The sequence below is a fragment of the Podarcis muralis genome, chromosome 13, assembly GCF_964188315.1.
Source record: "Podarcis muralis chromosome 13, rPodMur119.hap1.1, whole genome shotgun sequence".
Taxonomy (NCBI): Eukaryota; Metazoa; Chordata; class Lepidosauria; order Squamata; family Lacertidae; genus Podarcis; species Podarcis muralis.
This window is the reverse complement of record NC_135667.1, coordinates 33,991,232-34,060,158: the sequence shown is the minus strand read 5'-3', so window position 1 is coordinate 34,060,158 and position 68,927 is coordinate 33,991,232. Positions and strand designations below refer to the sequence as shown.

Sequence of the window (68,927 nt, the reverse complement as noted above, 5' to 3'; positions counted from 1 at the left end):
TGTATTGCAAATAGCTTTTAGTTCATATCAGCAAATCCAGTTTTGCTATGGTTATTTGAATTCGTTGCAAAGCCTTTTGGCATGGTGACAGTGTTTTTCTTTTCTTTAATAATGTGAAAATACCATTGGCAGTTTTTCATCATCTGAAAAGCAGAGCTTCTTAAGACCCACAAAGTTCTGGCTTGATTGGTTGGCATCCCCATATCTCTTGAAATGACAGGCAAAATCTGGCAGATAAGGAACATGCACCATGCATTTAGAATACAGTCTTTTCCCTTTATGTATAATTTCCCCCATCCTGATCTGGTGGAAAACATGATGTAGCAGGATGAATAAAAACTGATAATTAAAAATAAATTGAAATGGTACTGTCTTTTTAAAATTTTTGATCTTATTGACTATTCAGCTCCATGTGTTTCTGGTTGGGAGTTCAATAGGACTTATTCCTTTGGAAGTATGTTTAGGATTGCAGCCTAAGCTTCTTTCTCAAAGATACCTGTTTATGCAGAGAGAGTGGATATATTGTACAGGTTTAGAGGTCTATGTTTTTTCTTTAGAGTGAACACATTTTATAGTATTTTACAATTTTTTAAAAAAGAACATGTATATATTATTTTGTGTTTTATTATTGTAAATTGTATGGGATGCCTCTGGGTATGAGAAGTGACATGTACACATAATAAACTTAATTAATATTAAATGATTTAGCACAAGCCTTCGGTGTTCTATGACCCCCAAATGTGAGATGTGTGCCTATATAGCCAGCTTGAGACTTCACGGCCTCTGTAACAACCATGGGGCTCTCTTAGTACATCACTGTCCCAACACATATGGATATGCCCTTGAACTGGTCTTTCCCACAGGGTGGATTGCTAATATTCTGTTGATTGGGGGAGGGGGCTCATTTTTCACAGATGGAACATTCCCTGGTGAGGTTTGGACTGCTTCAAGCTGCAGGGACCAATTGTGTTCCTCTGCCCTTGGAGGCTTATGGAATCTAATGGATTCTTGAATGTTCTGGGGAGTTAACATTGCTGGTGCTCCTGTCAGGGTCTTGTTAATTTGGAATGGTAAAATGCATAGAACCATCTACACAATCGCTCCTGAGTGCACTCACTGTTGCTGTGGAGCACATCCTCTAGTCGGTGGGACGCGGGTGGCACTGTGGTCTAAACCACTGAGCCTTTTGGGTTTGCTGATCAGAAGGTCAGTGGTTCGAATCCCCGCGACGGGTTGAGCTCCCATTGCTCTGTCCCAGCTTCTGCCAACCTAGCAGTTCAAAAGCACACCGGTAGATAAATAGGTACCACTGCGGCGGGAAATAGGTACAGTGTTCCGTTAAAGTGAGATGAGCGCTGCAACCCCATAGCCACCTTAACAGGACTTAACAGCCATGGGGTTCCTTGCCTTTTACCTTACCTCTAGTCACTTGTGTGTGATGAAACAGGAGGCTTGGTGGCTAGAGTGCAGATGGCATAAATCTTGGTCTGTATGTGACCGAACACATGTGAAGTCACACTACCATGCCTACCATATCTCTGCCACCATTGCATCTCCAAGTAGCTGGCTGGCAGAGCTTTTCCAAGTGAATGGGCTTTTGTCATCTGGCCAAGACAATGTTGCTCTGACACGCTCAGGAGCCTGATGTAACAGCTTTGCAATGTAATTTAGGGCCAATATAACTCAGATTTGGACAGGGTTGGGTGCCACAGCCAGAGCCAGTGCAGTGAAGTCATCCAGGCACTTCATCCAGGCACTGTCTGTTCCATCTGAACTGAATCAGTTTCAATTATAGTGACCTGAGGATATAGACAAGCTGCTTGAAGAATTGTGGCTGACCACCTGTCTGTCACAGTCTGGTTCATGGGTGATCGAAGTCCCGACTGGGGACGTCGGGACCGGGGGCAAGATGGAGGGGTAGGACCAGGACCAGGAGTCCAGAAGCCAGGAGTCAGAAAGCCAAGAGCTGGGAGTCAAGAAGTCGAGGGTCTGAGGATCAAGAAGCAAGGAGTCACAAAGTCAGGGGTCTGAGGATCAAGAAGCAAGGAGTCACAAAGTCAAGGGTCTGAGGATCAAGAAGCAAGGAGTCAAGGAGTCAAACGCAGCAAGGCAAGGAATATGTTGCTGTGGCAAAGAGCCAAAGGGAAAGTGCTGACCTTATATCCCTTCTCGGCTTTTGCCATCAGGTGCTGTGAGTTACTAATCAACCTCACCTGTGTGGCTGCGCCTTGCCTCTTCAGAACAAACTTAGGAAGGCCCCAGTCCTGCAGAGTCCTATTGGTCACAGGGCCTGGCTCCTGCACGCACACCTGACACTGTCACCTTGACCCTTGGCCATCTTGGCTTCTTATAACTAGTCAGATAGGATTGATTTCGTACATCCAGGGAGTAAGCAATGATTCATTGAAGGAGATGGACGTACCACCCACCTTGAAGGATGTGGTGGTGCTTCCCCTCCTTAGGAGGCCCTTCCTGGACCTGGAAGTGTCACACGGTGACAATTATCCTCTTTTGGGTCAAGGTACTCGAGACGGGAGTGGCAGTCTAGCATGCTTGGAGGAAACTGAATATGTGGCTCCATTTCATAGCACTGAAGTGGCCTTCATTGCCTTTGCCAATGATATTTGTCAGGACAGGAAAGAGAGTGAGCAAGGAGTGTAGCCCTGCTCATACTTCTTGACCTCGCGGCAGCTTTTGATATCATTGACCGCAAATCCTTCTGTTGTTGTTGTTTAGTCGTTTAGTCGTGTCCAACTCTTCGTGACCCCATGGACCAGAGCACGCCAGGCACTTCTGTCTTCCACTGCCTCCCGCAGTTTGGTCAGACTCATGTTTGTAGCTTCGAGAACACCGTCCAACCATCTTGTCCTCTGTCGTCCCCTTCTCCTTGTGCCCTCAATCTTTCCCAACATCAGGGTCTTTTCCAGGGAGTCTTCTCTTCTCATGAGGTGGCCAAAGTATTGGAGCCTCAGCTTCACGATCTGTCCTTCCAGTGAGCATTCGGGGCTGATTTCCTTAAGAATGGATAGGTTTGATCTTCTTGCAGTCCATGGGACTCTCAAGAGTCTCTTCCAGCACCATAATTCAAAAGCATCAATTCTTTGGCGATCAGCCTTCTTTATGGTCCAGCTCTCACTTCCATACATCACTACTGGGAAAACCATGGCTTTAACTATACGGACATTTGATGGCAAGGTGATGTCTCTGCTTTTTAAGATACTGTCTAGGTTTGCCATCGCCTTTCTTCCAAGGAGCAGGCGTCTCTTAATTTCGTGTCTGCTGTCACCATCTGCAGTGATCATGGAGCCTAAGAAAGTAAAATCTCTCACTGCCTCCATTTCTTCCCCTTCTATTTGCCAGGAGGTGATGGGACCAGTGGCCATGATCTTCGTTTTTTTGATGTTGAGCTTCAGACCATATTTTGCGCTCTCCTCTTTCACCCTCATTAAAAGGTTCTTTAATTCCTCCTCTCTTTCTGCCATCAAGGTTGTGTCATCTGCATATCTGAGGTTGTTGATATTTCTTCTGGCAATCTTAATTCCAGCTTGGGATTCATCCAGCCCAGCCTTTCGCATGATGAATTCTGCATATAGGTTAAATAAGCAGGGAGACAATATGCAGCCTTGCCGTACTCCTTTCCCAATTTTGAACCAATCAGTTGTTCCATATCCAGTTCTAACTGTAGCTTCTTGTCCCACATAGAGATTTCTCAGGAGACAGATGAGGTGATCAGGCACTCCCATTTCTTTAAGAACTTGCCATAGTTTGCTGTGGTCGACACAGTCAAAGGCTTTTGCATAGTCAATGAAGCAGAAGTAGATGTCTTTCTGGAACTCTCTAGCTTTCTCCATAATCCAGCGCCTGTTTGCAATTTGGTCTCTGGTTCCTCTGCCCCTTCGAAATCCAGCTTGCACTTCTGGGAGTTCTCGGTCCACATACTGCTTAAGCCTGCCTTGTAGAATTTTAAGCATAACCTTGCTAGCATGTGAAATGAGTGCAATTGTGCGGTAGTTGGAGCATTCTTTGGCGCTGCGAATCCTTCTAGAGTGACTCAAAGAGTTGGGGGTTGGGGCACTGAGACAACAGGCTGGTACACCTACCCAGAGGCAAGTTTATTCACGGCTAAGTGCCCCATTTAGCCCTCCTTTTGTTCTTAGTTACTTGTCCATCAATTATTACCACATTTTTTACATGTCTATTGACATTGGCTTGGAATACACAGCCATTTGTAAATCAGTTGGTTCCTTGTTTTTAAGAATATATACAGCTAAATGCCAGAAAAGCAATGTTGTTGTTTTTTAAAGAATTCTGGCCATTTCCCAACTTGACTGTCCACTGGCAAATTCACCGATGACTGTATGTTAGCATTTGCCAGGATTGCCAAGCTAGGAAATGTTCAGAATTATAAGGAAAGGAACTGCTTTTCAAACATTTAGCTGCATATATACTTGAAGGGAAAGAGGGGGGAAATGGGGACATTTAACGAGGGTACTGTATTTGTTGGTTCTTCAGATATACTAGTAAATGACAGAAATGATAAGACATGAAGCTTGATTTTGACATTTATCCCCAGGCTATAGTACATGTCTGTTTTCAGTAAATGTTTCAGCCACCAGGCAATAAATTTTCAGCTGCTAACTTTCATTTGTCACAAATACTCTGTATTTAGTACGCAAGTTGTGTATGTTAGGCTGTAACTGGGTGTTAGGAAAAGTGTGAGAGAAAGGGAAAATAATAAGATTGCTAATTAGGTACACTATTTATTTTTGCCCTCTGAATAATTATGTTCTTTATCAGCACAATACTAATTTATTATTAGATAAAAATTCTAATAGAAAGTTACAAGGAACACCTCATAAACAAGAGCTTGTTCTTTTATAGGTCTCTAAGGACCCAATAGACTGTGTATCTGTACTCTGTGACTGTATGGCATTTGGATTGTCAGAGACCAATTACTTTAAACAGTTTTCAATTATTCCGCAGTGTTGCAGCACACTGGCAGAATTCTAGTTTTATACCACGGATATCAGAGCATGAATCAGAGAACTATGGGGAAAACTTAAAAAGCTGGGTTCACTAGACTAGGACAAATCTGTTGAGAGAGATCTGCTTTGCAAGAACTCTGTATCAACCTGCGCTTTATTTCATCAATGGACTTGTAGATTTCTTGTTCCAAAAGGAGGGGTCTGCATGATGAAATGCAAAGCCTCTTCTCAATCAAAGAATGTGGTTCGCAAACACTCAATTGGCTTGGAAAGCCAGGCCAGATTTCTAACACTTTGCTAGCAGAGCTAACTGCTATGGTCTAGCCCAGCCTTTTTCCTTCCAAAGACAGCATCATGGGAGTAGGATCTGGGCTATTAGCAAAGCAGGAGGGCTCTCTCATCAATTACAAGTTGTCAAGGTTTTAATGGAAACCCTGTGAGCACTGTAAATCTGTGCAGTTCTGCCTTGCATGCTCTCCCTCATTTCCATCACTCCATCACTCCTTGGGGACCGCAAGTCTGCAGCATGTATCAAGCAACATAGATTGGTAGCACACAGGGGAGGGAGACCCTGAGCAGAAGCTAGGAAGTCTGAACAGTTGGTAATGGGAAAGCAGCTGTTGTGTGGAGGGTTAGAGTCACCTGACCCCTTTCATACTTCAGAGGGGGTGGGGGATTTCATAGTAGGAAATGGCAGGATCACTGGGAAGGTTGAAGGGGGGATAGAGGCAGAATGTACCACAGTTTACACAATCACACTCTGCATGCTTGTAAATCTTGGGCAACCACAGAACTTTATGGATAAAAGCGATGCTTCCCCCTTTTTTCTTTTACTTCCTGCTGTATAAGGTTGCTTTTCAAGATGTCTTTTTGAAGGCCAAAGGATGGGGCAGAAATTTAATGATCAAGACCATCCAATGAGCTACTTTTATGTGTTCACAGTTTATATGGGCTTGGGCATCCTTTGCTGTTTAAGCTACAGCCGCCGCCCTGAACAAGAAACTCCCCGACAACACAAATTGCTTGTAAAATTCTCCTCAGTTTAGAAAGAGGTTTGCCATACCACAAAGAAGACCACTCTTTAAGATCCTCAGAGCCTCTTTGGGAAAGTGGAACCAGTTTCACTTCAGTTTTACCAGGCTGCTTTAATAATTTTTTTTTTTAAATAAAATGCTTAAGAGCCTGCAGAGCCTAGTAATAAAGCATATGAAATATAGCAACAAAAGCAAAAGACCAAAGACAAAACCTACATTTCTATAGTTTATTTCTTTTCTGCTGTCAATCATAGAAACTAGCATTCATACAAGAGTAGAATCAATCATTTATTTACTTTTTAATCCCATTGGTTTCAGCCTGGTGGTGGTGGTCTGATTATCACTCAACAGAAGCCTGGCATCAAATTCACAAAAACTATAAAAACTTTAACTAGTTCACAGGAGTGACTGATATAAAGTACTCTTGATTAAATGTGGTGGTATTCTTGTCTCAATTTGTAAAAAGTGCATCCCATGCAATTGCTGTTATGTATTTGTTCTGGTTCAAGTTTAACCCTGTAATATGAAATGAAAAATAAAATATTAGAGATAGCCTTTCCCTCTAAAAGTTATAGCTTTTATATATTGAGCTGTAAGCTGTTTTTATTCTCAAAAGGGCAGAGAAGGGGCTCACAATTTATTTATTTTTCAAATTTCTACACTGCTTTATATTTTTAAGAAAAATCTCAAAGCGGTTTACAGCATATTAAATAAATAAAACATAAATAAAACAATCTGAAGAAAGTCAAACAGAGAGTATACAGTCAAAGCAACATAACAGAAAACTAAAATACTATCTTAAAAATTTCAAAATAAAACATTACAATTACGGTCACCAGAAGAGGTTGGATCCAGACTAAGGTTGCAATCCTAACCTCACTTACCTGCACATAAGTCCAATTGAATTCATTGGAACTCATTTCTAAGTGGACATGGTTATAACTGTGCTGTCTGATAAAAAATAATTATTATTTTTAAACTAACTTAATGGATCTATACTCTAACCATGGCTAGGTCTGGGTCCAAACCAGCATCACCAGTACAGACCATAAATTTAATTGTGATGACCAGCTTGGAAAGTCTCTATTACACTCCAACGCAGGAGAATATGTGTGTGTGTGTGTGTGTGTGTGTGTGTGTGTGTGTGTATGTGTGTAGAGTCACACATAATCTCTGTTCTCACATTGGCTTTTGGTGAAGGATGTTCTTTACTCACTTTCTGTACTTTTTGCTTAAGAGCTTTTCCTGCACCTGGACATTCAGCCAACACTTGCTATACAAATAGGAAGTGAAGAGATGGAGTGTGTGCTTAACAAAGCTGTAAAATGACATTTTGTATCTAAACATTCAAGCAAGAATAGTTATGTGCTAGCTGGTTGCTGTTTGATTTTAAACTGTATTTTTTTACAGACACCCCACCCTGAATGAAACTCGCAGATTCCTTGGTGGCCCCTAAACCAGCCTGGGAACCCCTGGGCTGGCCAGATTTCATTAGTCCACAAGAAGCTTATGTCGTGATAAAATGGTCAGGTGTTTAATAAAAGCACCACTTTTCTTCAGTACAGTGGTAGCTTGGTTCTCAAACGCCTTGGTACTTAAATGCTTTCATTCTCAAACGCTGAAAATCCGGAAGTAAGTGTTCTGGTTTTCAAATGTTTTTCAGAAGCCGAAAGTCTGATGCAGTTGTCGGATATTATTTCCGGGGCTCTTGCACCAATCAGAAGCTGCACCTTGGTTTTCGAACATTTCGGAAGTCAAACGGACTTCCAGAACGCATTAAGTTTGGCCCTTTTATTTTTAATATTTATTTTGCATTTTTGTTTTTGAGGCTTTTTCGGTTAATTTGTTCTTGTGACTGTGTGGAACCCAGTTCAGCTACTGATTGTGACACTGTGGAAATGGATAAAAGCCCCCTAGCCAAAGAATGACTATCATAAATGCAGGTAATAAAAATTTTAATTTTTATCATCAACAATACTGTCTTATTTATTTTATACTGCAGCACGTTGATTATTGCTTTCAATATCACTATCAATGGTCTCGTTAGATAGTGAAGTTAATGGTAAATTGCTGTTTTTAGGGGTTGTTTTTAAAAGTCTGGAACCGATTAATCCGTTTTGCATTACTTTCTATGGGAAAGCGCACCTTGGTTTTGGAACGCTTTGGTTTTGGAACGGCCTTCCGGAACGGATTACATTTGAGAACCAAGGTACCACTGTACTGTACTGCTGCCAGGAAATTATCAGCAAGGGGGCTAAACCAGTGTTTCCCAACCGGTGTTCCGCGGCACACTAGTGTGCCGCGAAACGTTGCCTGGTGTTCCGCGGGAGGGAGGCGGGCGCTTTCTCGTTCGCGCCCTGCAGCGAGAAGGGCAGCGCAGCGCCGCAGAAGAGGCCCAGGAGGCAGCAGGCGCCCAGCGCGCGCCCGAGTCCCGCCCAGCTCGCCATGTCCGCCCACAGCATTGGCGACCTGAGCCAGGCTCCGCGCGCGACGCCCGTCTTATGGCGCGCGCCTCTGCCGAACGCTCAGCCCCCGCGCTAGCGGCTTAGCAACGCCGTCCAATCAGGGCGCATCTCGGCTGGGCGGCCGCGGCATTCTGGGAAATGTAGTCCTCGGGCAGCAGCGGCATTCTGAGAAGGCGCGCTTCTTCGCCGCTGCGCCTTTTCTTCCTCATTCCTTCTTTGCTGGCAACGCAAAAAGAGGCGGAGGAGGAAGAGCTGCTGGAAATGCCTGCGTGGGCATCGGTGCGCGCAGGAGATTTAGGCCGGGTGGGGTTGTTAGAGTCAAGATTTTATTTTGTTTATGTCCATCTTGCTGTTCGTGATACTAAACTACTCTTTATAGATCTCGTTATAACTTGTGTGGGGATTGCTTAATTTCGTTGTGGGCGCTTTGATACGGTTTCTTATGAGTGCATTTGGGTAATTATGTAAATATTGCCATGTCGTAAGCCGCCTCGAGCATGGTTTTTAACTATGGAAACAGCATGCAAATGACGATGATATCTAGGGAGGTTTCAAAGGCTTTGTAAGCAGAGTGAAGGAAAGAAATCCAGATGTGATTGTTACGCATTGTTTTTTGCACCGTGAGGCCCTCGTAGCCAAGACTTTACCAGCAGACCTAGTTCATGTGTTGGATGATGTTGTGCGCATGGTAAACAGGCCCAGGTTGTGCACTGAATAAAGTATTTTATAATTTTTCATATTTCTGTTTACTTACTATTTCATAATAAAGTAATTATAAAATACTATCTTTGTGTTTATTTGATTCCTATTAAAGAGAGTTACTTTATATATAGTCAATATAGGCACAGAGTTAATTTTTTAAACATTTTCTAATGGTGGTGTGCCTCGAGATTTTTTTCATGAAACAAGTGTGCCTTTGCCCAAAAAAGGTTGGGAAACACTGGGCTAAACCCTCGTTTCAAGCATTTGCAGGTGGGGTTTGGGAGTGGAAAAAGAGAGAGGCAATTCTCTAGCAAAACTACACATCTCTCCCCTATTCTCTCTTCCTTTCTATCTGCGATCCATTCAAGAAGGAGGAAATGCAAAGAATTCAACTTTATTCAAATTAGCCGGTCCTTCAGGATCTCTGATTGGCTACGCCTTCCAACTGTGACCAGCGAGGGAAGCGAAGGGGAGAGAGAGAGGCAGCGGCAGTTCGTCCTCGAGGCTAATGTTCATGCAGCGTGGATGAACCGTAGGAAAAGTTCTCGGAGCGTATTCCGTTGGAACCGAAAGTACGCATGTGCGAGATTGGGGAATCGCTGCATTAAAGAGGACGCCTGGCCGGGAGGGGAGGGGGAGGGGACGATGGAATCCCGCGCGCAAGCGCCCTTGCGCTAGGGAGGGCGCCTAGGCCGCAGCCGCCAAGCCGTCCCCATGACAACTACGTTTCCGCCCTGGTTTTTTTATCCCACATCGCCATTTCCGATTCGTTGTCACCCCCCCAGGATGTAGTTTAGGCCAATGGAAAAGCAGCACGCTTTGGGGGGTGGGCTTTTTCTTTTTTTGGCCAAATGGAATCCGGTTTCGGATCCAGTTCCAGCCAATTACGCACGATGAGGCGGAGCAAAGGAAGAGCGAGGTTTGTCTGTAGGCGGGGTCAGCGCAGGTTGGTTGAGAGCAAAGCAGGGGGAAAGGGAGGGCGGTTGGGCGGGGGCGGTAGAATGAAGAGCAAAGGCAGCAATAGGGGTGGAGGCCACGCCCCCACCGAAACCAAGCCCCGCCTTCTCCATGGCAAAAAAGCGAGAGGCGCTTGGCTTCTGTAAACGGAGACTGCAGTAGTTGCTTTGCGCATGTGGCTGTCCTGTGCTCTGTAGAAACCCTCCTCAGCTATGGCTGACTGAAAGACATTTCACTGCCTCTGGCGGAGCAGCAAATGGCGCCCTTTCTCTCACCAGTTGAGGCGCATTATCACGAAAGGCATATACTGTACAGTTAATTCTGGCTCCTGAGGGCAGAGAATCCCACAAGCACCTCTCCCGCCTTCCCCACTTCTTGGTAGCAAAATTACAACGACAAAAATAAAACCAAGCAACAGTTTGCTGCCTTGTCACGACTCTCCCAAGTCAGCTGCCTTTTAGCCTGCCTGATCGTGAGCAGATTGCAATAGTTGTTAAAACACAAAAATGCAGTGTTGGCTCCTAGGCTCTTCCTCCACCCACCCCTTTATATTTTGCTGCGTGCACACCGTCCGTTTAAAAGCACATATCCCCCGCCCCCAGCTCAAATAATCAGGGGAATTATAGTTTGTTTAGGGTGGTGGGAAATTCCCAGGATTCTGTGTCGCATATCTGTGTGACTGCTTTAAATCTGTGGTGTGTATGCAGCCTTTGTTCCCTAGACACTGGATTTACATACTAAACAAGCTATAGTTTAGGGCCCCACTCTCTTTCCCCTCAATTCACTATTAATATACTTCTTATTTGTATTTCAGGTCAAAAATTACTTTGTGTATATATATTGCTATGTGCAAGTGGCTTTAGATACCTATTAGGTCCATAAATTCTACACAAAAACCAGCAACAATTTGTTGTTGACAAAGGACAGCTAACATAAAGGGCCCCATTACCTTCAGTATCTTAGGGCCTCTCAAACCTAAATCTGGCCCTGCCTCCCACCCTTACACTTAGCAAGTTGACAGCCTTTCCCAAAGCAATTGCTTTCCTCTTAATATATACTCACTATGTTTTTATTGCTCCCCTTCATATATTTCCTTCTTTTAACCAGAGTGGAGCCATGACAGTTTCCCAGTTATTGCCTTACCCAGCCCTTAGTAACTCAGATCTGATAGCGCCTGCTAATTTATGTCCCCTAACTCTTGTCTCCAGCTCCACTTTCACCAGAGGAAGTCATAACAGCAAGCCCTTACAGATCCCATTATATATTTCCCAAGCCTCCCAACGTTTATAAAGCACTACAGAAATCACAGCTAATATTGGTACGATATTTCCCCTCCCATCTCTGCGTGACACAATATAACTTAGCAGAGGTGGATTTAGGGGAGCTCGACTGGTTTGGGCGCGAACTGGGCACTGCAACTATGATTTAGAATGAAAATGGTTTATTGAATATTTACAGATAAATTGTAAACAGATAAGAAACCCTGGCAGGATTGTTGTAATAACCTGCAGTTTCATAAGAGTTTATATTTTAAAGAAGATGAATAAATGAGTAAACTAAGTTAATTTGGATATGCAGAAGATACAGTATTAAAAATAAATTTAAGGAACCACAGAAAGAGGGGGAAGGAAGTCAAGCTTTGAAATGTCAAAACGATTGTAAATTGTTGTCAAATTAGTGAAATGTATAAACTTGAAAAGTATAAATAAATAAATAAAATAGAATGGAGCACAAGAAGCAAGGGGGTTGCCCCAGCCACTCTGGGCAGCTTCCAACATAAATAAAAACATTAAACATTTTTTTTAAAAAAAAACTCCTATACAGTGGAGGTTTTCAACCCTTTTTAGTCCATGGCTTCCTTGACCAACTACATTCTTTCTGCAGCACCCCTGTGGGGCTCAGGAGCCCAGTTATGTCACCCTTCGCCTGCAGAGGTGGCAGCCTCTCACCCTTTTTTGAACACTTTCCCTTCTGGAGGGTTCCCTCAGCCTCCTCTCCCCTCTCCTTGGGAGTCCTCTGGGCAGCTGCTGCTGCCACCCCTGGTCTCTGAGCTGCCCCCCACCGCCCCAAAGAGAGGTGCCTCCTCACACTGCCCCACAGGGGCCTGGGACTTGTCTGTCCATTCCCAAGAGCAAGGGCTGGTGGACTGGCTGGCTGGGCTCCCTCACCTGCTTGCTTGCTTGCTTGCTTGCTTGCTTGCTTACTGGCAAACCAGCACCCCTTGGCCAGCCCCAGAGGCACCATTCGCCTGCAGAGCTGGTAACCAGGGCTGCTGCAACAAACAGTCACACAAGCCTTTGGGAGGCAGGGGCACGAGAGGGCATCAGAGGAGGGAGGGAAGGAAAGAGGGTGCCATGGCACACTGGTTGAAAGCCACTTCTATACAGGATTGCCTTCAGACGGCCTCAGAATTGAATAACTTCATACCCTCCAAAATAAAGACGTGTGGGGCATAAACAGTAAAATTATCATTATGGAACGGGACGTCCCTATTTTCATAGGAGAAATGTTGGAGGGTATGCATCACATATGGTTCTGTGCTAAAGCGCGAAGCTAAGAACATGAGAAACCGAATATAAACAAATGATCTGCTTAGTCAAATTGTGTGTGTGTGTGTGCGCGCAGAGCTCAGGAAATTATGGGCTGCATAGTACACTCAATTTGTATTTAATTTTTACATTGTCATGCAGTAATACTATTGGATTTGTATGATGTGTGTAGTTTTTTACCCATTTGCTTGCTTAGCTATTAGTGGTGAAGTAATACTTTGTTATCAATTTAACCGTTCAGCTCGTTTATTCTAATATAAAGCTGCAGGATTTGCACATAGCCACACCAGGAAAACCTTTCTTCATCCAAGAAGTTAAAATGTTTTTTTAAAAGCATGTTTTACTGAGTTTCCAAAAGTAATATTGGTAAGATACACTTTCAGTCTTTTTTTAAAAAACAAACTTTTATCATTTGAAAATTGTGAACACGTGATACGCCGTTGGCAGTCTAGTATCAACAATGCTCAATAATGGAAAGACAAGTCCAGACAACCATTAATGAAACAAACAAACATTTCCCTGGTGACAGTGGGACAGATTCTGCTGGCTTTCCTTCATAGTGTGTCCACTGATTATTATTTTGTAATGACTCCTGATTTGTGCCAGAGTCTGTCACTACTCCAGTCTTGTATTCAAAGCTGTTTGTTATCTCATTGGCTGAGACTTGTACTTGTGTTGTTTTTTTTAATCTTGCTTAGAGACCTCAAGATGGCAACTGCAACAAGATATTCTTTGCCTTATGAACAGATCTGGGAAGATCCTAAAGTCCATGATGAGGAATGGAGTCAGAGGATCAGGTTTGTTTTAGCAAATGCGGAGTTATGCATATGAGAGAGAGCCTCACAGTTGTAAACAGCATTATGTTTAGATTAACCTCTATTTGCTCACTTATCTAACATGCTGTGTGTTTTTTTCCTGATGGTTTTTCAACATATTGGGAGTCCAAAGTTATATACAGTACCACTTCAGGTGACTACTTTAAAAATAGACTCCTTTGCCAGATGTTAGCATTCCCCCCAATGTCCTCCAATTCCAACAGCGTTTAATCAGATATAATTCCTGTTTATTTAAGTAGCAGTTACTTCCAAATATGCTTAGGATTGCAGCCTAACAGTGTGGTCTTATACATATATGTCAGAAGTCCTGTTGAAAGCAATGGTGCTTGCTTCTGTTTATTATTGTTTTTGCTCTGCAGTGCTATAGTTGCATGAAATAAAATGTCAATTGCATTTATCCAGAGTGTTTGTTTGGTATTCAAAGCTTTGTCAAGTTTGAGAGCAGTTGCGACAACTTTTAAGAATGAAGGAACTATGCCTTTTCAACTCTTTGCAACTTCATTACTATTTAATATACTTACTATAAGAAATTCCCTAGAGAAATTAACAATTACTAATTCTGGCATAGATTATTGCAACTCAGGCCAATATCTATACTTTTTAACCTTTGTATTGCATTGTATATTTCAAAATCTCCTTGTTCAGGATGAAATACTACTGTACTACTAAACCATCACACAAAGATAAGGAACAATCTGCTCAATAAATGTCAGTGAGCTTTTAACGTGTTCTAATTGCAATTTAGAGCTTTGCAGACAGTGCTTGTGAGCACAAACCTCTGACCATGAATGAACAAGACTTGGGGCAAACCAAATTGCTGGTTTTTGATACCAAGCTCGTAGTAATTGTTTGGCTTACTGCAGGTGTTGATGTACATTTTATTAAGAATGTCTTTACCTATATTGTTGTGGATTGCACTGAAATTTTTAATGAGGGGTGTTATAGTAATGTTGTAAATCAGTGGTTTTGAACCAGTATGCCGTGGCATCCTGGGGTGCCTTGAATGGTGGTCCGGGGTGCTGTGGGCAACACTGGCCTCTGTCCCTCTTTCCTTCCCTCCTCTGATGCCCTCTCGTGCCCCTGCCTCCCAAAGGCTTGTGTGACTGTTTGTTGCAGCAGCCCTGGCTACAAGCTCTGCAGGCGAATGGTGCCTCTGGGGCTGGCCAAGGGGTGCTGGTTTGCCAGTAAGCAAGCAAGCGGGCGAGGGAGCCCAGCCAGCCAGTCCACCAGCCCTTGCTCTTGGGAATGGACAGACAAGTCCCAGGCCCCTGTGGGGCAGTGTGAGGAGACACCTCTGGGGCGGTGGGGGGCAGCTCAGAGACCAGGGGTGGCAGCAGCGGTTGCCCAGAGGACTCCCAAGGAGAGGGGAGAGGAGGCTGAGGGAACCCTCCACAAGGGAAAGTGTTCAAAAAAGTGTGAGAGGCTGCCAGCTCTGCAGGCGAGGGGTGACATAACTGGGCTCCTGAGCCCCACAGGAGTGCCGCAGAAGGAATATAGTTGGTCAAGGGAGCCGTGGACTCAAAAAGGTTGAAAGCCTCTGTTCTAAATGAATGAATGAATCAGAACCAGGATGCACAGTCCTTTGGGGGACTTGGGCAGAAATCTAGCTTTCTCACTCCAGGCACTTCCAGGCTGTCACTGTTGTCGGGTTGGGTTCAGTCACCCCTCAGCAGATTCAGATTGCACAGTTATAGCTGCTTGTGAGATGTTGTGCAACAAACCTACTTTTCCCCAAAGATTGGACTTTTGTGATAAGGAAATTGGCAGGAAGGTGCACTGGAAACTCCCCACAAATAAATGAGAAGGAATGCTTATTAAATGGCCAGCAGCCTAATCTCGACGCAGGATGAATGCTAAATAAACAGGTTGTCCAGAAGTGACCTCCCTGTCCTATGCTTCTTTGGAAGAAACTGCAAGGAGGCAAGAGCTCCAACCTTGCTTTGTCCTGTGCAGGACTTGTCTTTTTCTGTGTGGGGCAGGAGAAGGAGGCCTGAGTTTTGTTCCCTTCTGCTGAAGGGTGGGGGGGGGGAGAGGGGGAGAGAAGCTAAAATATTTAGTGTTATGTACTGAAGTTCTCATCCTGGGCCAGCAGGGGGATACTGTAGATAGTTTTCACTCAGGTCCACATATGCAAATAAGGGATTGAAAGTGACGTTCAATGATTGGATAGCTACAGAAAGTTGTTACTGTTGCATTGTAGTGGAGCTCTGTATAAGCAGGCTGGCTGAACCCTTCAGTTCAGTTCTGTTTTGGCTGTGAATAAACAAGAGCTGTTTGAAGAATCGCTATGTCGTCTGACATGTTCACCCACAACTTAACATTTACACTTCACTTTGATTTGTTTCAGGGCTTTCTGCTTCTGCTTATTAAAATTAATATGCCCTTAATATGCTCTGTGAAATCCTTCACACCATCACATGTTAGCATAACCTCTGCTTCAGGCAAAACAATTGGGTTTTATTTGCCAGACCAAGCCTTACAACACAGAGGATCTCATTTACACAAGAACTCTGAAACGCCTTGTTTTACAAATTCAGTAATATGCCTCCAAATCAGCGTTCTGTTCTTCCCTATCTTTAAACTTCTGATCATCCAAATATTTTAGGAATGTTTTTGAAGAGTGGGGATTTTAAAAATTTGTTAAGAGTTAGAACTCCATTTTTTTTCTCCACAAGGTCTCTCTATCCAGGGAATAGCGGTGTGAATAGCTACATGTCAGTGTGTCACTCTTGTTTATCCAGGTATTTTGAGGGTCCTGCTACAAAGTTCATGTAGATGATCAAATTAGACTAACTTTTCTGTCATACAGGGTCTGGTTTCCTAGGAGAAAAGCATGTTTGATGGGGTACGATTAATATCAACCCCACCCATGAAATGCACAGATCCCAGATAAAACATTTACTGTATCTTAACTTCCCTTTGAACTGCTTGCTTGCAGGAGAACTTGAACTGTTAGATTCAAGTTTCATCCTGTAGATTCGATAGACCCAGGGTTCTCTCATTCAACTTATCAGATGTCAGTACTGAGGTGGCATTCAAGTGAAGTGCATGTTCTTTTGGCCTATAACATTGCACTCTAGACTCTAAGGAGGACTGAACCCATAGAGATGAGCAGGGGTAAGCTATTTAAAAAGCACTGGCTGTCATAAGGAGGATACTTATAGCTCTAATGCCTGTGTAGGGTGAATTCACTTTATGGTGAACATGACAGTAAAAGGAGTGAGAGTCATAGTACATTTCTTTGTCCATTCACATGGATATAGTTATTAATGGAAAGAGAGATGTTGCATGACTTGCCTTCTGATGGAGTCAATCTTATCAAAATACAGAGAAATTCATATAGGTCCAGGCAATTAAGGAGAGATAAACAAAGACATATTAATATGTCTTTTTATTTGCTTAACAAGGAACTCCTTGGACCTGCAGATAAAGTGGATAGGAATGTGGATCCAATTCACTTCTTTGCCTTTTTTTCTTTTTACTAACAGGATGAGGGTATCGGATTCAGCACGAAGGTATGGTTCATTTCACACAGAGAGGCAAGAGCTGGAAGAGCTGGGTGAGAAGGATGTGTCCGACTTAGAGTTCCTTTCAAGTGGCCTGGAAAGAGAGGAAAGCGCATTGGACGCCACGGATCAGGAAACAGCGGTGTGTGAAGAAGAGAGCAGAAAAATTTTGTGCTCCGGGTCCAACACCGCTGTGAAGAAGAGAAAGAAGAAAAGGAGGTTAGAAATAAGTATTGAAAGCACTTGGGGCATCTGGATGGGGACAAGGAAATGTAATTCTGAAAGTCATAAAAATATACGAGGCACCAACCAGGAGGCACTGCAAACTTTTGTGGTAATAATGAGAAAGGGGAGGGGTGCAATATAAATGCAGTGGGAGAAAACCAGGTGTGCTAAGAGGAAATTAGTGAATGAAAGAGCATATATTGATATACCTCCCACCAGGGGTGAATCTTCTATGAAACTATTGAAATTTAAGTTTCAGGGTCCCTAAACCTGGAGGGGCCCCAGAACTTACTTTAGTCCACATTGCTTCAAAGAATTGGGTCTAGTAGACCCAAATGAGTCGCATACTCAAATTGATTAATTGTGTGTATGTGTGTATATTTCAGAGTTTGAAAGTCAATAGCACAGGTGTGGTAAAGGTTGCTGTAAACAACCCCATTGAAGAAGATAACAGTGGTTACCCAGACCTTGTTGCTGGTTGCAAAGGGGGCCCCATAACAGTTCAAGCCCCCAAAATGTAGGTCCGCCACTGCCTCCTAATCAATCATGCCAGTCCATTCTGAATGCTCAGCATGCATATTGATATATCATTAACTTAGTTTTTCATTTACGTGTTTATCCTCTGAGGTAGAATAGGCTGAATAACAGGGACTTGTCTGGGGCCTCCCTGTGAGTTTCAGTTCTGAGTGATGAGCTGAATGCAGGTGTATCATTCAAATTCAACTGGCTTTCCTCACTGTTGTTTTTTCCCCCATACAAAACAAAAAACCTTCTGCTCTCTATAGCAATTTCCAATCTGTCTGAGGTTTGGCTGTTGGCAATCTAGCCGCATGCCCGATTGGCCTTAGAGCAAGGCAGCTTCTCTGCCAAACGAACCGTACTGTTTGTGGTTCATCTGATACCTCAACCCAAGGCCCCGGGAGTCATGTACTCACTTACTCTGAGACTGCAGAGATCGGCGAGCAAGCAACTTTGAAGTAAATCTTGATCACTGCATTGTTTTTAGTCTCCAGCTATGGTGCTATACCCTGGTGCAATCATGCAGGGCCAAGGGGGAACGCTCTGCACCCCATCTAAGAGCAGGAAGCTTGTACACTTTACTAAACTTCCACCAGCAACTGTCACTGTCTGAAAAGATTTAGCTCATTGCTGGTTTTAATTCTAAAACAGCCCTGTAATTAAGCGTTTTCCTGATAGCCGTAAGATATAAGGAATTGCATGCAGATGAGAAAGGGGGCTTGTGGGGGAATGATGGAGCACTCCATTGTTCCTCTGTGCCCAGTATTGAAATGTAGTGGGTTGCTACAGGAGAGATGGAGCTCAGCAGACTAATAATAATAATAATAATAATAATAATAATAATAATAATAATAAAGCTTTGCAGCTTATTTGCAAGACTTTTTGAAAAATTGTCAATATCATATTGTTATGGATATACTGACAGGCTTCTGAAGGAAAGGGTCACAGCTTTGTGCAGCCATTCCTGGGGTCATATGCAGGAGAAGGTGAAGATTTCTGTATAGCAGCAATTGTCCTGACCTGGCATTATATTTCTTGCTGACATGACATTTGGTGACTTACTCAGACTGCTTAGAAGCCAATTATTTTGTATATTTTTTATTTATTAAACTCATTAGACTCGCAGCAACACACCCACAACCCCAGTGGCAGACCTCGGGGTCTCAAATTTCAGCAGCACCCTGTGCAATGCCAAACTTCAATGCCCCCCCTCACCGCCTCTCACCTTCCAGTTCACATCATCGTTATGGCGCCCCCAATGGCATTCCGTGAGTTCATAGGCAATGTGGTACTTGAACCATCTACACCTGGAGACAAAGGCTTAAATCTTAAAAGAGGTCCCAGAAGGTACTCAGGTGCTTTGCAATAAGACCATGAATTGGTTTTGCCTGTCTGCCTCTGTCTTTCTTCTTCTTCTTCTGTTTTCCAGATGACCAGTGATAAATCTGACCAACTGCAAGTACGAGAGTGGTGAGTGCCCTTCTTTGTCCCCAGTTGTGAAATAATAGAATGGCTTTATTTCTCAGTCACCGTTCTAAATAGTGAGAAAAGCACCATTTGCACTAGGTCACTGCATCGTTTTTAGTCTCCAGCTATGGTGATATTCTTAAATTGGAATTTTGTTAAGACCAGATCTTTTTACCAATATATATATATATAGAGAGAGAGGGAGAGAGAGGGTCACAACTGTAGTTGAAAATATACTTTGGTAACAAACATATAAGTTAAAACACAGTCACATACATTGCATTTTTAAAATTATCATTACTTAAGGCAGCCTAATGTTTGTCAAAAGAGCTTTTCTTTGGCATATGAAGTGGAATAAGGTAAAGGGACCCCCTGACCATTAGGTCCAGTCGTGGCCGACTCTTGGGTTGTGGCTCTCATCTCGCTTTATTGGCCGAGGGAGCCAGCGTACAGCTTCCGGGTCATGTGGCCAGCATGACTAAGCCGCTTCTGGCGAACCAGAGCAGCTCATGGAAACACCGTTTACCTTCCCGCTGGAGCGGTACTTATTTATCTACTTACACTTTGACGTGCTTTTGAACTGCTAGGTTGGCAGGAGCAGGGACCGAGCAACAGGAGCTCACCCCGTCGCGGGGATTCGAACCGCCGACCTTCTGATCGGCAAGTCCTAGGCTCTGTGGTTTAACCACAGCGCCACCCGCGTCCCTTATGAAGTGTATTATCTAAATAAATAAAGGCTAGGGTAGGAATTTGCAGGGGGAAATGTTATGATACAGAATAAATATTACGTATCTACCAACTGTATCTTGGCATCTTCCAGGCTCAAGTAAATTATTGTCTCTTACATTCATTCCATGCAATTAAAATATGTACAACTTAGCGGCAGCATTTTAGATTTAGATGTGTATTTGATGTGACCCTCTGAGTTGAACAAGCCTCCCCACCCGATGTTTCCTCTTGCAGATGTATCTATTAAATGCTGATGACACCATTCTCTCTTCTATGATGCAGTGCGACGGGCTGCTATGATGTGTGGCCTCCGGGAGGCAACTGAAGTTGATGATTGGACTCTGTATTGGACAGATTTTTCTGTCTCACTGGAACGGGTGCTAGAAATGAAAACTTACCAGGTACTTGGTGTTCCTTCTGAAGTGGTGGAGCTAAAACGTCCACCTTCATTTTTTCATTCATGAGAAAGATCCGAAGGCCTAGACAACAATCAGGCTTTTGTCTTGGACTCCTTTTCTAGAAAATAAACCATTTCCCTGGGATGTTGGAAATCTGTAGGAAGGATCTTCTGGCCAGGAACATGGGCAGGATGCTAAAGCTTTTTCCGAAGGAATTTAACTTCTTTCCCAGGACCTGGTGTCTTCCTGCTGAGTGAGTCTTTCCTAAATCATTTCCCATCTTGGCTCGCTTCCCCTCATCATCACAGAGATTGAGGAATCCGGGTGGACAAAGAGTGGAGAAGCAAAGTCGGAAGGGGGGGGACTTTTGTACAAATGGTTTTTAAAAACCGTTTTATCAGGTCTTGTCTGGTAAAATGCCACCACCCCACTAAGGGCACATTTCTGCTTGTGCCATGCCTAGAAGGTGGTTTTCCCCTTGCCTCACTCCATTCCAAGGGAAAACCCGCTCTTTAGCTATTGATCGGAAGAAATGGAAATCTGAAGAAAACCTAAATTGCCATTTGCTCCGACTGAGCGCCAAAGAGCAGATTCCCCTGGGTGGCGGGGAAGCAGTGGAACAAGAGGAAGTGTGGATAAGCCCTATGTAGCTTATCATAAATGATTCTGTCCTGTGGAAAAGCTCTTCTGGACACTTTCCTGAGTGGGCTGTGTGTCTTGTCCATGGGCCACTATCTCCCTGCCCACCAGATCAACTGGTGAGGAAAATGGCACATCTTCTCTGTAACTTGTAGAGGTGGAATGAACCAAATGAATGCATCTGAGCGTTCCTCAAACCTCCATGCAGACACTCTCGTAGGGTTGTAACCTTTTCCTACAGGCAGGGCTTTTTTCAGCTGGAACTCGCCGGAACTCAGTTCTGGCACCTCTCAGGTGGGCACCATTGGCATTATAAGAAAGCAAGGGAGGCGTTCATAATGAACTCCAGCACCGCTTTTCCTAGAAAATAGCACTGCTTATAAGGAGAGATGCCGCAGCCCCCTAGCCATTTTGATTGGTCTTTTCTGCATCTTTTTTCATCTCTACATTATCCATTTTCAGATGCAGGCATCATTATCTATGTGGACTTAGGCCTGGGAACCAATACAATTAAAGGGTTGTAATGAAAGAATGAGGCAGCAGGAGAGGGCAAATGCCCTTCAAAAAGAGGGATACCAAAAGATGGGACTTAAACCCCTTATTTTAACTGCTGCCCAATGTTATCAACATTGTTTTCAGTCCTCGTCAACTCAGGATCTGGAGAGAAAGCCTAGTTGCCAGACTCAGTTCTGAAAAATGCAGCATCCTTTCAGTGCCATATTTAGCACGGTTATTATTATAACAACAACAACAATTACTACTACTATACTAAAGCATGGTGCTGATAATAACAAGGTTGCAGGTTCGATCCCCAAAAGGGACAGCTGCATATTCCCACATTGCAGAGAGTTGGACCAGATGATCCTCAGGGTCCTTCTCAACTCTGCAATTCTGTGATCCCTACCACTACTGCCTATATTCATAGAGGTACCTACTGAGAAGATCCATAAAAAAGCAATAGTACCAAAATGAATCATTGTGAAACTAATAAATATGGGTGGGGGAGTAAACTTCATCCTTGCTCAGGGGGCCATATTACCAAAGTTCACCCCGATCCTTTAATGCAGCCTTGCAAAAAAAATAAAAACAAGTGTCTAATCCACAGCAATTTGTTCATGACTCTGTTCTTCCTCGCCTCATCAATATCTATATTGCAAAAGTAAAAGAGGTCCAAATTTTGTCAAAGGTTTCTTTCTCGCTTGAAGAGTACAGTGGTGCCCCGCAAGACGAATGCCTCGCAAGACAAAAAACCCGCTAGACGAAAGGGTTTTCCGTTTTTGAGTTGCTTCGCAAGACGAATTTCCCTATGGGCTTGCTTCGCAAGACGAAAACGTCTTGCGAGTCTTTTCGCTCCCCCCCCTTTTTCTAAGCCGCGAAGCCGCTAATAGCCTTTTAGCCGCTAAGCCGCTAAGCCTTTAATAGCCGCTAAACCGCTAATAGCGCTAATCCGCTAAGCCGCTAATAGGGTTGCTTCGCAAGACAAAAAAACCGCTAGACGAAGAGACTCGCGGAATGGATTATTTTCGTCTTGCGAGGCACCACTGTATCTCTTGCCATAGATGAGCAGGTGAATGATTATTTGAGTCTCCTTTAATGGGTCAAGAACCTTGGTTTGACCTGCTGAAAGGGTGCCCTTTAGCTTTAGCCTGCATGAGTATCTCTGAACTGACAGTGTATGTGAGAAATGTGAACTTTCCCATAGCTCACTCATTAAATGTGATTGCTGCAAGATATTGCTGGAGCTATTGACTCCATCTTGTTTTCCCTTTAACTATCTGGTCATCACTGGGGTTGGTAAAGAACGGAAGGATGAGGGGCCTGAAGGGAAGTGGTAGTGTGAAAGGCAGCAAAAGTTTCTTCTGAATGTCTTGAGAGAGAAAACAAACAACCTTAGATCTGGGGTGGTTTGTGATGGTATCAGGCCTATTTCCCATTACTATCACTACTTTAGCTTGAACTATTATTATGCCACTGTCTGCTACTACATCAAATGAGAATGTATATTTTGCTTTCCTCCTCACTGCTCTCAGCTATGGAGAACTGCAAGCATTTGGCAGGTCAAAAAAACACAAAACCTACATCTGTAAGCCAGACTCTGGTTGTCAAGGCAGAGGCATTTTTATCACAAGATCTGTGAAAGATATCAAACCTGGAGAGGATATGATCTGCCAGCTCTATATCTCAAAGGTAACCCCTTTTATTAGTCTTTGAAATGGGCTGCCTGTGTTGCCTGTGAGTCCCTTTAGTTCAGGCTCAACTCCCATCATCCTTGACCATTCAGCATGCTGGCTGATGGGAGTGATGGGAGTCCAGCAACATCGGAAGGAAAGAGGCTCCTCATCCCTGCTCTAGTCATTGGTTGCTGCAATACTGAAGATGTTCATAGTGTACTATTTCAGGGAAGTGCCAATCCATCGCAAATAATGTTGATCAGTGAACCAACTCTGAGAGAAGGAGTTGTTTTGAAAGGGTCCTAACATCCAGCACCAAGAGAGAGCAGCTGCATGCTATCAGGGTGAAAGACGCTAAGAGGGGGACTGAGACTGGGGAGAGATTTGGGAATGGGAGTGCTCAAGAAGGAAGGGGGATGAAGGAAGGGGAATACATAGGCAGAACACTCTAAAGCAGGAGTCTTGGCGAAAGTGGGATAAGGCAAAGAGACTGTGATGGGATGACTTTTTATTCTAGAATCCATGGAGTACTTGATTTTTCTATATAGTCCCCACACTATCCAGATCTAGTGCATATTTTCGCCCCTGAAAAGTGCTTATTGTAGATTGGTTCTGCATTACCCAGAAGTGTGTCCAGTTGAAAATGGATGTAAGTGGTCCCAGCAATGGTAGGTGCATCCAAACCTGCCCAATGATGTTGTGGGTGCATATATAGCAAGATCGCAATCACTACCTCCTTTTTCATTCAGCCAGGGCATGATTCCTTTTCTCTATGGCTCCCGATAGCAGGATTAGGTCTAATGGGCTGAAGTCGCAGGGGGCATGATCATTGGTGTTAACCATTGGGGGGGGGACCCCTTAACAGTAAGTTTTGGTTTGGGGAGAAAACAGGTAAATAAAAAGAGAATTTTATGGATGGCAAGATCCAGATTTGGGACAAGTACTCTTTGGTGAGAGAACCCCAGCAGAGGTTTAAAATATACAGCAAAGTAAAGTGTGGAAATACAGGATGTTAGACCAGGCTTCCTCAACCTCGGCCCTCCAGATGTTCTGAGACTACAACTCCCAACATCCCTGACCACTGGTCCTGCTAGCTAGTGATCATGGGAGTTGTAGGCCCAAAACATCTGGAGGGCCAAGGTTGAGGAAGCCTGTGTTAGACCTTTAAAACAGTCAGAGCAGTTTAATAATGGAGCCAGATACCTGGGGGTAATTAGTCTCTTCAAGCAGAGGCTGGACAGCCATCAGCTGAGGTTATTGTAGGTTTTCTTCATCAAGATGTAGGGGGTTGGACTAGATTGCCTACAAGGCCCCCTCCAACTCTGCTTATTAGCACAAACATTTCCTAATGGTTCCCAGAAAAAGGTCAGATGTGAACCTCCACAGAAGGGAGTTCTAGAGTTCGACTAAAGCTGTGCCTCTATTTGTAACATTCTGGTGTGAACATGGAACAAGGGTGGGGTTGAATCAGTCAATGCACACAGTTGGAATCTCTGTGAAAGAGAGAAACTCAAGCCATTTTGGCCTCCACGGGTTAAATGCAACATGTGAATTAGTACTCAGAAGGCTTTAGGAAGCCAGTGAACCTACCCTCCCACAGCCCAATACACTAGTATAATAGTGGCTTTTATGTGGTTTTCTAGGCAATGTTGCATTCTCCAGATTTATCAAACTACTCCTGCCCCTTTAGATATCTGATTTAAGAATTTTATCTCTCTCCCTGCCCCCACCCTGCCACAGCCTTTCATCATTGATGGCTTCAAATTTGACCTTCGGATTTATGTGCTGGTAACATCATGTGAACCGCTACGGGTTTTTCTTTATAAAGAGGGCCTAGCACGCTTTGCGACGTCTGCCTACTTGGACCCACCACACAGCAACTTGGTAAGCAAGGGTGGCTCCTGTTGACGTGACCAAGCACGCTTGTAAGAAATATTGACGGCTTTTGGTTCAAACCACATAATTCATCAGGTGCTTCCTCTGTATTTTCCAAGAATTAATACCCAAGCCTTGTGGTATCGAAAGGAATGCAGCAATGTCGTAAACAACAGCCATAAATCATTGAGGGGTGTGCATTCATAAGGAAGCATCTCACGCAGCTGGTTTGATGAAATCAAAAGTGTGGGAAACCTGCAAGCAGAAGAGTTCTTTGCAGCATTCCTCCAGCTGGAATGATGGAGCTGCTTTGCAGATGGCACTCTTTCTTTCTTTGTCCTGTGAAATAAGCATCACTATGAGGAAATGCATGGGGCCAGGGAAGCTCAGAACTCGTTTTGTGAAGCTCAGAACTCCTGCACCGATTTAAGTTGGGTCTTTAACATATTTTGTCCCTTCTATCCCTTTGAAGCCTGCACAGCAACCTTTGTCTACAGAGCTAACCCTGAAGTTATTTGTTAATGTTAGTTTTGAAGGGGCCTTTAAAAAACACACCAAAAAACAGCAACTAAACAGCTTGGGGGGGGGGGGGCGAGGGGGAATTTGGAATAGAGAAGTAATAGAAGGAAGATGTTGCTTAAGCATTTAATGCCCACTACTTCTCCACTTTAAATCATCCCTCCAGCCTGCGGAGTTCCAAAAATGCATGTTTGCCTGTGTTCTGTTACATAGGTTTGCGTGGAAGATATAGTCATGCCCTAAAGGCAATAAGGAAGTCTGAGGCCACAGCCAATTCTCAGGCAGAGCCTGGTTGTCTGTGGTTTGATTAAAATAGTCTGCTCTCTTTATTGTCCGAATAGAACAACAGCCACCTTACTGAGACGCAGGAGGGGGTAATAATTTTGTCATTTGCCTTGGTTTCATTCTGAACTGTATTTTATGAAGAACGTCTGTGTACATATTGTTATGTATTTCATTTTTATGATTCTATGAACGTGACATCACTTTCCTTATGTGATCTATTCTGATGGAGGAGTTTGGAGTCCAGAAATATTGAAAATACCCCCCCTCCCAACCACCACCATCTAAGAGGTATGCGCTCAAAATTCCAATTGGAATTAAGGAAAGTGATGTCAGCTTTGTAGGTCCAAAAGGGATGTAAAGGCCATTCAATACACAGCCCGGTAAAGGTAAAGGTGCTTCCTCTCTGCCCCCCCCCCCCACATCCTGAAGAAACAGCATAAGGGAAGCAGAAATCTCTCTAGCCTCATAACCTGCTTGTTTGTTTAATTATTTACAGGACGACGTCTGTATGCACCTGACTAATTATTCAATTAACAAGCACAGCGCTAATTTTGTACGAGACGCAGACTCCGGTAGCAAGAGGTACAGAATGTTTTCTAAAATAATCACAGCTGGGGGGACGCTACGGGGCCTGCTCTCATGAATCTTTATGGCCATTTCATACGTGTTTAGGAAACATTTCTCCAAATTCAGCTGCAACGTGGCGCATTCTCCATCATTAGGTGAAATAAATCATTTAAAAAGCTCAGATGAGTAACAGCAGGGTGCCTGGAACAGGCGAGAGGAGCCTGGATTTATCCCCCCCTAAAGGAAATACAAATGAATTTGTTGCAAATGGAATTGCTGGATTGCCGCCCTCTGTTTTATTGTTTTCGGTGGGTGTAATTAGCCTCCTCTCTAAATCTTGCGCAGAACGGTCAGTTCGATCTAATTATTGTTGCCTCAATATTTCCCCCTCTAGAATTTCTTGGCTTTTCTGTTGATCACTAGCGCTGTGTTAGTCTGCTGGCTGAGGCTCTTCTGCAGTGCTCTGCCCACTGCGGCAAAGGCTTGATATGCTTTTGGTATTTTTCCTGAGTATTATTGTGCTTTCCCGGTAAGCGGCTGAAATATCAGCAGTGCAGCCTGACTTCTGCAGTGTTACGCTGTGCGGCTGTCCAAAAAACGGGGTCTGCAATGTGGCAGATCAAGAGACAAGTGGGAGGAGTTACTAGAACAGATGTCCCTATAACTCCAGTGCCAAGGGATCACTGTCAGTGCCCTGATTTGTTTTTCCATCATATCTGCTCACTCTCTGTCCTTCTAGTTTTCAAGTGTTTGGCTAGCGGCTCCTAACCTGGCAGAAAGATAGCTTTAAAACTCAACTTTTCAAAGCTTTTAGGAAACTCGTGTCCAAGTGGGGGAAAGCATTTACAGTAATCTATTTCTGAGGTAGGCATAAGAGTTCCATGGTGCTTTAAGATGTGGTCTTAGAAACAGGAGTTCATTCCCAATGGCTCTCGCCACTCCCCTGTGCCATGGTTAGTGAAAGATGGGAAGTGGTTCTATGGCCTAGATGACTCTATGTTGGTCCCAATTTCCCCTGTGGATTAAGCATCCTCCAGAGTGTCCCCTGTAGCTCTATCCAGCCTATCTTCAGGCTTTGGGCCTGGCTTTTATTTATCTCTCTGTTGGTCTGACTAACAACGTTAAATGTTTTCCTTAGGTATTCCAACATTGCAGGGGATTGGACTAAATGACCACTGCAGTCCCTTCCAGCTCTACAATTATGTTATTCTATGAGCAAAGGAACGCGGGTGGCGCTGTGGGTTAAACCACAGAGCCTAGGACTTGCCGATCAGAAGGTCGGAGGTTCGAATCCCCACGACAGCGTGAACTCCCATTGCTCGGTCCCTGCTCCTGCCAACCTAGCAGTTCGAAAGTATGTCAAAGTGCAAGTAGATAAATAGGTACTGCTCCGGCGGGAAGGTAAACAGCGTTTCCGTGTGCTGCTCTGGTTCGCCAGAAGCGGCTTAGTCATGCTGGCCACATGACCCGGAAGCTGTATGCCAGCTCCCTCGGCCAATAAAGCGAGATGAGCGCCGCAACCCCAGAGTCTGCCACGACTGGACCTAATGGTCAGGGGTCCCTTTACCTTTACTTGTGAGCAATGTATATGAGTTCTAGGTACCCTTTGGGAGAGCCCCTCTCCCCGTATAATCACCCAGTCTTCAGTCTGGATGGTTCAAAACTGTCAGAAGGATGGGCTTTCTTGCCTTTCCCTTTGTTTTAGAAGTATTAACTGGTAGCTATCCGGATTAATTAATGTGAAGGGGAAAGTTGTGCATATGGTCTTAGCTTACGGCTGCAGCAGCCCAACTTGCAGCGGATGAAAAACAGAATGCAAGTCCTTCAGGTATGTTCTCTCTCTCTCTCTGCCCCCCTCCCCAATTTTTTCAAGGAAGTTGTCCACCTTTAATGAGCACATGGAGCAGAATGGCTATGAAACGGAACAGCTATGGAAGGACATTGAAGATGTTGTCATTAAAACACTGATATCAGCCCATCCTATCATCAAGCATAACTATCTCACTTGCTTCCCCAACCACACCATGTGGAGTGCCTGCTTTGAGATCTTGGGATTTGACATTTTGCTGGATCGAAAACTCAAACCGTGGCTGCTCGAGGTAGGTCCCAACAAAGCAAATGGCCCTGAGCTTAGACTCAGAAACGTCTGAGCTCTCTTTCTGTCTCTCTCCTACTTTGGGGGGTTAAAGAAGCTGCTGTTATTCCCAAAATGCACTGGTAAAACCCACTTTGATCTTTCCCCCACCTTCTGTCAGTTTGCTGCTCGTGTGCCCTGTGGCAATTCTTCCAAGCATCGGGATGCCCAGCAGAGGGCGTTCGGCTACAGGAAATGTATTTGGAGTTGTTTAAAAATAAATAAATCACACTTGTCCTTGGATGTTGGCGTTCCCAACTGGGAAGACAGTCAGTTGGTTCCATAAACAAATCCTTTAAGAGGATCCAAAACAAATTGGATCTGCCAAATTGGGTCATAGCAAAAGGTTATCCAACTAATTTTTCTGTCTTCTGGCAGCAGCCAGCCAACTTCCACAGAGAAGTTCACCAAGGCAAGCAGGTTGCACTTTTTGCTGTCACGTATCTAATAGTCACTAATGGATTTAGGCTTTATACTAAACTCAAGCTGCTTAAGCTAGCTGTCCTCATGATGTCCCATGATGGTCAGTTTCATAATCTAGTAGTTACACATTGCACTCCATAGTATTTCCCTATCTTTATCTTAAGCCAGTTGTCTGTCTATTGTAGCAGAAGCCTCTGATTTACATTTTTTTTTGTCTTCTTGTTTATTTAGATTTCTAAACCTCCCATTTTAAGGACTCATGGTGTTGTTAATTTTAGAAAGAAAGCCAACAAAGCAAGGCATCCATTAAAATATATCATCGTAAACCGAATTTATTAATGACCTTAATATATTTAAATGTACATTGGACTACATAAAAGAAAAATGAAAAATACTTCCATTAGAAATGCAAATTCAAAAGTAACCATAAAATCATGTGTACAGTTACAGTATATGTTCCAATTATGTCTGTACGATTATACACGCTCCAATATTTAAACAAAAAGGAGTTGCAAAACACCTCCTGCTCTTCTAACCGTGATTACAAATTTCTTATTCCTGAGAGGAATCTTCTGATTTATTATCATTAAGCAGCAGTTGTTCAGTACAGTGTATCGTTCAATGTACAGTACTTTTTCTTTTTCTTTAGATGACTAAAAGTTTCTTTCGGTTACCTTTGGAAACGACCACATCTCCTTTCAGTAAATTAAGAAGAAATTCATAACTAGCATTTATGGTTTTCAGTGTGATTAAATTTACATGGCATGCTAAGCCATCAAGCATTCAGAAATGACAACTTGTTATACAATTTATTTTCTGTATAAGCCTAATGTTGTAATAGTCTGCCTCTGCATCCCGGTTTTTCACCTTGGCGTGTTGGAGGGTATGCCCCTGATGAGTACCGTATTTTATCCAAATACAGTTCTAGGCCCCAGTCTTCTGTATTGAACTGTCTCACTCCTCCCTAGCTTTGCCCTTCAAAATCTAATTATTCCCAACTTTAAAAAGCCAGAAACCAAATAAGAAGATTCTGTAGCCTTTCCTAAGCAACTAGGAGGGAAAATGGGGGTGAAAATGTGGTAAGCAAGCAAATTCAAAGTTGTAGAGAGATGCTTAAACTAGAATTCCGATAAATCTCTAGGAGTGCAATAATTAAGGGGCAGTCACCAAGGGTCTCTCTCAAGGTAGCTAATTGCATGTGATTAATAATTAGATAACTCAGATGTGCCCCTAAGGCTATTGCAGTACACAGTCTTCAACGCTGAAAGTTTTAAATGTTGGTTCAGCTTACTTCCCCAGTAAATAGGTCTTTGATCTTCCAACACTGTTTTTCTCCCAGTAATTTTTGTGTTATATATTTCAAATTGTAGCAAATTCAAATATAGGTTTAATTCCTGTCCAGGTGAATCACTCTCCAAGCTTCAGTACTGATTCGTGGCTGGACAAAGAAGTAAAAGATCAGCTCCTGTATGATACTCTGGTTCTTATCAATTTGGGTGCATGCGATAAACGGAAAGTACTGGAGGAAGAGAAGCGGCGAGGAAAGCAGAGGCGCCTTAAGCAGTGCCCCAATCGGGAATCCAGGTGGGACCTTTTCAGTTCTTCTTCTGCTTCTTGGGATTACGCAGATAGGAATTTGTAAATCATCTGCAAAAAGTGTTTAAATGCAATGGATTTTAATCTTTTGGCTCTTACATTAACCGTATGAAAAACAAACAAATAAGCATATATTTAATATAACTTTCAGTCCATTTAGTAGTCCTCTTTAAATCAGGATTACTCAGATGTATTAAAATAGAAATTTGCAGAGTGAAATAACAAAGTGTTGATGAAGTCAACACATTATCCGGCAACTTTGGCTGCAACTAAAATTGCTGCAGCTGAAAATGGAGCCGTGTGCCTAGTTTCACCCGCCGCTCCTAATGTCTGATACAACTTACCCATATCCTGGTGAAGTCACAACATTGTGCATTTCTCTGCTTGTTGGCTGTTGTTTTTAGATGCATCTGTATTTTAGCATCTAGTTTTTGGCTTCGCAGTCTGGTGACTGTATGACAATGTAGCTAACCTAGAAGCAAGCACACGGCACCTCACTCAAAACAACGGAGAACATTTTTCAAAGGGGAACACGTAAAAATGAGTCCATATATCTATTGGGGAGAGAATGCAGCTCACAGGTACTTTGGCTGTGATAGGGCCAGGTTTCGTGCATATATGCCATCTCATCACAGGAAAGCAAGACTCCAGTTTTGTAGTATTATTTTCACTCCTAAAATAAAGCTAAATTTGGGCAGTTGTGCCACATCATTCCTGCCATCCTGATAAATTGGATGGAATATGCTGGGAAGGTGTGTGTGTGTGTGTGTGTGTGTGTGTGTGTGTGTGTGTGTGTAGGCTTGAGATGAGGTTGTAAAATATTGAGGTTTTGCTTCTGATAAAAGAAATTGCACATTACCGTACAGCAGAAAGTGTTTAGTGCTGGAAAATCAAGCAACAGTCCAGAGTGTGTTAGTCAACAGTGTGAATATTTGTGCTGTAGGGCTCATTTACACTTGGGGCATAACTTCAGGGCTTGATCATCCTTATTGTCTCTGCTATGCAAATTTTCAAAGAAATATTAGAAGAGCTTCACAGCCTTCAGCAAAGATAGGGCGTAAAGGAAGAGGAAACTCGCTATTTCTGTAAGCATTGAGATATCAGCACAGAACAGAACTAGTTGGTGCAGAAAAGTGTAACTTGTGAATCCTCATACTGCAATGTAAATTTAAAAAGAACAGAACTTTATTTATTTTTTAAGTGTGCCTCTTCTTTCAGCCACCTTTCAAACTGAGTTTCCTCTGCAGTCTGTATATAAGTAGTTCAAGAAAGAGTAAGCATGGATTACATACACAGAAAGTGTAAGTGAGCCCAGCAGTGGCTCCCACTCTTACAGTTTTCTAAATGCCATTAGTGTGCTTAGGTCCCCTCTCATATATGGGTGGGGTTGGACTGAACAAAAATAGAGCTGGATTGCAAGATCCCGCCAGGGTTTTGGGCAGCGTCCTATTTCTTTTCTACCCTCCTTATCTTTTCCTGCGAGGAAAATAAGGAGCGATAAAACTGAGTTCTTATGTTATAGAAAGACTGCAAGGATGGGCCTTTCTTTCTTCCCAGTCTGGAGAATGCAACATTGCCTAAAAACCACACAAAAGCCATTATTATACTAGTGTATTGGGCTGGGAAGGGAGACAGAAGGGGGCCTGCCAAAACTGCACACCGGTTTCCTTCAGAGCTCTTTGCACCTAGTTAATTAGCATTTTTTTTTAATAAGGAAAAGGGATATGATACAATTGTGAATGGTGTATATCTCTGCACTTTGTTTAAAAGCTGTATAAACAAGCTTTGTCCTAGTGGGTTGAGTTAAACAGATATAATTTAAAAGCTGAAATGGCAACATGAACACTAAATGGAGAGGTCTCCCACTGTGGACATTTTCTCTGTTAACCGTTTTTCTTGGGTGATTTTATCAGGGCTGAGGAATACAAGAACTCCCAGGCCGCTTGGCTCCAGCAAGCAGAGACGTATGAGGAAAAAAATATAGGAGGCTATCGCCGAATTTACCCCAGTTCAGATTCAGACAAATATGACAAGTTTTTCCAACACAATAATTCAATCTACCAGGAAACAGTAGCTTCCAGAGCACGTGAAGAGTTTGCCAGGTAAGAAATGTCATTTTTCTCTGTTTTGTCTTAAATAAAAGGGAGGTGTAGGACTTGAGGTTGCTGGGGTTTTTTGGGGGGGGAGAGAGACTGCTAGGATCAGTTTTTTGTCTTATCCATGGGCCATTAGTATAGAGCTAGGTAACTATTAAATCTTTCCAATTCTTCATTTCAAGGTAGCCTTCTTTCTGTTTATTTTTTAAGCCAGGGCTTTGGTAAACTTTGCTGCTATCTTTTCTTCTTTTTTTACTAAATTTATAGGCTGATCAACTATTTGAAGAGTACAGCAGATGTTCTTGCCTCACAGCACAACCTGCTAAATTGTCATCCAGCCCTGAACTTAGTAGTTCTAGTCTCTCTCCCCCCGCCCCCCAATTTTCTTCATGGTAATCCCTAATGTGTTGTGTGTTTTTTCCTGACAAAGGCTTTTGTGTCTTGTGTTTTTATGTTTATGCAACTTCCAGGTGAAGTGCCACCCACACACATTCAGATGGTCTTGTTGCAAATTACGCAACAGACATCTGTACGCACATTGATCAAGTGTCATTGTCTCATCAGAAACTAGGAGGTTCTATAATGCCAATAATGTCCACCACTTATCTAATGGACTAAATATTAGATAATAGATAATACCCATAAGATACGCACCAAGACAATCTTCCTCAGCCAGGTAGGAGAAGGGAAGGCAAAGCCTTCAACAGGCCTTGGCTCTATCATATCCAAGGCTCCCTCTGAGGAGCTTTTTGTATTCCTATCATGTGCCTATCTAGCAAAACATGAATTATTGGTTTAACTGCACTTTAAATATCCCGTTCTTGCTGCCACACCAAGTGATCCCCAGGAGTACTGATATTGTGGTGGATCAGGCCTCCCCAAATTCACTTGGCAGGGTAAGTGCTCCCAGTTTTTTGCTCATTAAAACCCTAGAAACCCTCTTTTTCCTCCCCACAACTCTGGAGAGGGAAGGAAGAGCACTCATATCAAGCTGAGCTCGGGAGCAGGCAAAACCCATGCAAGCAACCAATAGTATCTTGGGGTAATATCTTGGGGTAATATCTTGGGGTAATGAATTCCAGGAGCGAACTGGGTGCTGTGTGAAAGTGAGCTTTCAGTGCTTTACTTAGAGCCAGTTAGCTTCATTGAGTCGCCCCGAATCCCTCTATTTTCAGTGCTTCTCTGAGAGCCATAAATTTGAAAAGGGGTGTGTTAGAGGATGCCAAACTACATATGCCCAAACACCGCTTGGTCCTGACCAATTAACTCCAGAACCCTCTTGCTAAATTGGTTGTGTGGTTTGCCCTATTTTAAAAAGTTGTTCTGTTAATGGTGTTTTATAGAAGGTGCTTGTTTTACTGATGATTATTTTATATTACTTATGTTGCAGTTGTGATGTTCGACTATGTTATTATTTATTGCATGTTAGCCGCTTTGTGACTCATGCGGGTGAAAACAAGCATGGAAATATAATAAAAGAGATGAAATAAACTATACCCTTCAGATGCTGACATTCCGTGTCCTAGAAGTCCCCACCACCAGATTGTGTGGCCCTGGTTGTGAAAAGAAGCATACTTTGCTTCAGAGTAGCCAACGTGGTACCCCCAACGTGTTGCTAGACTCCAGCTCCCAAAGGAAAGGAGTTTCACTGCCCTTAAAAAAAGGCAATTGAAAAAGGATAGAGTTAAGGTCAATTATTCAATTATAGACTGTATAGACATTAGGGCTGAGCGATACCTGGTTTTCAACATTGCAATATGTCACAAGCTAAACATTGTGATGTATCGCTATATCACGATGTCTGAAATAAGGATGGAAATATGCAGAGATCAACAGTAGAGCTGGTCAATATCTGGTTTTCAACATCACAATATATCACCATACAAACATCGTGATATAGCGATATATCACAATGCCTGAAATAGGGATGGAGCTATGTCGAGGAATTGACTAACTTCCCAGTTTTTCGCACACTGTGATTTTTGCATAGCACACACACTCATCATGATTTGCAATATATTGCCAGGTCAAAAATTATGAAACTGATATCTTGATATGGACTTCAAACTGGTTTTGGACAATATATTGATATACGGCCTAGCCATAGACATACATTTTTTGTATTCCTTACGATAAAATGCACAGTATAATGAATACAGATAGAAGGAAAGCCCTTCTTTATTTCACTCACAAAATGAGTGCTCCATAAGGCATAATGGCCAGATGTGTTTCAATGTTCTATTGTCTATATAAATACTGTACAAATCATGATGGTCAGAACCTTGGACGATCAAAACATTCCTTTGGAAACCAAAACACAGTGCAATCTTACCACTCACCCTTATGCTTCTTATAAAAAATAAAATTCCAACAGGTGTTTGGATGCGCAAACATTTTCAAAGATCAAAGAGTTCCAGTGTAGACATTTCACAAAGTTCAGTACACAGCCACGGGGTGACATGACTGCATGCACCTACTAGTTTTATCTTTTGCAATACTCCTGGAAGTGTTGTAGCATTATCAGTCCAACTCCCATCCGCCTCAGTCAGCATCGCAAATGGTTACAGATCATGGCAATTGCAGTCCAGCAACACTTGGTGGTCATCACTCCAGCTGGCCCTGCTCTGCTCTTCTTTATAATTGCATCACATTCTGGCCCTATAGTTAGGCCTTGGACATTTCCCTTTTTACCTACCTTCCCATGCTGGTGGCTGGGACTGCTAAATTGGCCCATATTGTCTGGCCACTTACACTCTCATTGCCTCCACTTGTCTCGATTAATTTGGGGACACACATGCCCCATGTCTTGCTATGCTGCCCTCATACAATCGGCAACCGTTTGGGCTTGGCTTAAGAGGCAAGGCCACTCTGCCTGGCGTTGATCCCATGCACTTTCGGGGGGGAATTTTTTTGGGAGGCTTTAAGGGTTTGCACACCCGGTGTAGCAATCTCGACGGTAAGCAGCACCTGGTAGGCAGCCTTCTCCCTGTCTTGAGTCTGTTATGAACGCTTCTCTGCAATGTCATCAACAGGCAGCAGCTCCAAGGGCTGCGTCTCAAGAAAGAACAGAAAGCAGCTCTGCTGAGAGAGAAAAAGGCCGAGCAGCAGGGAGAGTCGGGTGGAGAAAAGATAAAGTTTCCCAGGCAAAAGATGGTGAACAGATCAAGTGTGGTGCCAGTCTCTGCCCAGGTAGGACTAACACAGAAACGTATTGGCTAATGAATTATTACACACACACACACACACACACACACACACACACACACACACACACACACTACTATCTCTGGAAAAGTAAATTGAAATGCCCGCTCAATTCTCTGCTTCTGTAAACTAGTTTTAATGACTCCCCATCACCAAATGCCATATTCAGACTAACTTGGATTAATCAGCATCCTGCAGGAAATTCATCTTAAGCCAGATGGAATTCCATGGAACTTAAGCTTTGCCCTTATATAGTTCAAATGGCTCAGATGGTAACCAATTTGCTTGCCATGTTGTTGGTTTTGGGGCAGCTCTCTCATTGTCACTTTTTCAACATCTGCAGAATCTACCCTTTCCTCTCTCTACCTGCTGCTAAAGACCCTTCCCAGAGCTCTAGTCTCCTGTTGTAGCTTCTTCCTTGCAGGCCTCCCCTTCCATTGCATCTTTTCTGTCTGGCCAATTGGAAATTCCCTGCTAAATTTGACTTTCTATCCCTCTTCCGCTATTGTCATATTGTGTCCTGAGTGTAGCTTATTGCTGTGCTTCCAGTTTGTTTTATTTACTTACCGTATCGTCACTCCACTTTTCCTACAAGGAGTTCCAAATGATGTTTATAAAATTCACAGGATGGTGTGCATGGAGATATATCATTTTATTCTCTCAGCTTTGTGAGGTTGTTCAGGCTAGGGACAAATGGATCTCTCAGTTTTCATTTTCTCAATTTCTCAGTTTCTTAAATTATATTCAGTTTTCTACATTTCTGCATAAATTTGATTTAAAACAAAACCTCAAATGAAAATTCGTTCATTAGTGTGAACTCTGAATAAACACATGTCTATAGGCAGTTTTAATTAATGTGCACGTTTTGGTAAGCAATTTCCCCTAATAGGATGCATTTTTCTGTTATTTTCATGAATAAATTCATTTTTTTTGCACACTTCCCCCAAATATAATGATTTTTTGTAAATATCATTTGGTTGGCAAACTGCATTCCAAAATTCGGATAAGTTTGCATTTTGAAGAATGGCTGTGTTTCAGTTCACTTTTTTTTTTGGAAACTGAAAATTAGAAGGTTCACATTCAAATGCAAACTGTCTCCTCTAACCCTAGTTTAGAATAAGATGGGATGCTGGCTCAGTTGGTTAGAGCACAATGCTGATAATGCCAGGATTTCAGGTTTGATCCCTTTATGGGACAGCTACATATCCCTGCCTTACAGGGGGGTAGACTAGAGATCCTCTAGAATTCTATGATTCTATGACTTTCCCAGAGCCAATGGTTTGCTTTCACCTTCCAATCGCTCTGCTTCTATATTTCTTTCTCTGTATTCATTGCTTCCCAAACCATTATGTGATTTTTTAAAAAGAAAATAGGAATATGTACTTGCGTGTCTAAACAGATGACTAGCGACTAATAAATTCTGAACTACGGTAATTTAGAGTTTGTGGACTTGTAGGGCATACACACACATTTCATTTCATGCCTGAATTTGACCTTGCTTGGTCTTTATTTTCCCTCTTATTCAGCCTGAGGATTGTTCAGAGGCTGGGCCTGGGACTACCCTCCTGCTTGAACATTTTGCAGATGAGAAAGAACCCAAGAAAGAAGTGACTTGTGATTCTTCGAGCACCTCTCAGCTTCAGAACCATGAGACAGACAGCAGCCCAAAGACCTCTGAAAACCGACCCGTGAGACCTTACAGTTCTGTGCCTGACCTTACCAGACAGACTGCACCCCGCATCCAAGAGCAGTATAATTCCAATCCAGAATTGAGGAATACCATTAACAGCCACCATTCTGCAACAGATGTGAACTTTATATCTGGAGTAAGTAATAAAGTTGTGTTTCTGTTGTAAAATTATGGCTGAATTGGATCTCGTGCCTCACCACACAACAAACACAGAACAGGCCTTTTGCCCTGATTTGTTTAAAAGATTTTCCCTTCCGGCGGGCTGAATTATTTGGTGTATTTTTATATTATTAATAATATAAAGAGAAAGAAAAACACCCCTAAAGGAGGGGCAATCCATTTGGAAAAAACTCTTGATCAAATATGATAGGGGTCCATAGACTTCATGTTAAGAACATAAGGAGGAGTCCTGCTGGATCCAGCCCAAAAGCTAATCTAGTCCAATATCCTATTCTTACAGTGGCCAACCAGGTGCCTTTGTGAAGCCTGCAAGGAAGACCTGAGTGCAGCAGCCAGGGTGGATTTGATTGAATTCAAATTGATTTAAGTCACAGTTTAAATCACTAGTCAGTAAGACTTGATTTAAATCATTATTATTTTTACAAAAAGACTCATTCATCCTGGTATAAACTTAATACAGTATTTACAATCAGATGAAATTTTCATTTTTGGAATAATAAATTTTCATAGTTTTTACAGTTATATAAAAAATGACTGATTTGGTTATACTATTAGAAATGCATAGACTGATAATTATTGTGAGGTTTAATAAGCTAACTGTTTATATTTGGACAACTTTTCTGCTGTACTTTATTGGAAGAAGAAAAATAATAATTTCCTTAACAACAATTTAAACAATTTATTTAGCTCAAACAATAACATTATAGCATATGTATCCATGTTTTTTAACTGATGTGGTTAAACAATTTTAAAAAAAACAACTTAGCTTGAGTTTTAGCACACATGAAAAACTTAAACAAATCCTTATTTCCTGCTGAATACCTTTTGGACTATAATGTATCTTAAATAGAAAACTATCTTTAGAAAGATTTTTCCTCCAAAAGCATTATATTTTAAAAATCCAATTTAAATTTTAAAAATCCAATTTTTAATTTTTTTAATTCATTGAATTTTATCCACCCTGGCAGCAGCACTCTCCTCATTTCTGTCAGGGACTGAGGGCAGAGGAGGAATGGTGGACCCTTCCAGGGAGGGGGAGGAGGAAGACAGTATAGATTTACAAAGGGGGTTGAGGGAGGTGGCAGCTCAGAGGCAGATGAGGGGTGAAACAGGGAAATCATGGGAGAGCCGGAACAACACCCAGCTGACACGTTGTCATGAGAAAGCATTCCAGACCCTCCATCTCCCAGAACCTGGTGAGCCTTAAAAGTAGGAGAGCAAAGAGCTCAAAGACAGAGGGCATGTTGCAGCACCCGTAAAGGTGACGAATGAGGAAGTGGGAGAGACGGGGAGTGGAGATTCACTAGGGACAATGCCATTATACAAGAGGCTGGGTTCTATAGCTTCTCTCTGTAAAGATTGAAATAAAAAAGGACGGCAAGAAACTTTCCTTTGCCTTTATACTGTCCTGGGCAACCATCCGGGAGCCGCTGACATCATCCTGACAATTTATCGCAATTCCCAATGAGTGCTATAATGAGACACACTGTGTCCAACAGTGGCTGTAGAACAGGCATCCCCAAACTTGGCCCTCCAGATGTTTTGGGACTACAGTTCCCATCATCCCTGACCACTGGGATGATGGGAGTTGTAGCCCCAAAACATTTGGAGGGCCAAGTTTGGGGATGCCTGCTGTAGAACATCGGCATCATGCCTAGTATCTGCTGATAGCCTTGCCCTCCAAGAATATGTCAAATCATCCCATGCTATCTTATCGTAGAATCATAGAATTGTAGAGTTGGAAAGGACCCTGGGGATCATCTAGTCCAACCCCTTGCAAGGCAGGAATTTGCAGCTGTTCCATATGGGAACTGAACCTGCAACCTTGGCGTCATCAGCATCATGCTCTAACCAACTGAGCCATCTGGGCCGACTAGGAGTGAATTCCATAGTTTAACTTTGTGCTGTGTCAAGTACTCCTTTTTTTTTGTCTTTCCTGATCTAACTTTCAGCTTCTTTGGATGGTCCCAGGCTGCTCTTGTATTCAGAGGGAGGGAGGGTTGAGAAACTACATTGGTTCCAGGCATTGGTTCCATTTTTGTTTCTGCCAGGTATTTTTATCAGTCTGGTAGTCACCAACTTGAGGGATGCGGGTGGCACTGTGGGTTAAACCACAGAGCCTAGGACTTGCCAATCAGAAAGTCGGCGGTTCGAATCCCCGCGACGGGGTGAGCTCCCGTTGCTCGGTCCCTTCTCCTGCCAACCTAGCAGTTCGAAAGTACATCAAAGTGCAAGTAGATAAATAGGTACCGCTCCGGCCGGAAGGTAAATGGCGTTTCCGTGCACTGCTCTGGTTCGCCAGAAGCGGCTTAGTCATGCTGGCCACATGACCTGGAAGCTGTACACCGGCTCCCTCAGCCAATAAAGCAAGATGAGCACCGCAACCCCAGAGTCGGTCATGACTGGACCTAGTGGTCAGGGGTCCCTTTACCTTTACCTAGACACCAACATGAAACTTAGGTTACTCACTCTTAAGTGCAAAAAGTCTAAGCCAGTGTGTGGCAACTGTATTATTTCCTGGGTCTCTAACAGCTGCATTATCAGCGAGGTTGATCTGATGCTTTGGTTGTGTTTCTATGCCACTTTCCATTCAGATGAATCCCAAAGCACCTTAGGTCTGTCAGGCATTTGCAACAGGGACTCCGTGATAGCTCTTCCTTCTTTCCCTTGCCAGGTCCAGCCAACAGATGAGTTTGCAAAAGCGTTGTGCGGTAAGGAGAGCCCATGTGCTTCCAAATATTTTCCAGCAATGGCCCTTCCTCGTGCGAAGAGTTCGACAGTGACCAAAATGCCTTGCTGCAGAAGTCCGCCTATTAAGAACTTCCGTCCGTTTGAAGAACACTCCTTCCGGTTTCACGTCAGAGAAAACACAGCCTCCCCAAACTCAGTCACCCCGAGGATGAGAACGTTCTATGGGAACAACAATGAAAAAGGAACCCTCTTGACCTCCGAATTCTTCAGCAAGCTGACTTTTGCACCAAAGGAAAGAAAACTCAGACTTCCCTTGCAGCAGCACTCTCATCACTTGGTCAGCCGAGCACGTGAGAGCCGTTTTCTTGGCATCCTGTCACTTTGAGCGCATTGTATCTCTGTCATAAGGGGCAGCCCATCCATGGGGCTCCAGCCGAAACCATTTGCCCCCGGGCAGCAGATTTGCCCCCCCCCCGGCCCTACACCCTCTCCACCACCGTTGCACTGCTGCCAGTCCCCGCGCCATCATCATGGCACCATTACCTTCACTGCTGCCGCTGTGCCCTTACCACTGCCACTGTGTTCATAGCAGCAAGCACAGGTGCAGCCACAGGCAAGGGTGCAGTGGCGGGGGCAGGGCTGGCAGTAGAGTGGACACAATCGTGGGAGCGTCGCAATTGGGGAGCTGGTGGCATTGGGATGATTTGCCTACAGCAGCAGTATATCTCGGGCCAGCCCCGTCTGCAGAACATGCATAGATATATTGATCCAATAGAATGTGAGATATTGTACCGAAGTGCTTGGTTGTTTTAAAATGTACAGGATTTTGATTACTTGGGTTTTGGGTGCATCCAAGAAGTTTTGCATGGGGGGAGGGGATAGGTGCTGCTTATTCACTACTTCCAGTTCACATCTTCCAGGTGTGTAGAGTGGTTCAGTAATAATAATATTATAATAATTTATTATTTATACCCCACCCATCTGGCTGGGTTTCCCTAGCCACTCTGGGCAGCTCCCAACTGAATAATAAAAACACAATACAGCATCAAACATTATAAACTTCCCTAAACAGATGTCTTTTAAAAGTAAGATAGTTGCTTATTGCCTTGACATCTGATGGGAGGGCGTTCCACAGGGCAGCCACCACTACTGAGAAGGCCCTCTGCCTGGTTCCCTGCAACCTCACTTCTCGCAGTGAAGGAACCACCAGAAGGCCCTCAGAGCTAGACCTCAGTGACCGTAGTGTTATTCCCCTGGCCACATGTCAGAGAAGAGCTGGTACAAGATCTGCGTAGGTTGTGGCAGATGGGGAGGACAAACTCAAGTCTCACCGCAGCTCATTCTTTGTAATGCCAAGCTGTGGTTCATACGCAGCTAGTGCGTTGAGCAATCAGGTCTTGGCTGCAGGAGCTAGGGATGTGAGAGAATTCCAATGGAAACAGAAACGGAAACAGAAATTGATAGTGTTTGCTTATTCGTCCCATGTCCGGAACGGAAATCAGTCCAGCAAGTCCACAACTTTTTTCATCCAGAACTTACTGGAACTCAATTCCAGCACCTCTCAGGTGGGCGCCATCACCAGTATAAGAGAACAAGGGAGGCGTTTGTGGTGAATTCCAGCACCTCTTTTTCTAGGAAAATAGCAATGGGCAAACCTGTTGGGCAATTCACTGTTGTTGCTTTCGGTCCATGAATGATACATAATTGCTTATATTTTTCTTACATTTTGCATTGATCCCTTTGCATGAATGGGGTGGAATAACATAATGACAACACAAGTTACATAATTCATTATGTATCTTGTGTAAGTTCTATAATTTAGGGTTGACATATTTCTGACGTGGGTTGCCCAGACATTTTAAACGATTTTCAGAAATTCAGCCTAGACGCTGCTTGTGACAGATACAGGGCAGCACAGAAAATGGATGCCTTCTTACATCATTCTTCTCCCAGAAATAGAAGGAGTTCAGTAGCACTGCAATGACTCCATTACATTGGCACTGCAATATCTGTGTAACTTCTCTCTCCACCTGCAACTGGCGATGGATGCCATAAGATCAATTCTGACTCTGAATATTTGCTGTTGTGGAGACTCATACTGTATTAGGTCTGCTGTCTGTGCAGATAGATACCCTCTTTTTCTTTGTAGTGAGGATGAGATGGGCAGGGGTGAGTGCAGGTGATCTCTTACCTGGGACCCACAAAACAGGTGCCAGCTCTGAACAAACCTGGTAGATGATTGTGAGACAGAAGTAGATAGGCAGATGGCAGGTAGGTTATGTGGTTTTGCCTGTACTTGCAGGAGAATTTGCCTGATGTTGACTGAGGAAACACCCAGGTTAGGAGCCCCATTGTGCTTACACATTCCATCTTATTTTCTTACCTGCTGCAGTAAAAGAAAAAGAAAAAATATGGTCTGGTGATGCTACTGTGCATATTCAATCGCAGCACATAAATCTTGGTTTTTGTGCTACACAGAAAGCGCCTCGCTCCCAAGAGAAATCCTGAGCTGCAGGAGCGCTTCGTACAAGAAGCCAACAAAATACTACAACCCACACCTCGTCACGCAAAGGCCGATGGTTCAGCAGCACAGCTTGCAAGACCTGCTGGTGATCTCGCGGATGAACAACCAGTCCCAAAAAAACAGCGACCCAGTGTTGGAAGAGAGTTCTGTAAACAGGTAACCGGCGAGTGTGGCTGCCAGGTTTTCGTTAGCAGAAGTTTAACATTTCTGAAGGCGCTGGGAAGAACCATAACTTTTAAAGCAAGTGGATCATTTTTTGTGAACCGCCCTGAGACCTCCGGGTATAGGGCAGTATATAAATTCAATGAATGAATGAATGAATGAATGAATGAATGAATGAATCATCCATGCAGTCAATGCACTCCAATCATCTTCCAAGACTGCACATATACTGTACTTGGAGTGGGTGGCGGAGGGTAGAATTCAAGCTTCTACACTAATACAAGAAAAACTGCTTTCTGATATGTAAACTATTTGCAAACCATGCACGTTAGGCAAATGTATGTACACTTTTTCATTTGTTACTGCTTTCTTTGGAGAGAGGCAAGGATTGGGTTTTGGCCTTTAAACCTCTTCCTGAAAATTCTGCTCAGCTCTGAATTTTCATTTCAGGGGTTTCAACAGGCCTTTGCACTTCTAAGCTTTTGCATTTTTAGGGCTCAAAACATACTGTTTTTGAAAATGACATTGAGGTTCTCATAATGTTTAAATTTCTGCACCCAGGATCAAATCTTGCACTTCAGGGGAAGTGTAAAGTTCATCAAAACCTTGTATAAAGCCAGGGGTGTAAATGTTGAAAATTGCTACTATAGGAGCTATTTCATACAGAATGAATGTAATTCATACATGCAATTTTACAGGTAATCCAGACATTTTTGCCAGCCTGTTGCATTGCAGTAGTTTCCATATTGTCCTCCCATTTTTTTCTGAGACCTGATCTATGGTGATATTTTTGAGTTAAAATGCAATAATAGTGCCATTCAATGACTGTGGGCAAAGGGCTATTGAGAGTACCCAGAACAATTCTCCCCTTAATTTTCCTCCTTGCCCCTTTCTTTTTTAAAAAAGGCCTCTCAAACTCTGCCTCTTTAATATTCAATCCTGAAATGAGCCTTTTTCAGTCCATTTTTGTTCTGTTGCTCATATATTGGTTTCTTTTATTTTTCTCCAGAACGAAAATAATAACAATGAGCATTTGTTTTTTCCAACAACAGCAACAACAAAAAGATGGCAGCAATCTAAAGCTCCCCAAATAGACTCTTTCAGGACCATTTCAGGAAGTAACTAATTAAAATGGCTGATAAGTGGGCATTTGCAACTGTGGTAGTTGTTATAATAGGCTGCTGGTGGTCTTTGGGGCAAAATATTTGGTGCTGTTGTCTTTATCTTCCAGTTCTGTTTCCTCAGCATAGCATTGTATTCTTCATTCCAGGGTCTGAGTGGATCTTTCACAGAGAACATGGGATAGTTCCTGGAGCCCGAAAGATGCTATTTTCTATTGAGGGGCATACGGAACCGTTTAAACTGTTCAGCTATATCCTTTCCAAGTGAATTCCTATGCAGCCAGCCTTTCCAAGAGCTTCCATGCAGCCTGTGAAGTTTGACTTGTAAAGATAATTGGGTCTTTTTTTAAAAAAAAAAAGTGGCTCTGAGATAGTGGAAGCTCCCTGTGGAAGTATGTGGATGGTTGTTTGCCAACTGGAAAATTCTCTTCCAAAAATTTCTTTTAAAACGAGAGCTATGTTAAGTGTCTACAGGGTTAGCATGGCTCCCAATCATACCCTCATCTTGATCTACAGAGGTGTGTGGAGTCCTGCAGAGAAGGATGGTATCTCCTGCAGTGCATTTTGCAGATTGAATCTTAAGGACTGAGCTTGAGGTGGCACATGGCGTTGTGTCTGTTTCCCTTGATGTTTTGTGTTTTTTTTTGTAATGAGCATGTGCTTCAGAGGCTACAACTGGAAGCAGAAACACGGGAGGAAAGTAGATACCTAATTCTTCTCACTCCAATCGTTTTCCCCACTATAAAAAAATATTCTTTCAGCTGATTTTGCATCTGCAAAATCCTATGTTTTCTCCTTATGGGGAAAAGGCTGCTTGGAAAGGACAGTTTTGAGTAGAAAAACAGCAGAAGGGGAAAAGTCTAAGCAGTCCTTCCCCCTGCTTTCTTCTGTTCCCTATTGCAGTTCCCAAGGAGGTATTTTTTTTAATAAAAAAATTAATTCAGGGAGATGTACATGTCCTGTCTGGTTTAACTCTAAATTCCTCGCATTTTCCAAAGCAGTGTTACATTAGTAAACCTAGAGACAAGTTGCAAAGAACAGACTGTTCACCAATCTCAATAAAGGTTTAAAAATGGCAAAGATTTGCATTCAAAGGGGTTTGGCTTCCCCCACTGGAATAAAACTGAGTCCTGTACACCTCTGGATGGTGTCTGCAACGTCTGTAGTTGTAAATTATTTGCTAGGGCTCCTGTGCTTTTCTCACAGTTTTCCTTGCTGTGGGTCGTATATCTTTGCTCCCAATTTAATTTACTTTCCTCGCTTCCCTGCTGCATAGCCATGCTCTCAGCGCTGTTTGGCGGGAGGAAGGGACAGTGAAGTTGCACTTAAACTCTCCACAGGCCCCAAATGACTTGCAAGGCACAAATTGGGCTGCCATATTCTTGGCATGAGATATGGGCCTGCTCGGAAAAGAAGTGCGGTGACTGCACAGCACAGACTTCGTTCTTTGGGACAAAGTCCCTGCAGTTGCATGTTTATCTTACTTTAAATGAAAGTTTATAGTCATGATTACTGGGAGGCGAGGGGCTGGGGCTTCCTGGCAGGACTGAGACTTCCTGGTAGTGGCAGAAAGTGCGATAAAACCTATTACCACCCAGAGCAGAAGAAAACATGGCAATAATGAATGTGTGCTTTTCCATGAAGTAATCAGGACATTCTACCTCTTTATCTTGTGGGCACTGCTGCCAACCATATCAAAGTCGACGGGGCATTTCAAATATACTAATGTATTTATAATAAAATAATGACGGCCTGTATCTACTACACGTCAAGTGTAGCAACCCCTTCACTTACAGTGAAGCTTACAAAAATGTAGGCCAAATATCACCTGTTGGATGTGTGTATTCTCAGGAGAAAGTGACAACTATATTTCTGTATGCAGAATGTGAGATTTCTGCATTCTGTTCAGTTCCACAGTATTTGACCTCTAACCACCATCTGTATGATGATTATTATTAGCACTTGTCCTGTGCCCCATAATGCTCACTCTGTCTATCAGACCAGGCCCTACCTAATAAAAAATAATAATTAATCCAGTACCAGAACGGGAACAAAATTTGCACTTTCTGCTTGATAGACATTGTTTATTCTGGTTGCAGAATTTGCCTTCTGGGCTTCTGTAAATTGGCATTTGCTTTGGCAGAATATGGTAAAATAAAGTATATCATAAATCGTACGGGTGCTCTACCAACAGCAGACAGAATTGGGGGCACTGGAATTACCAGCCTGGCAATCATAATGAGGCAGACCATATTTCCCATTAGGCCATATCTGTGCTGCTGCAAGTTCACCAAGCATCTGTGAGGTAGCTACCCAAATGCAGAACATCCTTGTTGGATGTAGCACCCTGAAAACCTCATCTTAAAAGCTAGTTTGTACCCCCATGTTTGCAAATAAAAAGACTTTGTCCCCTTTCTCCTCCGTTATTATTAACTAGCAAAATACCCATCATCGTGACCTTGATGGGGTGATGTGTGACTTAAAAGGTGTTCCTACAGGCAGAGCAAATCTTCCTTAGTCGAGGTCACCCACCCAATGTCAAGGGCAGAATTTGCCTCCATTGCTCTACAGATTGTTGAAAGGACTACATTCATACCTTGGCTGTTGAATGCTCTGGAACTCGGACGTTTTGGCTCCTGAACGATCAAAACCCGGAAGTGACTGTTCCAGTTTCCAAATGTTCTTTGGGAAGCCGAACGTCCAACAAGTTCTTTTGGAAGCTCCTGCAGCCAGTTGGAAGCCGTGATTTGGAAGTCAAATGCTTTGGAAGTTGAACGGACTTCCGGAACGGATTCAGTTTGACTTTCAAGATTCGACTGTACTGCAACGGTTGTGACATTTTAGTTGATCCTGATAAAAGATCAGGATCTCAGGTAGGTGCCATTGCCGTTCTAAGAGAACAAGGAAGGGGAAGTTCACAGTGAGTTCTGGCACCTCTTTTTCTAGAAAAATAGCACTGCTGTTCCTGCTACCTGTCTGGGATTGCAAAATGGAAGGAGGGGATTTTCAAGCAGCTGGCAAGCCACAATACGTGGGCTGCACTTGGCTCTGTGGAATCACAAGTCGTGCAACATGCTAGGGAATGTTACTTTGCATAGCAGAGATGTCCACCACTGTCATTTACTTAATCCCCAATCCCAGAGTGAAGACAGGGTGAGGTGGCCATATCCAGAGGTGTAAGAAATTGTGGCTCTGTCTTTTAATGCCCTCTAGTTAAGAGACTGGAATGAGTTCGACAAGAGCAGTTAGGGTAACATGTTGTAAAAATGGCATACCCTCCAAGTGTCCAGGGACAGTCCTGGAATTAAAGAAGCTGTCACAGTTTCTGATTTGATCCTGGAATGTCCCGGGTTTTCCTTTTTCCTCCCCTCAACGTCTCGGAGAACAATTAGGTGTGTGTAGGAATGTGCAGGTGCAAAAACAGAGTCCTGTTTCTACTGAAAGGAAAATACCTGCACCAAATGAAGGAAATGGCGAATCTGACATACAAAGCCCTTCCTATAATATTGAAGGAAAATGTCACCAATCCACTTTAAATTATTTAATTGCAATGCATCAGCAGCCAGCAATTTTTAAGGAAATGCATGGAGCGTCGATTCCTTTATTGTAAATGGAGCCTTACACTGTCTTTTCAAAAGAAAGTCACACTGTATTCAATGGCGCTTACTCCCGGGTAAAGACATTGCAGTCCTAAACAGTTTTATTCAGAATTAAGCCCCACTGAGTTCAATAGGATTTACTCTCCAGTATGTTCCTGATCTTTCTCACACCTTCTGTTATTATTATTTTTTGACCTTTTCCCCTGACAGGGACTCAAAGCAGCTTACAGCTAAAATTCTATTTCATTCCATTTGTCTGTGGAAGCTGTTGTACACAATCCCTTCCCTTGCACATTTTTTTCTTTACAACGATCCTGTGAGGTAGGTTAGGTGGAGAGGCTGCAATTGGTTCAGTGTGACCATGTAGATGTTAATATGACATCCGTGCGTGCAGGAGACACAATGCGGGAGAAGTTTCCTAATGTGGAATAGGATGTCCCTATTTTCATTGGAGAAATGCTGGAAGGTATGAAATGAGCCCCTGGCTCCATAGCATTCTAATTTTTCCGGGCCGTCTCACGACTGCAGCACAACCCATGCTGTCACGCCATGACCTATCTAGATAGTTTTATCGGCTGCCGCAACAACAACCCTGTTTGAGGGCCAGACTGTCGGGCCGCTTGCTTCCTACGCATCCCGAAGGGCGAACAAAAGAGTTAATTCCCCTTTCCAGTGATTAACGTTTAATGACGGAGCCGAGAGAAAAATGATGCGACTTCCAGTCTGAATAATCTCCAGCAAGCTCTGAGTCAGCAAAGATGGGGGGGGGGGGCTGGGAGACCAATAACAAGCGACGCGCCGAGGAAGTGTGTGTTCCAGGAAAAAGAAGGCTGCTCTTGCATCTTTTAAAGGCCAGCGACTTCTGTGTTCTTCCTCTGGCGCCGCTGAGCCACAAGATGGAGGCAGCGCTGAATGGCCAGGGTGGGCCTACCTTCCCATGTTGTGAAGGCATTATTATTGTCTTGGGCTTTTCTCCTCCTCCTCCTTGTATAAAAGACTCCCTGCTGAGATAAACCGAACAACCATTGTCCGTCCGTCTTTGATGTGTGTATTTTAGAAACCTTTCCTATAAAGTTCTCTGCCCTGAAGGCTTACCTCATATGACCACAGCCTCATCCTGCCTATAGATAAAGGTTTTATTGGGCTTTATTCCCATTATTTTTGTCGTTTGGGCTCGGCGGCGTTGTTTCAAACACATTGGTAGGATTTATTTTTTTACCTGGGGCAAATCAGCTGTATGCCGAAGGAGGGAATAGAGCCATCTGAATGTTTCTCCCTGTAATCCGTCACAGAACTGTAAGCCTTGGATGCTTCTTCTCCAGCCACAGAACCTTCCAAACCAACACTCCTACCTGGTTTTGTTGCTACAGTGACAACTGGCTGGATATTATCTCTCTACACACCTGTTTCCTTTGAATTCAGTGCCCTTCCACTGCTGATTTAGGAAGCAAGTGTACACATTCTGTGTTAGCCACAATCCGTATCTATACAGTGGTACCTCAGGTTAAGTACTTAATTCGTTCCAGAGGTCCATTCTTAACCTGAAACTGTTCTTAATCTGAAGCACCACTTTAGCTAATGGGGCCTGCTGCTGCTGCTGCACCGCCAGAGCACAATTTCTGTTCTCATCCTGAAGCAAAGTTCTTAACCTGAGGTACTATTTCTGGGTTAGTGGAGTCTGTTACCCTGAAGCGTATGTAACCCGAGGTACCACTGTACTGTATCCTGTCATTTCTTAGGAAATGCTGTATTTTGCTGTTCTCCCACACACCCACACACCCACAACCAGCTTCAATCTGAATGGAAGAAAATAATGACCTAGGCTGTGTACACACTATACATTTAAGGCACATTCTTTCCCTGCAATTGCAAGAATTCTGGGTGCCGTAGTTTATCCCTCACAGAGTTACAATTGCTGGCAACCCTTAACTACCAGTGCCCAGAATGCTTTGAGGGGGAAATGTGCTTGGAGTGTACTTTAAAGGTATAGTGTTAACACAACCTCACCTGTTTTCTAAGCTGACAGTGTGTACACAACCAAAGACTGTGATGCAAGACAATCCAAACTGTCTCTTTTTGTCCCTCTGCCTTGCTGCAACCAAGGTGGTGGATGTTCTGAGAGAAGGAACAGCAATTCCAGAGGGTGTGGTGCTATGAAGAGCAAATGGATTGATCAGTGTGCTTTTTATAGAAACCTCTGCAGGTCTTTCCTTGTTCACCCTTACACACACTTTCCCTGAAGAGCCTCACAAACCATGAGGCGCTTGAATCCTTTCCTCTTTCCACACAAATTATAAATTGCATAATGGTGGTCAAATCACAAAAGTTAGACTTCATGAGTATCTTATTTTGTTGTCTGTTTTATGAGCCTACCTCAGAGCAAGGTTGGGAAACTTGTGGCATTTCAGATGTTGGGAGTACAGCTTCCATCGTCTCTGCTCATTGGCCGTGCCAGCTGGGGCGGATGGAAGCTGAAGTCCAACAACTCCTAAGGGCCTGAAGTTCCCCATCTTGGCTAAGGATGAAGCCACTCCCTGAAAAGGATCAATGGGATGAGATCCAGCTCTGAGAGCCTTCTGGTGGTTCCCTCACTGTGAGAAGTGAAACTACAGGGAACCAGGCACAGGGCCTTCTCAGTAGTGGCACCCGTCCTATGGAACGCCCTCCCACCAGCTGCGAAGGAGATGAGTAACTATATAATCTTTAGAAGATATCTGAACGCACTGGTGAAGGAAGAGGAGTGCGGGAGGAGCGCACCACCCCTGGCAGCACAATCCCAGTAGGGTGCCATTGCGGCTGCTCCCTGCCCACGCTGGGTGCCACGTCCCTGAAGGCGGCATGCCCCGCCCCCAGGATGCACACCAGCCCCGCCCCCACCTGCCTTCCGCCCCACCCCCACCCCCAGTGCCGGAGCAATGAAGCTCCGCCACTGTCTGAAGGCAGCCCTGTGTAGGGATGCCTTTTAATTTGTAAAGTTCTATTGCACTTTTATATATGTTGGCAGCTGCCCAGAGTGGCTGAGGCACCCCAGTAAATGGGCAGGGTACAAATAAAATATAACAACAACAACAACACAATGAGCTCTCCAGCAGGTTTTCCCCCCTAGCCAATTGAAAAGAATTGTCCAGTGGCCATGAGGGCAAGGGGATGTAACATGGCATTTTTCAGACAAAAGCAGATCCAAAAAAACTTGGAACATAATATATTCCAAGAAATATATTGGTGGGGTTTTTTTGCCTTTGGTGTGTTGTTGTTGTTGTTGTTGTTGTTTCTTTCTTTATACCCTGCCTTTTCCCCCTGACAGGACCCAAGGTGGCTTATGGATAAAAAGAATTGCTAAAAACATAGGGAAATCCTTAATTAAAAATAAACAGTGATAGCATTAAAACGGTATACAGTACATATATAAAAACTGTTTAAAACATACAAATAATTACAATATAAACAGCACAGCACTAGCTCATTGATAAAAAGCAGTTAGTTCCCTAAGCCTTTTGGAACAAGAAGGTCATCACCTGCCAGAGGGAGCCAGTCTACAGTAGCTTCTTCAGGGAGGAAGTTCCAGAGTCTGGGAGAAGGCACCAGGAACGCTCTCTCCTGTGTACCTGTGAGGGTGGCAGGCATGAAAGAAGGGAGACTCCTCACAAGATGCCAGAACCCAGACAGGTTCATATAAGGGAATACAGTACAATCGGATAGCTTGAACCTAAGCTGTGTAGCACTTTGTAGGTCATAATCAACACTTTGAATTGTGCCCAGAAACAGCCAGTGGAGTTTTTCTAGCAAGGGAGTTTTATGCTCCCTGGAAGCAATCCTGGTCAGCAATTTGGCTGCAGCTCTTGTGGCGCTGTGGGTTAAACCACAGAGCCTAGGACTTGCCGATCAGGAGGACGGCGGTTCGAATCCCCACAACGGGGTGAGCTCCCATTGCTCGGTCCCTGCTCCTGCCAACCTAGCAGTTAAGAAGCACGTCAAAGTGCAAGTAGAGAAATACCGGTAGGTACTGCTCCAGCAGGAAGGTAAACGGCGTTTCTGTGTGCTGCTCTGGTTCGCCAGAAGCGGCTTAGTCATGCTGGCCACATGACCCGGAAGCTGTACGCCAGCTCCCTCGGCCAATAAAGCGAGATGAGCGCCGCAACCCCAGAGTCGGTCACAACTGGACCTAATGGTCAGGGGTCCCTTTACCTTTACCTTTACCTTTTGAGCCAGTCAAAGTTTCTGAGCACTTTCCAAAGCCAGCCCCACATAGTGCGTGCTACAGTAATCCAAACGGGATGCAACTGAGGCATGTGTCACTGAGGCCAAATCGAACATGACATTTTTTATATTTCAGCCAATGGAAGGAATAGGGTAAAAATAAAAAAGTCTTACGGGATTTTTCAAACAAAGATTGATCATGCCGAGGAGACTTGAATGCCCTTCTTTTGACAGGATACACATGGATTTGTTTTGGGATAGTTTACTACCCTGGGATGTTTCCAGGCAGGAGTTTATTGTGGAATCAGAGCTCATGCACACAAATTTTCGCAGCATCCGCATGACGTTTTCATCAAAATGCCAGCCAGCTCTTCTTTTTCTTTTTAATTTTATGTTTGATCTGAATTTCCCCTTTCCTAGAAAATTTCAGTAAGTAAAAACAACCCATTACGCATCCACATACATTCACTGTTTGAGTGGAAGCTCATTAGTGCATTTTTTAAATGGGTGGTTTATCGTGTGTAGTGATTTTTGGGTGGGTGGTCTCTATCGCCACACCCTTCCTTCAATTTGCTCCTCATCTGAGCACAGCCTATTCATTCTGCTTCCAGTGGATCCCAATACGAGAAGAACACCACCAATTTCTCCCATTTGCTACGTGCTGAAGGCATGCCTGAACTTCAGCATCCCGGTTCAGAGGAGCTAATCCATCAATGTCTCCACACAGTCAGGCTCTGTAGGCATTATCATTTGCACAGCTGGAGTCTGAAGATGTGTCTACATGGCATGAACCACAATCCACACCTCTCCTGTAGTTTCTTGAGGTAGACTCCTACTTGATGCACTTTCCTGCAAACCAGTTACCAACTGATTAGAAAATGGGAGCTGCAGCTAAGCTGAGGTGTGTACAGTTCAGCCAGCCATTGCACATGTGCAGACAAACAGCTTTAGTGAATTTGGAGTTTGGTGTGGGAAAACAAATCAGTTAATGGGCATCAGGTGAAGATATACCCACCCACCCTTCTCTAGGGTGTACAGCAACATAAGGATGTGACTGGAAACACAGCAGGTGAGGAACAGTCTTGCTCTATTTTAAGCTGCTAATGTCAGGGCTGGATTTAGGTTTGATGAGGCCCTAAGCTACTGAAGGTAATGGGGCCCTTTATATGTCCAGCTGTCCTTTGTCCACAACATATTGTCACTGTTTTTGGTGTTGAATATATGCTATATGGTAATTTACGGACCTAATAGGTATCTAAAGCCATTTGCAAATGTTGCCAGGCAACCAGTCCATGCAGAATGTTGTTGTTGTTGTTTAGTCGTTTAGTCATGTCTGACTCTTCGTGACTCCATGGACCAGAGCACGCCAGGCACTCCTGTCTTCCACCGCCTCCCTCAGTTTGGTCAGGCTCATGTTGGTAGCTTCAAGAACACTATCCAACCATCTCATCCTCTGTCGTCCCCTTCTCCTTGTGCCCTCCATCTTTCCCAACATCAGGGTCTTTTCCAGGGAGTCTCTTCTCATGAGGTGGCCAAAGTATTGGAGCCTCAGCTTCAGGATCTGTCCTTCCAGTGAGCACTCAGGTCTGATTTCCTTAAGAATGGATGCGTTTGATCTTCTTGCAGTCCATGGGACTCTCAAGAGTCTCCTCCAGCACCATAATTCAAAAGCATCAATTCTTCGGCGATCAGCCTTCTTTATGGTCCAGCTCTCACTTCCATACATCACTACTGGGAAAATGCAGAATGTAGGCACCCTATATATAGAAATGAGCAAACCAGTGATATTTTAGGGAGCAGGCTAGCAGGCCATTACTTACATCACAGGAGCCTACACAACACAAAACACTGTTGCTGTATGTAGGTTTTATTTTATTTGTTTTTTATCTTATATTTTGGAAATGTACATCCAGGTGTTTCTTTCCTTTAATTTTTTTGGGGCCCCCAAGAGAGTGGGGCCCTAAGCTATAGCTTGTTTAGCTTATACGTAAATCCAGCACTGGCTAATGTGTACATAGCCCAAGTTGCTTTGAGGTGTTGCATGAGACCGTTGACTGGATACCTCAGAAACTCATGTGTGGATGGCAACACAGACCTCAGGGTTTGAGGCACAAAGCAGCACAAAACTTCGACCGAGGTTTTGTTCTTTATTTTTATTTCCCTACATTTGTATTCCAACTTTCTTCCATCATAGACGCCAAGGCAGGATCCATGTGGTTCCCAGGTAGTTGCCCATCCAGGCACTGACCTGACCCAGACTTGTTTCAGCAAGGTGGGGGCTTGGGACTGGTCATGGGGGGCATACTTTTTTCGATGGCAGCACAAGACTCAAAATTTGTTGCACAAAGCAATTCAAAACTAGCCCCAAACTTTGGCCTATCGGAGAAGATTCCTTCTCTGTCTGAGTTGCTTTATGGAATATAGGATGTATCCGCAATAGAGACACTTACATATTATGTCCAGCTAAGAGAAAATGTGCTTTTCAAAAACAAATGTATAGAAAAATGGGTGGTTTTTTTCTCTACTCTTTAAGTTTGTGAGTTAGGTTCCCCCCCCCCTTTTGTGATATATGATCAATAAGTTTGCATTATCCTTTCTTTGATTGCAACTTATTGATTTTTTTTAAAAATAAAATGATTAACAATTTATTGGAGGAAAAAATACCTTTGGGTGGGGTTTTGAGGGTCTATCAGACTTTGGGGTTTGCATTTAACACTCCTTTAGTGCAGTCCTGTGCCAATCTGCAGTAACAACAACAATAACAACAATTTATTACTTATACCCCGCCCATCTGGCTGGGTTTCCCTAGCCACTCTGGGCGGCTTCCAACAAGAGATTAAAAATACATTAAAACAGCACACATTAAAAGCTTCCCTAAACAGGGCTGCCTTCAGATGTCATCTAAACATCAGATAGTTGTTTATTTCTTTGACATCTGATGGGAGGGCGGGCGCCAGTACCGAGAAGGCCCTCAAGTTGGCCCAATCTGCCTCGGAGTTGAGATCTGGGACAATTAATCAGCAGGTGTCCTGGTCCCTGGAGCTGTGCCCCACAGTAAACCACCCTAAACCACAGTTCCAGGAGAAGCTTGAATGGCTGCAACCCAGCCCTGAAAAGACACAGGAGTTTCCCCAGCAATTTTCAGCTTCCTCTTCTGCACAATCTTCTCGTGTCTATTTCCAAAGTGATAAAAATGATGGTTTGGTCAGAAATGTGCTGTTATTGGTCTCATTGTTGGGCACACTGCATAGCATCTGAACTTTCAATGCGTTAGATGTTGCCCTTGGAAGTGTATTATCTGATGGAGCCATCAAAGAAGGTGGCCTCGAATGGAGCCACTTATAAGAAGCAACTCTTGGTTGGTGGTGGTTCCTTGACATCGAGTAGGTAGGCCAAAGTGGAAACTGACCAACCCCACCACTGGAATATTGTCTTTTGGTTGCAATTGTCCTCTTACAATTTTCCATTCATTTCCATGGGCCATAGGCAAGACAACATCTCACCTAATGATGTCATGCAGCAGTCGGTAGGCTTGTAGGATTTACATTACAGTGGTACCTCAGTTTTTGAAGAGCTTAGTTCCTGAACAACTCAGAACTTGAACTCTGCAAACCCAGAAGTACATGTTCCGATTTTCGAACTTTGCCTTGGAAGCCGAACCTCCTGAGCTTCCGTTTTCACTGTTGCACAGTTAATTTGAGTCCCCCACATAGTAATTAAGACTTCCTTCCTTCCTTCCATTTTTACCCTTGCACAACCCCCCCCCATCATAATTAAGGCCTCCCGTTTCTGATTGCAGTGTTCTGAGGTGATATTTGGAGCTTTTGTTTTTGCTATTTTTTTGCGTTTTTGTTTGTGTGGCTTTTTAATTTTTGTGACTGTCTGGCTTGTTTTTCGTTGTATGATTGATTGATTGATTGATTGTGTGACCGCAGAAATTGATAAAAGCGCCCCATCCAAACAATTACAGTGGTACTTCGGGTTACAGACGCTTCAGGTTACAGACTCTGCTAACCCAGAAATAGTACCTCAGGTTAAGAACTTTGCTTCAGGGTGAGAACAGAAATCGCGTGGCGGCAGCGGGAGGCCCCATTAGCTAAAGTGGTACCTCAGGTTAAGAACAGTTTCAGTTAAAAATGGACTTCCAGAACAAATTAAGTTCTCAATCAGAGGTACCACTGTACTAGCATCAGTGCAGGTAAGAAAAAAAAATTAAATTACATTTTTATCATCTACAATACTGTCTTATTTATTTTATAGTACAGTACATTGGTTATTGCTTTCATTTTATGGATCAATGGTCTTGTTAGTAAAATTCATGATAAATTCCTGTTTTAGGAGTTGTTTTTAAGAGTCTGGAATGGATTAATCTGTTTTGCATTACTTTCTATGGGAAAGTACGCCTTGGTTATGGAACGCTTTGGTTTTGGAACGGACTTCCAGAACAGATTAAGTTTATGAACCAAGGTACCACTGTATTTGCTTTTTGCTTGAAGCCAACCAGAGCCAGGTGCAAAAGAATGACACTACTGTTGCCATATATACATAGAATTGCCTTATTCACTACAGAGCATCCAAGCATCTTTAAGACAGCACCTCTCTCGCAGCCTGTAATATTTTTCTCTGTTTTCACAATAAGAGTGTCACTGGAAAAGGTGGCAGATAGAACAGTCTCTTGCAGTTTGGAGTGGGGTGTGGAATGTGAGGGGCTGATTGGGTAGTTCCCATGCCATCACTGATAGGATGCAGCGACGTCCTCCTTCATGCTAACTGACCTGTAGAAAGGACTCTGAGAACTGAAAACGGAGATGGTTATACATTAAAATCTTTCAATAAAAATAGTTTTTAAAAATGTTCATACAGCCTAATGCACACTTACCTGGGAGTAAGTCCCATTCAACTACATGGACCTTAGTTCTGAGTAGACACAAATAGGATTGCTCACTTCCTCTCACAGCCTTTGTGGCAGATGGGTAGCCGTGTTGGTCTGCCATAGTCAAAACAAAAAAAATTCCTTCCAGTAGCACCTTAAAGACCAACTAAGTTAGTTCTTGGTATGAGCTTTCGTGTGCATGCACACTTATCTGAAGAAGTGTGCATGCACACGAAAGCTCATACCAAGAACTAACTTAGTTGGTCTTTAAGGTGCTACTGGAAGGAATTTTTTTTGTTTTTAGCCTTTGTGGGTGAGTTCAAAGGAAAAATATATGGGGGGGGGGGGGAGAGAGAGAGACCATCCGGTTTATATAGTACCTCTGGCTGCATTATCCAAAGTAATTACCGTACTTCGGAACCATCCCATTCAATTTAGTGAAACTTGCTTTCAGTTGCAAGAAGCCAACGTAGTTTGCTTACACACTAAACCTTTAACAACAACAAAAACCCAGGGGACACCCCTCCCCAATCTAGTCCAACCCCCTGCGATGCTGGAATCCCAACTAATAGAATTATAGAGCACATTCGAAGCGCATTCTCACGCTCAAAGAATTCTGGGCATTGTAGTTTACTCCTCGTTACGGTTCACAGCAACCCTTCATAAACCACCGTGCCCAGAATTATTTGGAGAGGAAAGAGAGGGGAGAATATGCTTTCAAATGCGGGCTGCTTAAGTCTCGACTCGGATGCCTGTTTACCTGGAGGAAAGCTCCACTGCAAGAAAATGGGAGAGGTTCCCCAGCAGCCAGGCGAGGACACAGTCTGGCATAAATATCGATAGTCGACTTAGCCGAGCTTCTGGCTCAACGATGCAGAACACAGCCCACCCTCGGTGACCTATGAGTAACGTGGTCTTTCACAGGCTTCAGTCCTATACCCACTTGTCCCTATTGAGAAAGGGCTGATTTTTTAAATTATCCAGATAAACGCATGCATACATGGCTGGGGAAACCCAGCCAGATGGGCGGGGTATAAATAAATAAATAAATTGTTGTTGTTGTTGTTGTTGTTGTTGTTGTTGTTGTTGTTGTTGTTGTTGTTGTATTATTATTATTACATGCATACGTGGGAGCAAGCACCTTAAAAGCAACGGGATTTCCTTCTGAGTAAACATGCACAGTGGTGCGCTATTAGTTCCTATAGAAAGCAGGCCATTGGTAGGAATTTGTAACAAGGATTCCTCATTATGAGATTCCGTAGAGCAAAGAAAGAGGAATAGAGAGGTGCAAATGTTTATTGCTCGCCTTAGCAGGTTCTTGTTTTATTCCTCGCACCCTAAGACCCTCTGCAATGCATCACTTGGGAGTTGGGTCTGTTTAGCCTAAAACCTACCATGTGAGTCTAAAAACCTACCTGGTCTCCAATGTACACTGGCTTCTCTCCCATCTCCGGAACGTTCTCACGTAGCCCTTTGAGCGACACGTGTCAATCACCGTGTCAATGCGGGAGAGAGAAAATGAAATAGGAATATGAAGATAGATAGGCCACTATGGGCCCAGGCGTGTCTGGATCTCTCCACAACAGCAACAGCAAATTCAGCATCGGGAGAGAGCAACACGCTTTGTACACGTTTGAAAAACGTGTGCAAGTGTTTACACGTCGAAAGGCAGGTTTGCTTACAGCAAGCAGCCAAGACAAAACAAAATATCGGCCAAATTCCCCCCCCCCAAAAAAAAACCTCCAACCGGATGCTTTATTTTCCAAGTCTTGAAATTACGGTATTTCGAATTACTGTATTGGTGGCACCAGTTTACATGGAAACGGGTGGATTCTGTTGTTAGATGTGGAGGCGGCACAGGAGGTAAAAAAGGAATACTGTATCTCCTTTTAATATTTAAAATATTAAAACTAGGATCTCCTTTTAATATTTATTTCGGGACCTTGGAGGGACCTGTAGCAGATCAGCTGTTAACCCCGAACCGGCTTTCAGAGCTGAAGTTTGGCCCCCGAATAAACAGCGGCGTAGTTAGGTAAGGGATCTCTCCCACATACTCCGTTTAGATGGGAATGTGCTCACTTCCTTCAAAATGAATTAAGCTAGCCTTGCAGGGTGTTTTTTTTGGGGGGGGGCTCCTATTCATTCTACTGAGTTGGGGACCCTGGATCTCTGTCCCCTAAGTCCTGCCCTGAGGGCACCACTGAGAATGTAAGAAACTCTTATCAAAAGGAAGAAATGACTCTAAGCATGTGCAGAGTGCTTTCCTCTCCCCGCGGAGTTAGCTACATACACTTAGTTCCTTTTCACACATCTGGGATCAGGGGTGTGTGTGTGTGGACAGTTTCCAGGCGTGGAATGGCAACTCTGAGCCCCAGTACCTATCTCTCTTTTTAGATAGGACTCCTGTTGATCGTTCTTGGTTTTTACACAGTCCAAGGTCGGAAAATGTCTCAGATCAAATAAAGGAACGAGGATGAGACCTTGCAACAGCAGGCCACTTTGATCCCATATTTCCTTGGAAGGAAGCCCATTGAATAATAATAATAATTATTACTTCTTATTTATACCCTGCCCATCTGGCTGGGTCCCCCCAACCACTCTGGGCGGCTTCCAACAAAACACTAAAATACAATAACCTATTAAACATTAAAAGCTTCCCTAAACAGGGCTGCCTTTAGATGTCTTCTAAAAGTTTGGTAGTTATTTTTCTCTTTGACATCTGGTGGGAGGGCGTTCCACAGGGCGGGCGCCACTACTAAGAAGGCCCTCTGCCTGCTTTCCTGTAACTTGGCTTCTCGCAGCGACGGAACCGCCGGAAGGCCCTCGGAGCTGGACCTCAGTGTCCAGGCAAAACGATAGGGGTGGAGACGCTCCATTGAATTCAATTGGGCTTCCTCAGTCCCAAGTAAGTGCGCACAGAACAGCAGCCTGCATTCCTATATTTTGAATTCCTGAATTTACTTCTATATTTTTTGTTAAATAAACGCGTGCAAGAGTTGGCGTCTTTCTGATGCCTGCCCTGTTATAAAATATCTGGGGGATATTTTAAGAGAGAAGGACCCAGACTGCAAGGTACACAACTCGCACGTCGCCTTTGATGATCGAAGGTTTTGAAAGAGCTGCGGAACGACTGCCATTTACAACGCCGATTTTATTTATGTCTTTATTTCAGAGGATTACTGTATTCCGCCCTAGAAGCAGCGGTCGAGGCGGCTTACGGCAGTTTCAAAAACGAATGAATAAATAAAGCCTAGTGCACACAATGGACAGAATCAGTCCGTAGTTGTTTCTGAATGAAACACGACTCATCGCTTCCCATTGCGAGTTTTGCATGCCTGTGTTTCAAAATCAACAATTTAATTAACACACGACTTTCCATTCAAAAAATTATGCACCTCTACTGAAGCCAAGCTGGGCTGGGTCAATAATTATAAGTGTTAAGCCCTGATCCTGAACACCCCACGGAGATACAGTGGAAATGGGGCTTGGCCCCACAGCAGGTCCGGGTGACACAGTATACAAGGAATAAACGCCGGTAAACAAAAAGATACAGTAGCTGTGGATATAGATACAAATTAGTTATAGTTAGATGCGGTTGCATAACGCGGCATTAGAAAGAAAATAGCTCCCTTATTCATTTCTAAGAATCGCTTGCAGTTAAGTAAGTTTACTGAAGTAAGTTCCAGGTCGGGTTGTTTCTGTACTGGCCTGAAAAAATTGCAGACAATACAGAAAACAGGCAAGTGTAAAAGAAAATGCTTGGTTTTGGTGGGAGAGAGAGATGGAAGCGGAATTTTAAAAAGTGGATTAAACATAAAAGTGAGGCAATCACGTGTTTAATATAAAGCTTTTGCAAGAGGTTCCTGTTCTTCCGCATCTCTGGTTCATTTCAAGGTGGCTTACCTAATAGATCTTCGTTATTATCATTATCATTAACATCATCATCATCATCATTACAATCTTTTGCGATGTAGAAAAATAACTTGCCCCAAGAACTGAAAACAGAGAGTGCTAAAAGTTTTAATAAGTAATAGTCGCTAGTGCGTAGCAAGGGACATTTAAACCGACAACACAGTAACTTCAAAGCTTAAGAATTAAGGTGTGTTGTGGGGGAATACCATGTTAGAGGATATTATTATGGGAGATATGCAGCCCATAATTTAGGACAGTTAGAATTAAATGATTGCGACTCAATAGCAATCATTTCAGTTGCGATGAAATGGTTGTAACCAGGGGTGTTTTGGGGTTGTTGTTTTTTAAATAAATAACACACCTTATGTCAGGGGAGGAAAAGGTACTGGCTGTGTTCTGTAAGGAAACGTGGACCTCCAGGACAAACCTGTGCTACATTAAACAAAAATAAATCAGGAAAATCTTATGCAAACTTTTTTTACAGGTCAGCAACGCTGTCGCAGGGAAAGATTCCGCTCGACTTGTCTTCATTTCTCTCTCCCTCTGGCTGAAATCTGTGCACTGTAAAAACGCAGAGAGACGGGCAGGCGTTTAAAAGAGAACCTCGCGTTCATTTAATAAAAGGAAACAAAAATGGAGATCAAGAAGTTTGCTTTCTTGGTTAACAATTCGTTTAAAGGGAGAAAGAAAGAAAGAAAGAGCCTTTGCGTGGGGTTGGAAGCGTCCGTGGCATGTATTGATTGCAAGATTAGCAGCACTTTAAAATGTGGATTTTTATTTGTTTATTGACCGCTCCTGTTATTTGAAGTCGCGATTAGTGCAAAATGAAGTTAATTGTTGCTAAGCTGTTTAATACTCTCGTCTAGAGAAGCAAGGGGAATGCGTTGTAGTAGAGAGCAACGATCGTTGCTGTTGTTGTTTTAAAAATAAGGGCCAAGCTTTATTTATTTGCTATATAATATGCAGCTTGCAATAAGAGACTGGCACGATTTCTAAGAACGTCAGCATCTTTAAATATAACAGGGTTGTCTCCCTCGCCTACATTAATCCTCTTTACAACCAACGGTTTAATTTACAGATTCATTTTTCAGAGGTGAGTATTTTGGGACATTATTTTTGTCATCTGGCTGGGTTAAGTGGAACACCACGCCAACACCCTAAAATGGTTTTTTTTCCGCACCAAGAAAAGCCGGCCTCTGCTTCCTGAAGAGGAAGAGCCATGTTGCAACATCAGAAAACAATAGACGTTAAATTAAATGCATCTATGAGAAAGCTCCTAGGTGTGGTTTTGGTTTTTCTCTTTATTTAATGTTTTCAACAGCTATTTTTGGGATTTTCTGCTCTAGTAAGTGGGAAGGTTCTTTTCTCTATTCGGGAAAAATAAAATCAATTACTCTCCCCCCCCCCCCCCAGCATTTTACCTAAATAATAATTGTTTCCACCATTCTCATTTATGGATATAATTAGCAAGCTGTCTTCGGAATCCAGAGTGGAATTCTCCTGCGCAACCCCCATTGCAGAATTGATGGGAACTGCGCAAGAGCTCTTTAAACAGTAACCTCAGGGCTCGTGTACTGCTTGCGCAGGAGAACGTCCCCCTCTCTTTCCCTGTGCCTTTTGCACAGATTCCTGGGAACTGTTCTCAAAAATATGCCCCCCGCCACCTATTTCTCAGCCTAGAAAATTCCACGGGTTGGGAAATTTGCTACCGGGGGGAAAGGAGGAGGAAGAGAGAGAGAGAATGAGAATGATCTCTCCGGAAAAAGCAACCCGTTTCAAAATCTTAGAAAAACTCTATAAATTCGTGAAAAGAATGCTGTCCTGGGGGGATTACGGCTGTCCAAAAAGCTAAGCTTGTTTCAGGGTCAGTCTTCGACAGGAAACGCTCTGAAGCCCATCGGTGCTCCTTGCCAGCCCCAAACTTTGTGCGGGCCAAAGGCATCGCCTATCCGCCCACACCTCGCCCGGGAAAACACGGGCGGGGGCGGCGTTTGTGGCACCCATAAGACTTCGCTGACCAGCATCGCTGCAGCTGAGACGCGCCCCACACTCCTCCTATGAATACAGCTTGCTGAAGGCCCAGCTGGGCCAGGGCTGAGTGACTCTGCAGTGGCCCTTCCCACTGGTTTAAAAGGCAAGATGGAGTTTGCTCTCTGGGTTAAAGAGATCCCGGGGGCGGGGGACGCGCCACCGTGCTCCCAGAGTGTTCTGCAGAGTGCAGTATACCTCTGAAACATAGCTCCCCAGGCTGTGGGGTGGCAGGCTGTCACTACCATGTTTTTATATGTGTTGGAAGTCTCCCAGAGTGGCAAGGGCAGCCCAGTCAGATGGGCAGAGTAACAACAACAACAATTTATTATTTATACCCTGCCCATCTGACTCGGTTTCCCCAGCCACTCTGGGTGGCTCCCAGCATAATTATTGATGATGATAATAATAACAACACTGGGCAACAATTTTTTACTTTTTGAATGTTGTCTAGATTTCTACAACTGGTTTAGGGTATTTTTGCACTGCTGAATCAGGAAATGGCATCTGTTTCTCTCCATCAGGTCAGGTTTACTGTAAACTGAATGGTGGGCATTGATAAAGGTAAGCACACATAAATTGCATGTCGTTTCACCATTTTTCAAACTTCAGGGTTTGAACTTCCATTTCTTGGAACTCCTGGGATGATCAGCGGCAGGGAGGTCTCTCTTCAGAGTCCAACAGTAGTCAGCCATCATGACTGTGTCCCAGCGACCTTGATACCTGGTCTCCATCTCTTTCATGTCCTGATGGAATCTCTCCCCCTGCTCGTCACTCATTGAACCCAGGTTCTCAGGAAACCGGTCCATATGTGAAAATAGGTAGTGCATCTTGACGCTCATGTTGCAGCCCAGGTTTCTGAAAGCAGTTAGCATGTTGTTGACAAGTGTTCTGCGTAGTTTCTGGCCTTATTGTTGCCAAGAAAGTTCTTCACTACCAGAACAAATGCCTTCCATGCTTCCAGTTCCACTTCGTTCATTGAGTTTCCGAACTCTGGATCTCTGATGAGCTGACGGATCTGAGGACCGTCAAAGATGCCAGCTTTCAACTTCTCCATGGTCAATCCTGGAAAAGCCTGGCACAAGTAAGTGAAGCAGTCACCATCCTTGTCCAGAGCCTTGGTGAACTGCTTGATTAAGCCGAGCTTGATGTGCAGCGGTGGGAAGAGTATTCTGTCTCTGTCCACCAGAGGGTCGTTGATGACATTCCTTTTTTTTGCAAGGCACCATTTCCTCCCGCACAGGCCAGTCCTTCGTGTAATGCTGAGCACGGTCCCTACTATCCCACATGCACAGAAAACATGGGTACTTGGTGAAGCCAGACTGTTGTCCCAACAAAAAGTTCACCATCTTCAGGTCAACACAAATAAACCACTTATGCTGATCATAACCAATTTTCTCCAGCACATACTTCACCGCTTCATAGTTCTCCTTCAGTGTACTCGAGTGAGCCAGGGGTATAAAGGCAAACTGGTTGCCGTTGTGTAGTAGAACACATTTCAATGATAGCTTGCTGCTGTCAATGAACAGTCTCCAATCTTTGGGTTCGTACTGTGGCACTCCAAGCTTGAGCAGAAGCTGCACAATATCTGCACAGTACACCAAGTCCTTCTCTTCCAAGAAAAAACGGAGGTACTCTTGATGCCTGTTGCGGAAGAAGCTGATGTGAGCACTGTCAGAGAGGAGGTTTTTTCCCTTCAATCTGGATGCCAACAGTTTGGCAGAGTCCTTTGACAAGCTGAGGTCGCAAACTAGATTATTCAACTCCTTTTGGGAAAATGGATGTGGAGCATCATCTTCAAGAACCACTTCTTCTTCTTCATGTCCTTCAACACTGGAGGCATCTTCGTCACTAATGTCAGGAAGTTCTCAGAAGATAGGCACTGGAATTTCATCACAATGAGCTACAGGACGACGTGCTGCTTGACGATCAGGATACTTCGTGGGGCGGCTGCCCCAATAACTTATGCTTTGCCACACCAATTTATGGAAGATTTTGAGGTTTTATGACTTCAAACTGATCACTTTTCAACATAATCACCCAGAACTATGGGACCTGAATACTTCTTGTCATTAAAATAATCATTTCCAATCCAAACAATTATTCGACATGGCATTTTACCCCCACAAACTTCTAAAATGCTCCACACAAGCATACATGTGAACAAAAACGGGAAAAAATGACATGTGGCCATAGCTCAAAAACTTGACCTGATTGAGCAAAACCAATGTGATTTTTGGATTCAGCACATCAGATTCGTCCTAAATCAACTGAAAAAATGCAGACAACAAATTTGTTGTTGACCAGTGTAATGAAACAGTAAAACACCAAACATTAAGAACTTCCCTATACAGGGCTGCCTTCAGATGTCTTCTAAAAGTCAGATAGTTGTTTATTTCCTTGACATCTGATGGGAGGGCATTCCACAGGGCAGGTGCCACTACTGAGAAGGCCCTCTGCCTGGTTCCTCCATACATCATATTTTATTGTGTGTTCACGATGAGTTGTACTCACCATGCTATTGCGGTGATCACGCATGATTCCGCTTTCAATACTATTTGTACCTGTGAAAGTTCTAGAGTGGTCACATGACTTCATTTCCATAACTTCCCACTGAAATTCCGCTTAACTTTTAATACCGCAAATGTTCTGGTTTATTTTGTTCCGCTTTTGTTGTGTTGCAGCCCCTCTGGGCAGCGATAGGGTTGAAGCATTGGGGAAGCATCACGGAACTAATTAAAGCAATATAAAGCCACCACAAATGCAATATTATTGGGTCAAGAACTGGTTGCAGAGTACACCCGCAATGAAAGAGCAGTCTGGAGAGGGAGTATCCAGAGGGCCTGTTTATTGAGCATTGCTCCTAAATTGTTTGCAGGGAGGTTACATGCTGTCGTGTCAAAGCGATTTTTTATCCCATGGTTTCCAGTGCATTTCCCTGGTCATTTCCCTCATTGAGTGAGCCAGTGTGGTGTAGCGGTAGACTCGTAATCTGGTGAACCAGGTTCGCTTCCCCGCTCCTCCACATGCAGCTGCTGGGTGACCTTGGGCTAGTCACCGTTCTCTGAAGTCTCTCAGCCTCACTCACCTCACAGACTGTTTGCTGTGGGAGAGGAAGGGAAAGGAGATTGTTAGCTGCTTTGAGACTCCTTTGTTGTTGTTGTTGTTTAGTTGTTTAGTCGTGTCCAACTCTTTGTGACCCCATGGACCAGAGCGCACCAGGCACTTCTGTCTTCCACTGCTTCCTGCAGTTTAGTCAAACTCATGCTGGTAGCTTCGAGAACACTGTCCAACCATCTCGTCCTCTATCGTCCCCTTCTCCTTGTGCCCTCATGATAAAGCAGGATATCCAATCCAAACTCTTTTTCTTCATTGCAAAACATCTGTTATTTTGAGGAAGTGGAACCATTCCACAATACCTCCCAACCAACCATAATTGAGCCACCTGAATTTGCTGGTTTGTGTTTGAATCCCACCGAAATATTGAGACACTCTGGAAGTCCCCACAGTTTCCAAGGCAATCCCACACTGTCTGCCAAGAGAGCAGGTCCTCTGAGCCAGGTTACTGAGATTCAGGCGTGCCTTCAGCATCCAGCAACTGGTGGGAATAGGCATGCTTGCATTGCTTGGCCTGCCAGAAACAAAACGTATAGGTGGTGCTCAGGTGAGGAGCATAGAGAGCTAGGGGTGTGGCAACAGAGGTCATCCACTAAAATGCCACATAACAACAACCCACCCCATGCTGATGAGTCTCCTCGCCAGTAGCAACAGGATGCATAATTTTTTAAAATAAAATTTATTTATTTGGATTTTCAGATTAAAATTACCGTATTTTTCGCCCCATAGGACGCACCGCCCCATAGGACGCACCTAGTTTTTTGGGGAGGGAAATAAAGAGAAAAAAATTATTTCCCCCCCAGGTGCGGGGCAGGCGCGGGGGAAGCCCAAGCTTCCCCCGACCCCAGCCCCCAGAACAAGCTGCCGCCCCAAGCCTTGCGCGCTCAGCGGGACCTCCCCCCGGGCGTGTGAGGCTTGCGGACATCTGCCCGAAGCAGGGGGGGGGGCTCCACAGCTCACCCCCTGCTTCGGGATGCAGGCTGCCGCCCCAAGCCTTGCGTGCAAGGCTTGCCGACATCTGCCCGAAGCAGGGGGCGGGCTCCGCAGTGAGGCTTGCGGATAGCTTCCTGAAGCCTGGAGAGCGAGAGGGGTCGGTGCGCACCGACGCCTCTCGCTCTCCAGGCTTCAGCGAAAGCCTGCATTCGCCCCATAGGACGCACACACGTTTCCCCTTTATTTTTGGAGGGGGAAAACTGCGTCCTATAGGGCGAAAAATACGGTATACAGTCACATATCCAACACACAACATAAAAATAAGATTCCAAGGAATCTCTTCGACTTCCCTCCTCCCCTTTGTGGGTCCTACTGTTAATCATTTCCTCCTGCATCTTTTATGATAATCCAAATCTTTTACCTCTCCATTGTGTCCAAAATTCACCATTAAGCTATAAGTCATATTCCAATCCTACTAACAATTTTAAGATAAGTTATAAATTTTCCCCATTCCTTATTAAAATTTTGGTCTTCCTGATTTCTGATTCTTCCGGTCATTTTAGCCATTTCAGCATAATCCATCAACTTGATCTGCCATTCTCCTATGGTAGCGACTTTATCTTCTTCCCATCTCTGGACCAATAACATCAACGCAGCCTTGGTGGCATACATAAAAAGTATTTTCTGCTCCCTTGAGATTTTGGCACCTAGAATTCCTAAAAGGAAAGCTTCGGGGGTTGTTGTTTTTTAGAAAAGCTTATTTTAAACATATTTTTTCCCCAACTCATTAGAAGAGTTTGGATTTGATATCCTGCTTTATCACTACCCGAAAGAGTCTCAAAGCGGCTAACATTCTCCTTTCCCTTCCTCCACAACAAACACTCTGTGAGGTGAGTGGGGCTGAGAGACTTCAGAGAAGTGTGACTAGCCCAAGGTCACCCAGCAGCTGCATGTGGAAGAGCAGGGAATCAAACCCAGTTCACCAGATTGTAGCTGGACCTCCGGAACAGATTATGGTTGTAAACCAAAGTATCACTATATAAATTATTATTTTTTGAAAAATGTTCGATGTCATACTGTGTTTTAATTTGTTGGAAGCTGCCCAGAGTGGCTGGGGTAACCCGCCCAGATGGGTGGTGTATAAAAAAATGATTATATTAGTAATAGTAGTACTAGTATGGAGGCACTCAATCAGTGATCCTTATAATGAAATAAAAATAGGGTGTTGTAAGGGTTAACAGGGTCTCTGCTCAAGGGCAGATTCAATTCCTGGCCAGGCTGGTAAAGACCTCCTGGCTCTGGAGAGTCACTACCAGTCTGTGTAGATCAGGTGTGAGGAGCCATTCAGCCTCCAGATGTTGCTGGACAATAACTCCCATCAGCCCCAGAAAGCATGGCCACCAGCCAGGGATGATGGGAGATGTAGTTCAGCAACCTCTGGAGCGAGAGAGACCACTGCCTGGAATCAGTATAAGGCAGCTCCCTACATTCCTGTATGTGGGGAACGGCCACGGATCAGGCCTACAGGCATACAGAAGGACCTACATTCAATACCTGGAATCTCCAGGTTAGGGTTGGGAAGGATGGACTCCTGTCTGAAATCCTGCAGCTGCTGCTGCCAGCCATTGTAGACCAGCTTTTCCTACTTAGACTAATAATAATATTAAATTATTATTTATATGCTGCCCATCTGACTGGGTTGCCTCACCCACTCTGGGCGGCTCCCAACAAATTATTAAAAACACGATAAACATGAAAAACTTTTCTGTACAGGGCTGCCTTCAGATGTTTTCTAAAAGTCAGATGGATGTTTATCTCCTTGACATCTGATGGGAGGGCGTTCCACAAGGTCGGGGGCCACTACCGAGAAGGCCCTCTGCCTGGTTCCCTGTAACCTCACTTCTCACAGTGAGGGAACCGCCAGAAGGCCCTCAGAGCTGGACCTCAGTGTCTGGGAAGAACGACAGGGGTGGAGACACTCTTTCAGATATACAATTCCCATATTTCCCATGCTGACTG

At 43.7% G+C, this 68,927-nt stretch overlaps 1 protein-coding gene across 3 annotated transcripts; it reads left to right on the top strand.

Annotated features, from left to right (window-relative positions):
- Nucleotides 1–9,656: 9,656 nt before the first annotated feature.
- TTLL6 (tubulin tyrosine ligase like 6) lies at nt 9,657–46,663 on the top strand. Of its 3 annotated transcripts, none has more exons than XM_028703409.2 (17): nt 9,657–9,758; nt 13,391–13,489; nt 17,017–17,253; nt 19,208–19,248; nt 20,257–20,375; nt 20,495–20,625; nt 23,042–23,198; nt 24,923–25,066; nt 26,358–26,443; nt 28,302–28,527; nt 30,388–30,569; nt 32,495–32,683; nt 35,710–35,866; nt 37,408–37,707; nt 40,426–40,792; nt 42,921–43,122; nt 44,399–46,663. In XM_028703409.2, exons 5-17 carry the CDS (start codon nt 20,271–20,273, stop codon nt 44,403–44,405), a joined length of 2,253 nt encoding a protein of 750 aa, XP_028559242.2. In that variant the 5' UTR covers nt 9,657–9,758; nt 13,391–13,489; nt 17,017–17,253; nt 19,208–19,248; nt 20,257–20,270; the 3' UTR covers nt 44,406–46,663. The 3 variants fall into 3 exon arrangements, with proteins under 3 accessions (XP_028559242.2, XP_028559243.2, XP_028559244.2); XM_028703410.2 differs by having other exon boundaries at nt 20,209–20,375; XM_028703411.2 differs by lacking the exon at nt 19,208–19,248.
- The last annotated feature ends 22,264 nt before the right edge of the window (nt 46,664–68,927 follow it).

What these genes read in the sequence shown, in the direction of transcription:
- TTLL6 (XM_028703411.2), top strand. Translation starts at nt 20,271, where the DNA reads ATGATGTGTGGCCTCCGGGAGGCAACTGAAGTTGATGATTGGACTCTG. An exon ending in TGCCCCAATCGGGAATCCAG is followed by an intron (nt 30,570 to 32,494) that starts GTGGGACCTTTT and finishes TGATTTTATCAG; the next exon opens with GGCTGAGGAATACAAGAACT. An exon ending in TCACTTGGTCAGCCGAGCAC is followed by an intron (nt 40,793 to 42,920) that starts GTGAGAGCCGTT and finishes TGTGCTACACAG; the next exon opens with AAAGCGCCTCGCTCCCAAGA.